General features: G+C 60.1%; 5 protein-coding genes across 5 annotated transcripts; all 5 read right to left on the reverse strand.

Annotated features, from left to right (window-relative positions):
* Positions 1-4,269: 4,269 nt before the first annotated feature.
* NPDC1 (neural proliferation, differentiation and control 1) lies at positions 4,270-25,712 on the reverse strand (the record flags this gene model as incomplete). Its single annotated transcript, XM_080356102.1, has 9 exons — positions 4,270-4,347; positions 5,259-5,355; positions 5,474-5,553; positions 5,705-5,789; positions 6,262-6,328; positions 6,454-6,633; positions 6,776-6,883; positions 12,414-12,557; positions 25,622-25,712. 9 exons carry the CDS (start codon positions 25,710-25,712, stop codon positions 4,270-4,272), a joined length of 930 nt encoding a protein of 309 aa, XP_080212228.1.
* Positions 25,713-34,411: 8,699 nt separating this feature from the next.
* LOC308047313 (olfactory receptor 2A5-like) lies at positions 34,412-35,392 on the reverse strand (the record flags this gene model as incomplete). Its single annotated transcript, XM_080355728.1, has 1 exon — positions 34,412-35,392. The coding sequence occupies one exon, from the start codon at positions 35,390-35,392 to the stop codon at positions 34,412-34,414; it is 981 nt and encodes a 326-aa protein (XP_080211854.1).
* Positions 35,393-48,220: 12,828 nt separating this feature from the next.
* On the reverse strand, positions 48,221-52,248 carry LOC308047576 (extracellular fatty acid-binding protein-like). The gene is made up of 7 exons (XM_080356174.1): positions 52,008-52,248; positions 51,600-51,739; positions 51,010-51,080; positions 50,287-50,397; positions 49,670-49,771; positions 48,950-48,975; positions 48,221-48,365 (listed from the first exon to the last, which is right to left on the reverse strand). The coding sequence occupies exons 1-6, from the start codon at positions 52,101-52,103 to the stop codon at positions 48,950-48,952; spliced, it is 546 nt and encodes a 181-aa protein (XP_080212300.1). The 5' UTR covers positions 52,104-52,248; the 3' UTR covers positions 48,221-48,365.
* A 1,283-nt stretch (positions 52,249-53,531) lies between these two features.
* Positions 53,532-55,698, reverse strand: LOC308047314 (lipocalin-15-like; the record flags this gene model as incomplete). Its single annotated transcript, XM_080355729.1, has 7 exons — positions 53,532-53,535; positions 53,637-53,658; positions 53,756-53,857; positions 54,313-54,426; positions 54,724-54,788; positions 55,006-55,145; positions 55,603-55,698. 7 exons carry the CDS (start codon positions 55,696-55,698, stop codon positions 53,532-53,534), a joined length of 543 nt encoding a protein of 180 aa, XP_080211855.1.
* An 898-nt stretch (positions 55,699-56,596) lies between these two features.
* On the reverse strand, positions 56,597-59,411 carry LOC308047315 (lipocalin-like; the record flags this gene model as incomplete). Its single annotated transcript, XM_080355730.1, has 6 exons — positions 56,597-56,757; positions 57,290-57,391; positions 57,615-57,728; positions 57,863-57,939; positions 58,058-58,197; positions 59,313-59,411. 6 exons carry the CDS (start codon positions 59,409-59,411, stop codon positions 56,597-56,599), a joined length of 693 nt encoding a protein of 230 aa, XP_080211856.1.
* Positions 59,412-62,145: the final 2,734 nt, after the last annotated feature.

A 62,145-nucleotide genomic window follows, 5' to 3' on the forward strand; every position in this document is an offset into this window, starting at 1 on the left:
CCGGCACCCAGGCGCCTTGCAGGCAGGTTTGCCCCATTGCCTGCCCCATTGCCTGCTCCTCTGCCTGCCCCACTGCCTGCCCCATTGCCTGCTCCTCTGCCTGCCCCACTGCCTGCCCCATTGCCTGCTCCGCTGCCTGCTCCACTGCCTGCTCTGCTGCCTGCCCCTCTGACTGCCCCATTCCCTGCCCCTCTGCCCATCCCTCTGCCTGCCCCATTGCCTGCCCCTCTGCCTGCCCCACTGCCTGCCCCATTCCCTGCCCCGTGCCAGCGGGCAGAGGAAGTGTCTCTGCAGGACTCCAATCGCAGCCATCAGCCCTGCTCCTCCCGGGCTCCCGCTGCGGCCCAGGTTTCAGAAGATCCTTGGCCGGGCAGTAACTCCCCTTCCCTTTGATTTATTGTTCCTGGGCCGGACCCCCCCCCTCCTGCCAACCTGCTCTTTCTCTCCATCCCCCCAGGAAGCCCCCCAGCCCCCTCAGCCCGCCGAGGCCTCAAACACATTCCTGCTCCCTTTCATATACAGGCAGAGGGGAAGGGAGACGTTGACTTTGAACCGACCCTTTGTAGGAGTGGGGGCCCATTGTGGCAGTGATGGTTTTAGCTGGGGGATGTGGAGGGAGTCAGTGGGGTTTCTTGGTGTGTGCCTCCCCATACATTTCAATGGGACGATTTTGGGGGGCCTGTGTGAGGTGCCCGGTTATTGTGTGGGGTCATTGTGCACCGATGGCCAGGGCTTGGCCATGCGTATCCTTTAGGGCAGAGCGTCTTGCCTGCTCCAGGAAGATGAAGGATGTGTCCCTCCATCGCCCCATGGCTGGACACTGCTCACGCTCCAGGCTCAGCCCGGCTCTGAGGTCTGTAACCCAGCCAGGGATGTATGGGATCCTGCTAGGAAAAGGGGAGCAGCAAGAAATGTGTCTGTCCTCCCCAGCTCACTGAGAGAGCATCAGGTTGTGGGGGACAGAGATGCACATCTGCTTGTCCTCCCTTTGCTGACTGTGCTGTTTTGGCATTGGTTTTGCTCGGAGACAAGATTTTAAGCGAGTATGTGACCACAGATGAAGTTTTATTCACTGTCAGCCCACCCTCTCTCCTGGGGCAGGTGATGGAGGAGCCACCGGGGCTCTGCTGGATCTCCCTGAGTTTCCCGCCTGGGGCAGCCACACCGCAGCGGGTCGGGGGCCCAACGTCAGAAGTTGGCCAGAGCCTTCACTCCAGGTCTGTCCGAGTGGGGCTGGGAACCGTGTCCAGCTGCAGAAGCCCCATCCCTGGGAGGGACACCAAAGCTCCTCCATGGCACCGCAGCTTGCTCGGCTGCTGGCCGGGGTGGATGGGATGGAGGGTTGTGCTTCCAAACCTGACCAAAATTCCTGGAGGATGGTTTGGTCAAGATCTGCCCCTTCATTAAAAAGACCTCTGCCTTACAGAGCCTGGGGCGTGATTTGGGTATTGCCCACATCACTGCAGTTGCTGAACCTGCCGGCTGACCCTCCCTGCTGTTTTACAGCGTGGGAAACTGAGGCACGGGCAGGCTGCGGCTGAGCACAGACCCTGCACCCTGGGCTGCTCCAGGATGTCTGTGGCACAGACATACTGTCCCAGGACAAATGATTTTTCTGTGCCCAGACGTGCGATGGGGACAGGGCACCCAGGGGCGCCTTGAGCGAGGTCTTCCCGGCAGGAGCAGCAGGGTTCTCCTCAAAGCTCAAGCTTCCCCAAGCCCCTGGGTGTGCTCCGAGAGGCTGCTGGGCTCTGAGCGCAAGGGAAGGGCGAACTTGGGGACCTTGGAGATGAGGATGCATGGCTGGGTTTCCCCAGGGGGGAGCCTTGGGGTGGTCCTGCGTGATTTGGGGTGCGATGCTGCCTGCCCGGGGCTGTAGCTGGAGACCCCAGGGCCACCCACGAGTGGGTCCAAGCAAAGCATCCCTGAGGGTGCCCGGGCGCTTGGGCGGTGAGTCAGCACCCACCCTGCGGGCTGCCGAAACCAGGAGGAGACGAGATTTTATCAGCCTGATGGGGGGGCTGGTGTGATCAAAGGGCCGGAGAGGAGCTCAGGCTCCACACAATGGGGGGACACGATAGCCCTTATCTGCCGGCCCCGCCGAGGTGCGAAGGGCCCGGCCCCGGGGCTGCGGGCGCTGCGGGGCTGGGTGAGGGCAGGCACGGCCCGGGGCTCCCACCCAGCCCTGGGAAAACCTCTCCTGGCAAACACTGAGAACCGAAAAACTAAACTCTGGTTCTTCCCGGGGCTGGGAAACCCCCAGGGAAGCGTTTGGAGGCTACTCCAGCTGCAGGAGCAGGACAGCTGCTCTTGCTATTCCCTGGGGAAGGTTTTGGGATGGGGGACCCCCAGCATACTCCCTCCCTCTCCCCCGTCCCACCCTGCTCCCGAGAGGAGCACCCTGAGCCGAGGACCTGCCGCAGGGAGCTGGCCCCACACCACACACTCGCATGGGTCTCAAACACGGTTGTTTAATAAAATCTCCTTTTAAAAGAACTACAGTCTGTACAACAGCAAGAGGCACGGGGAGGAGGGCGGCAGCCCGTGGGTGAGGGAGCAGGGAAAGGGGCTGTAGAGGGAAAGGCTCTGCCAGCAACCCTGCTGGGTCCAGTCCCACCGCACAGCACCCGCTGGCGCCGGGCCCTGCTGCTGCCTGCCCTGCCCGTGCCTGCCTGCACCTGCAGCAACTCTTGAGCGTGCAACGGCTCCCATGCGTGCAAGAGGCCACCCGCGCACAAAAGGTCATCCCCGTGCAAGACGCCACCTGTGTGCAAAATGTCACTTGTGGCCGTCAAAGTCCACGTCAGGGTCTGGACATGAAGCCACATCTGTAAGAACCCGGCCACAACTCATCGCAGGCCTTGCACTGGAGTGGTCACAGCCAATGCACCGGGAAGGCTTTGGGGAACGGCGCTGGGCTCCGAGCAAGGACTTGTCGGTGGGCACTGGTGAGCCCAGACGCAGCCGTGGGCAGCGGCAGGGTGGAGGGCATCTCTGGAGCCTGGGAGGTGCCTGGGATGGATGTGCAAGGGGACCGTCCCCTGCCACGGAGGGATACTTGGAAAAGTGCTGGGGGTGGGCTCCACCGGGATGCTACAAAGGGCATGGGCTCCATGGGGCAGAACAGCAGCACAGCAAAGCCACCGCAGCTTGGCCGCCCCTCCTGGCCTCCTGAGCCTCCACCAGTCTTGCTCCTTCCTCCCCCAGGGCCACACAGGCTTAAAACCAAAACCCTGAGGCTTTTCTGAGCTTTCACCCCATGAAGGCCTAGCGGGGGAACCCATCTGGTACCCGGGGCTGCCTGAGGAATCCTCTGCCCGCACAGCCCAGCACGGGGTCCCAGGCCACAGTGGCACTGGGACTGTCAGTGCCCTGGGGCCACCGATGCCCAGCACCCCAGAAGGGGATGGAGAAGGTGCAGGGGCCAGGGCGAGCAGGGCAGAGCAGGGCAGGGCAGGCAGGGCAGGGCAGGGCAGGGCAGGGCAGGGCAGGGCAGGGCAGGGCAGGGCTCGGCTCCTGGCCGAGTGTCTGAAGGTGGGTCCCCGGGAGCGACGCCTGAGCCCGCTCCCGCTCCCGCCCTCGGCTCACAGAGCGGGGGGCTGCTGGGGAAGAGGGGCAGGCCAGGCATCCCAGCCTTCATCCACATTGCCCTCAGACACGGTGTGAACTGTGGGGTGTCCTGTGCAGGGACAGGAGCTGGACTCGATGATCCTTGTGGGTCCCTTCCAACTCACAACATTCTATGATGTCACCTGGTCTGGGGAAAGTCCCCATGCCCGGCAGAGGGGCTCTGTCTGGGCAGCCTGGCAGCCCTGATGCCTTCCCCTGCAGCCACGGGCACGCCTGGACCCCCTTGGCCCCTCTCCCACGCTCTGGCCCCCACTCCAGCCCTTTCCCAGCTGCTGCCACATCAGCCCAGCAGCAGCCAGGGTAGCAGCCCCTCCTCAAAGCCAAATACGAGACAGCACTGCAGCCTCCCCCGTTCCTGCGCCAAGGCGGCGGCTGCCCCTCCGCGGGGCTGGCACGAGCGAAGGGCAAGGCAGGGACGCGATCACAGCAGCAAAGAGGACAAGGATGCTGGAAATGGGGGCGATCCCCCCCTCCCATAGCTGTTAGTGGGTGTTTATTGGGCAGGCGTCAAACAGTCTGGCAGAGCGGGGTCTGTGCCCCTCGGCCTGGCCGCGGTGCCCCTCCGGCGCGGCCGTCCCACCGGGCTTCGGCGTTGGGCGTACAGTCCGTAGCGAGCTCGTGCGGAGGACAGGAGGGGTGTTACTGCTGCGACTTGGGGTTGGAGGGGTGTAAGGAGGAGTCATCAAACAGCGGGTTCCTCACTTCCATTTCTCCGGTCTGCGGCAGCAGAGGGAGCGGGGATGGCGGGAAGGAAAAGGCAGGAGGTCAGAAACCAGCTGGGGGTTGAGCCGCCCTGTCCCAGGGGGTTTGAGTCTGAACCCCAGCCCGGCAGGGAGGGGGGGGGGCCTTGTGTGCTGGGGTGACACGTACCAGGACCCTGCCATCACCCCTGGAAAGGCGCTGCCTCCCTGCAGGAGTGGCTGAGGACGCTGGGATGGGATGATGGCGCCTCAGACCCATGGTGCAGGATGGGAATGGGACCCCACAGCCTGTCTGGGGACTCCAGCACAGCAACCCCCAGCCTGGCTGGCAGGAATTGGGGCTCCTTGCCCAGACTGCCTGCCTGCCATCAAGTGCCCTTTAATGGGCCTGTAAAGACCTAATGATGACCCTTAATCTAGGCCCTGATGGCCGGGCTCCGCAGCCATTACCATGTGAAAGGCTCCTTTCGGGTCTCTTTGTGCTCTTTGTACCCAGGGCTGTTAGGAGCTGCCCTTCCCCGGGGTCCTCTGCCAGCCACCAGAGTCCCCCTGGCTCTGAGGGGTCACAGGTGCTGGGGAGCCAGCAGGATAAGCTCCCCAGTCCTGGTGCCCAAGAGCCCGAGGTCACCATGTCCCTGGCACGGCAGGGGTGGCAAGTTGAGTCTGACAAGGGCTGCTCTGCTCTCTGCTCCCAGGGCAGCGCACTCCGGTAAAAAGCCACATGCCGGGGCACCCAGGCCAGGGCATCCGCTCCTGCCCACCGGAGAGCCAGTGGGACCTGGCCAGGGTACACGGGGAAGCACAGGGGTTACATCATGTCAGGACTTGATGAGGGACATGTTGAAAACGCTCCGTGTAAGGAACTGCACATCCCAGCCGTGTGTCAGATCCCGTCCCGCACCCCCAGCCGCCCTGCGCCCGCCGTACCGGAGCCAGCCCGGGGCACTCGTACACAGTGAAGTCACCATCTTCATTCTCCTCATCGGATGATGCTGAGTCTGGCAGCTTGGGCTCCTCTTTATGCCTAGGGAGAGAAGATGCAGAGAGGGCGTGAAGCCCAGAGGGATGATTAACAGCACCCCAGTTAATGGCAGAGCACAGATGAGTAACTGCGTCTGCTCTCTGCTCCCAGGGCTGCCTACTTCTCCATGGAGAGCATCTGCTGCTTTTGGTGCTGGTAGTGGTACATCTGGGCGCTCTGAGCCAGCGTCTTGTCCCCAGGCTGTGGAGAGAGCAAGGACAGCGGTGGGGCTGGGCTGCAGAGCCCCCCAGCCTGGCTGGAGCGTCCCCCGCCGGGCTGGAATCCCCTCAAGCAGAGAACACGCCTGAACCCAGCACCAAACCCCCTGCAGGGAGGGACACGGGCACCCTACCGAGATCTTGTCGTAGGGCAGGGGGCTGGCTGCTCGCTGTGCCAAGTAGTCTGCTTTCTGTGCCAGCTTGACCTCCTTCTGCAGCCTGATCGGGGAGAGGAGAGAGGTCAGAAGGAGCAGATGACTCCATATAGAAGCCAGAGACCTGCTGGGGGGGCTCATCCCTCGCACCCACATCCCCATTCCCTGCGATGACACCCATGATGGGTGGCATGCCCAGACCAGGTGGCCCTGCCTGTGCGCAGGGTCCTCATCATGGCCACTTCCATCCCACAGAGCCTGGGACCAAGGCACCAACATCCCGGGGTGTCAGCACCCAGTGATGTCCAAACCAGGAGTCACGGCTTGTGCCTGGCACAGGGGGTCCCACTGCCATCCTGCAGCCCCGGCCAGCTGACGCCGTACCCCAGTGGCTGTGGCACATCTGCAGCGGGACTGGGAAGGGCGGCTATTGCCTCTCCTCAAAACCCCACCAGACAGCCAGGAAGCACAGGAACAAGCTCCCGTGGGCACAAGGACGCTGAGGGACCGGCTGGCACCAGCAGCGCCCGGCTCACCTGCACCAGCAGACCACAGCCACGATCAGCGCCGAGATCCCGGCCAGCGTGCACACCACGATCAGCCCTGCAGAGGTGGGGGACACACAGAGGGACAGCGGCTGAGCCTGGTAGCACGGTGCCACCAGCCCACGCTTTCCTGATGAGGATCTGAAACCCCCTCCCATGAGCTGCCTGTCCCTGGGGTCTCACCAAGCACCATGTCGTCATTTGAAGGGACGGGGGACACCTCCACCGGGTGCTTCTGGCCCGCAGGGGTGGTGGAGGTGGGGAGGGTGGCAGAGGCCTGGCTGCTGGCAGGACCCCGCTGCAGAAGCCCCTCTCTCAGCCCGCTGGCCATGCGCTGTCTGCTGCCGCTGGGGACCAGGGTGGCTACGGGAGAAGGCAGAGCTGTGAGCAGAGAAACGTCCGTGCAGCTCCAGAGGGCGAACCAGCCGGGGGTGCAGGGTCCGGCTGCCAATGGGTTTCTGGCACCGCTGCAGAGAGCAGTGGGAACCAGGGAGCGGGCACTTACTCCTGGGCTTACCATCCCGCGGCGGGTGGGCGCGAGGAGCCTCCTGCCTGGCCAGCATGTCCGCCAGAAAATCGATTTGTTTCTCCAGGCTGTGAACAGACATCCTCCCTGCACCAGGAGAGAGCGGGCGTCAGACGGGCACCCCGGGACGCGGCTGTGTGCCCAGCCCGGCACCGGACCCAGCGTCCACCCCCGAGGGGGCTCATGTCCCAGCACGAGCAGATGTGGGCAGTTTGGGGTCCCACCGCCCTGGTGGTCCCAAATCCGAGACGGATGCTTTTCACCCCACAAACATTGGAGGCTGCACGAGCAGCAGTGGCCACGGCTGCCTCTGTGCCAGAGCCAGCGGGTCGTGCAGAGCCCGTGCGAGCAGGCAGGCTGCCAGCACCAGCACTGCCAGTGTCCCCACCGCTGGGGCCACACAACTGCCCCGACCGAGGAGGGACACAAGCTGGACCAGGGGAGAAGCCCCCGCTGCCCCGCAGCCTCCAGCAGGGTGAACCGCAGACCCACCACGGGCAGCGGGGCCATTTCGACAGCACGCAAGGGACACATGAATGGGCATGGGCACCTGGGCCCGGGGGTGCTCACCCCCGGGGTGACAGTATGGGACAAGAGTGGAGCTGCTGTCCCCAGGCTTGCCGAGCAGAGCCAAGCTCTGCCGCTCACCGCTCTGCTTTTAACAGGATTAAACTCAACTTCAAAGGCAGGAGACAGGAGACGTCCCTGTATCCATCCCTGCTCCCTCAGCCCCGGCGCTGCCACACTCAGGCAGTTCCCAGCGGGAAGCCCTGCAGGGTAAATCAAGACATACAAAGGCGAGGTGGCGCTGACAGCTTGGTTCCTGGATAATTCAAGGTTATAACAATTACAGCTCCTCTGGAATCTGTCCTCATTCCCAATGTTTGGAAACAAACCCCAATTCCCTCCTGAGCTGGGCACAAAAGCCGTTCAGTCACCTGTGACTCAGAGCCACACAAGCCAAAAACTGTTTAAAAGGAGACATTTGCTTTAAACAAGTGCATGAAGAGCCAAGGTACCCAGCCCTGCGTCCTCATCTCCCCAGAACCCCCAACCTCCTGTCCTTGGCAGGAGCTGGAGTGCCGCACACATCCCGTGCACTCCATGTTTCCCTGTCTCTTTGCACCCTGTTATTTCCATCCCCAAAATGGTTTGCAAAGCAGCGCTATGGCCACGTAGTGCCAGGTTTGGGGCTGTGCACCTCAGGTGTCGTGGTGCCGGCACGGGGCCAGGCTCCCCGGTGGGCAGGGGGTTGTCACGGGACTGAGCGTGACAGCCCTGTGCCCCACGGGTCAGCCCCGCACTGGGATGAGGACATTCTGCACTCAGGGAAAGGCCTGTCCCCATTCCCATGGGACCCAGGGGGCAGCCCTGTCTGTGCCCACGTGTCACCATGAGCCCTGGGGGATCCAGGCGGCCCCTGTGGGTACAGCCCATCTCTGCCCCACACCTGTCAGCCTTGAGTGGATGCAACTGCAACAGCAAACGCTTCAGGAGGATGAATGTGAGCTGGCTGGAAAAGGGAAAAAAAGCCGGAAAACTAGTGAGAGCAGCTGCAAGCCTCCCGAGGAACCGCGAGGCAGCTGTGCCATTTGGCCAGCAGCACCTGGGCCACCTGCTCACCTGCATTAACCAGCTTCATTGCCATGTTTCCTTCCAGTGGCTAAAAACCCCACGCCTCTGTTCTGTTTGGCAGCTGAGATGTTCCGCAGTGCCGTGATATCTGCCACCCCACAACGCTCAGGGGCAGGAGCAGCCTGGCACTGCTGGCCCGTCCCTGCCGGGCCCCACGGCAGCTGAAGCGTCGGCCCGGGGAACAGGGGGCTGGGGCTGAGCCTGCAATGCCTGCCTGGCTGCCTCAGGCCCTGGCTCTTGCTGCAAGAGAAGCAGAGATGGGGGTGCTCCCAGAGACCTCCCAGCCTGCCGCAGGGAGCTGGGAATGCCAGGCAGGCACACGGTGCATGCAAGGTATGCAGAGGGCTCGCAGGGCACAGCCGGGCACGCACAGGGCATGCACAGGGTGCAGCAGGGCATGCACAAGGCATGCAGAAGGCTCACAGGCTGCAGCAGGCCATGCACAAGGCATGCAGGGTATGCACAAATCATGCACAAGGTATGCACAGGGCATGCAGGGTATGCACAGGGCATGCAGAGGGCATGCTCAGGGCTCGCAGAGGGCACGGCTGCCCTCTCATGGCAGGTCCCAGCACCTGCCTGCAGCAGGGAGGGCACGGCCAGGCTGGCACCCAGCAGCCCAGCCCCTCGTCCCCCTGCACCCTCTTGGGGATTTTCCCTCCCCATGGTCTCCAGTGCTCAAGCCTTCCACACACACAGGGGTCTTGCCAGTTAACCACAATGGGTTTGGGGACAGCAGGGAGCAAGAAGGGACGTATGTGGCTGCTGCCTCGGGTGGAGAAAGCCCGATGGTGACAGTCTCCACAGGAGGGCACAAAATTCCTACGAATCCACTTATTTCTATAGTCCTGCCCCGGGATGGCTGATGCCCTCCTGGCTGCTGGCAGCACAGCAAGCGGGGAGGGGGAACCCCCAGGTCCAGAAGCCAGGACCCCCTCTTCTCCTCTTCCCAAAGCGCTTCCCACAGCCCCCTGGCACTCAGCCCTGGCTCCATGCTGGTGAGAACAAGTGGGAGCAGGGGTGGGACCCATCATCCCAAACCACATCCCTCAAATCCATCGCGGCACGTTCCAACGGCACGCAGCACCGTGGTGCTGGCAGCGTTCCGGGGCTCAGAGCCCTGCGCAGGCAGGGCAGTGCGGCTGCGGGATGCACCACATCCTGAGGTCCCGCACATCCCGTCTCACCTCTGTGCTGGTGCTGCGCCGGGTACGTCGAGACACCCACGCACGCCGTCACCAATGGCAGGAGGACTCCACTCACGTGCATTGCCCTCCTAAGGCCCAGAACTGTCACTTTACACCCCAAAAAGCTGCTCTCAGTGCCTGTCTGCACGAGTATGCTGGAGGAGAGGAGCCCCGGCTTCTGCCCACGCTCCTGCCAAGAGCTGCAACCGATTGCGGGGACAGCGCGGCAGCCGGGATCCCAGGCTCAGCGTCACTGGCAGTCGCAAGCGGCTCAAGGATGCCTAACCCTTTAAAGGGGCTGCCCACGCACAGAGCAGCAGAGCCGTGTGGGCAGCCTTTTAAAGGGTTAGGCTTCCTTGAGCTGTGCCAGCCCCCGTTTGCATTGCATCCCTTCCCAAATGCAGCAGTCGCAGCCCCTCTGTGTCCTCGCAGGCTCCCCTGGTTGCAGCAGGCAGCTGGGTGCTGCTGCCAGACCAGTAGTACAGCTACTGTCGAAAAAAGCAGTGCCTCTCTGTTAAAAGGAGCTGGGCATCCTCGGGATGCTACCATTCCTCAGCATGCAAAAATAGAGGATTTGGGAGGGGATCCCCTTTTGTTTTTTCCCCTGGACCCACACTTTTGCTACCAAAAGCTGGTGGCATTGCTTGAGACAACAGGAAGGGGCTGGGAGAGACCCTGGGATGGTCTCCATCCTCCTGGCGTCCTCTCTGAGGATGTTACTGTGGCCCTGTATCTCTCTGCTGAAGCCAGGCGAAGATGCTACCATGGCCACGTCTCCCTGCCGAAGCCGGCACCGAGCGGGGTTGCTATGGAGATGCCAGCGTATGTGCAGCCTTTCTGAAAGGGGAATTTGCTCCCAAGATTTCACATTAAAAAAACCCAAAACTCTTAAAGCTGTTCAGTACCCGTGGATGTAGGAGCCAGCTCAGAAGGCATCTGCCCATTGGACCCCTGCTCGCTGCTGAACACCAAGCCTGGACTTCAACCCTGTTCCATCCCCTGTCTTGACCCCCCAGCCATCGTCCCCATTCCAGCACAGCCTGGCCACTCTAACAGCTGAAGGGCTGTGCAGAACCAGGGCCCCACTTTGGGGGTCTCCCCTCTGATTTACAAGGGGATCCTCCTGCCAGGAAGCTGATGGCACGCAGGGCACGATGGCTCTGCCATCCCCATGTGCCCACCAGCTGCAGAGCACAGGCTGAGTCACAGGCAAAGGGCAGCTCTGGCTGCACCCCACGGGACACCCAGTCATGCTCAAGACATGGGAACCAGAACACAAAGCAACCCTCCCAAAAACCCAGAGAAGCCTCCATGCAGGCAGCAGCTCGGGTCGAGGGGAGCTGCCTCTCTGGGTCCTGCTGTGGCCAGTGCTTGTGCCCCCACCCACACTGCCTGCCATGGGACAAGCCACCCAGGAGCTCCCCAGGCCTTGGGGTGGGGGCGAGGGGCTGTGCTGGGGGCTGCTGCTGTGCTGCGGCCTGGCAATGCTGCGGGGTGCCCACCACGGGCAGGAGCCGGGTGCCAGGAGGGACCACGGGCTCTGCCCACTGGTGAAAAAACAGCGAGAGGGTTCTGGGGGCAGCAGGAGCGACGAGCGGGCAGAGAGGAGCGGGCTGGAGGAAGATGCTGGTCGATGCCCATTGCGGCAGGGGGAGGTTCAGAGGCGCTCGAGAGCCCCCACCCCGCACCCAGGTGCTCCCAGGGGAAACCCCCGGAGTGCGAGGGCACGGCTGGGTCCCGGCTCCTTCCCCACACACAGAGGCCGCTCCACTTTAGTTAAAGCAAAAATAATTGGTGGAGCCATAATTACAGTCTTAATTTGCCTGCTGGTTGAATCTGCCAGAAAAACCACAAGGGGAGTGCAGAGAAACAGCTCTGCCTACAGCTTGCCAAACCTCACAAAGAGTTGAGGGTCACCCTAAAATATGCCCATGCCTGGCTCCCAGCACCAGCTAATCACTCCTCCACCCACCGCAGCATGGGGCGGCACAGCCCTGTGCGGGGTGACACGGGTGACCACAGGCTCTGCCCGTCTGTCCCACTGGAACAGCGCAGCCCCCCTGCTGCCACAGCCCCACAGCTCCCTCGGAAAGGAGCAGGATGACACCGGTTGCAGCCCTCGGTGCCCTTGGGCCAGGCTGTGCTGTTCACTCGAGCCCTCCCAGTGTGGATGCTGGACACCGCCAGAGAAGGAGATGGCACCTCCAAAGCACAGCTCAGCGTCTCAAACCAATGGAACCAGGGATTGAAACACCGGCATGGCTCAGCCATGGGACAGCAAGGCCGTGGGCACCCATTTGCCTCGGCCACAGGGTCTGCACGGGTCATGGCTCCGCGCCCTGCTCTGCAACACCTGGGGCTCTGTGCAGCCACATCCTCTCCTGTGAAAAGCCCCCACCCCAGACAGACCCCAGAGCACCCCAGCAGCCACCCAGGCACCCTCCTGTGCCAGGCTCTGACACTCCTGGGTGCTGGCAGGGCGCAGCGGCACACACGGTCACCGGTGTGGCTGCAGGATGATGCACGAGGAGTGGGGTCAGGTCCATGTGCTTCCCACCAGCCCCAAAACCACCCCACAGCTGGGGAGAGCTGAGGCTTGGGTGAGAGGGAACAGAGCTGCCGTCCCCACAGGGATACAGCTGCCACGGAGAGGAGAAGCCAGGGGATGGGGAGCAAGGGCGCTGCAAGCGCAGGGAGCTGCTCCAAGGCACGGGACCTCCTGGAGCTGCAGAGGTGTGGGGCAGGTTGCTGGGAGGGGGTTGCAGAAGAGGCCGCAGCAGGGTGGGTGCACGTACCACTGGGTGAGAGCTGCTTCTGGACACATCGCCCACGGTCATCCTCCTGGTAGGAGGCCAGGCAGGGGCCGCAGGCGCCCGACCCCGGCGGGCAGAACTCCCGGCGCTGCAGGGCACAGTCCAGGCTCCGCGGACACGAAGCTGCTGCAGGGACAGGAGAACACAGGTCAGGAGGAGGAGAAGGGTCAGACACAGTCCTGGGTCTGCCTGCAGCCTCTTGGCGTGGGGCCCAGCCACCCCAGCCCCGTTTGCAGCGAGCAGGTCCCACCACAGCTAACGGGTGCAGATGTGTTTCACCAGAGCTGCCCCTCAGCCCCTCTTTGCCTTCACAAAGCCCTTACTGACTGCAATTAAGCACAGGTTCTAATCACCTGAGAGCTGGCCTTGATAATCCGTATGAGTCCCTTCCAACTTGAGATATTCTATGATTTTATGACCTGTGGAAGGCTGTTTGCCGCCTGCAGGGCAGAGCAGGCAGTATCCATCCTCCTGCACCGGACCACAAGTCTCAGGATGCCACCGTCCCAAGGACACCTCAAGTTCCAGGGTGCTGCCATCCCGCAGGACACCATGAGCCCTAGCATGTCACCGTCCCCAAACCCCAGGGTGCTGCAGGACACCCAGAGTCCCGCGGATCTGGCAGGAGCCAGGGTCTCCAGCCCTGCATGCACCAGGCAGGCAGTGGCTGAGCAGGGTGGCAGCTGAAATCCAACCGTCAAATGGACAATTGCGTGGTAGCTGTCAAACAAACAAACAAAAAAAACCAAACCCAAAACAACCCCCTGAAAAGCATCATCGCCCTGTGATAAGTCATCACAGGCAGCAGCTGCTTCGGTTTTCATCCCTTTGGCATGGTAGCAGGGGAAAACGGAGGGACGCACCCTCCCTGGTGTCACGCCACAGCCCAAACCTCCCGCATGGATTTACAGGGCATCTTGTTTCCATGTCAGAGCTGGGGACCTCTCCGGTACCTGGGTACAGGCACAAGGCCAACACACTCCGACCTCATCCGGAGCCAACACGCTCGTGAGCCCTGGGCCTCCCCCAGCCTGGCTCTGGCCAGGGTGACCTCCTGGGGGTGCCAAGTCCCTGGGGCCCACTCAAAGCTGAATCCTGAGACCGGTGATGGTGACAAACCACATTTGGAAATGGAGAGAGGAACCACGACCAGCCAGGACCGGGTCGGTGCCAGCAGGGCTGGCGCACAGGTCTCACCTGCAGCGTGGGGCTGCAGGGACCCTCTGGGCTCCCAGCTTCCAGTGACAGTAGCAGGAGCCGCTGCCAGGGACGGTGACACTGCTTGCCACCGGACGAGCACAGACACCCCTCCCTCACCAGCTGGTGGCAGTGCGGACCCAGTAACGCTCAATGTGCCAGGGTCCTGGGCTGGCACAGCTGGATGGGGGCGCACAGCTGGGTGGTGGTCACAGCTGGATGGGGTGCACAGCTGGACGGGGTGCAGCACACAGCTGCCCCGGCCCTGCTCTTCACCTCGCACGCATGGCCGTGCCCATACGATTCCCGCAGGCAGGCGCAGGCAGGAGAGCACGGCCGGGGCCCACAGCGGGCGCAGGGCCAGGCCTGGCCGCCCCCGGCCCGGCGATGACTCACGGCAGGAGCTGCTCCCAGCACCGTCCCACGCTCCCCGAGCTGTCCCCGTCCCTGCCTGCCCTCGCCCACCCACGCCAACACCGCGAGCAAAGTGCCCGCCATCTGCCCGTCCCTGTGCCCTGGGGGACGCAGCACCAGGGACATCCCTGGCACAGCACAGAGCACCCCTCCAAAAAGGGGTACCCCAACTTTGGGAGTTTTCCTGAGCATCCCCATCCCTGCAGCAGACCGGGGTGAGCATGGCAGCTGGTGCTGTGCCCAGGCACAGCACGGTGGAGAGTCCTGGCGCAGGATGGAGCTATCAGGACACGAAGCTCCAAGGCCACCACGGCAACTCTGCTCCCCCAGCAAGGGCACCAAATGGGACGCCACCCCAAAACAACACATGGGGGACACTGAGCAGGATGTCACCCACCACAAATCCCCCTTCGCATAGCCCTTTTTCACCTTTAAGCTGCTCACTGAAGGATGCAACCACTACCGACAGCCCCTGACTGCGCCGGAGCCCCCACTGCACCCCATGGACACGGCATTCGTCACCCTCCGGCTGCTGGTGCCAAAGAAGGGCAGAGCTGCCTTTGCTGCAGTAGTTTCTCTTGTGGGCACGATCTTCTCAGCAGCTGCAATTAAGGGCGTAATTGGGATTGGCTGAACCCCACGACAGGCAGAGCAGCCTGGGGGATCTGCTGAGGTTGGGGGACAGAGACCGCCATGCCACAAGAGCCGTGTTTGCTCCCTGGGGACAGCACAGGGTTTGACCAGGCAGCTGGGGGAGAATTAATGCTTAATGGGAAAATAATCGGGTGTTAAAACACAGAAATTGGACTCCCCAGGCTCACCTTCAAGGCTGCTTTGTTTAAAACCCACAAAACAGCCAAAACACGTGGCCACCCAGGGCCAGGAGGAGGTTTTGGCACTGGGCAGCCCCAGAGTGGGGACACACCACACACCTGAGAGGCGCTGAGGGGACACCAGACCTGGGGTACCAGTGGACCCACACAAACATGTGTCCCCAAAACAGGTGCTGGAAAGCTGTTCACTGGTGGGGGGGAAGACACCCGGCATTGTGAGACCCCAACACAACCCTCCGAGCCACATCGGGGCACTGGGGAGGCTGCCCTGAGCTGGTGCCCAGCAACCAGTTAAATAAACCCCAGCCTGGAATCTATAAAAGGTCGTTATCTCTGTTTGAGGAACGAGCTGTGCTTGCCCAGCTGTCACGGGCTGGGATTAAGAGTGAAACAGGCGGGCAGGGATCTAATTAAGCTCCCCATGTGTAATCAATCGACGTTAGTAAGCAGATATCACTGTGTGGGCACCCCACAGAGGGGGTGGTTTTTTAGGGGCTGTTCTTTGAGCCCACCCCACAACCCAGTGTCTGTTCCTTGGTGGGGCTGGCAAGGGTGGGCACCTCTGTGCCATGCTGGGCACTGCGCCTGCCGGCACCCAGGAGGCACGGGGACGTGTCTGGTCCCAACTGCTGCCACCCTGGGGACTGGGCTTTGGGCTGGGACAAGCTGCCAGTGCTGGGAAGGGCTGAGCCCGAGGCCAGCGGGTGAGCGGGACACCGTGCAGCCAGCACGGAAAGACAAACAGCACGTGAGCGTGAGCCGGGGACACGCGGGAGCAGCCCGTGCACAGCAGGAACTCACAGTGTGTGAGCTCTGAGGGGCACACGCACAGCCCCAAGTGGGTTATCAGAGGGTGAAGCTCTGCACAACAGCCCCAGCCCCATGGACCCACCCACGGAGAGCCATGGGCAGCCCCCAAGGTGAGCACAGCCCCAGCAATAGGGGTGCCCGCTGCACCCCTCCAAATGACAGAGGGTATCTCGCCATGGCTGGGCAGGGCACGGAGCTGCTGGCAGTCGCAGCCCTGGGCAAAGCAGTTTTTCAACACTCGTGCCAAAACATACAGGTGAAAAAGAAACAAAAATAAAGCTGAGGAGGACATCCGGGTGGCTGGGAAAGCAGAAACTGCCCCTGCTGTGTCACTGCTGCAGATAGAGAGATAAAAGTTAACGTAAGAGCGTAATTAATTAATGCTGAGCACTGGTCTGAGTGCTTACGCTCCCTACACCGGCAATGCCAACACCCACACCCAGCCTGCGCTGACGGGCCCCAGTGCCAGCGGCATGAGCTGGCAGAGCCCCCTGGGCATCAGCCACAACAGAGCCATGGGCACGGAAGTGCTGCCTGCTCGGGGCCGCGCGGTCCAGCCCTGCATGGGGATCCAGCCCTGCGTGGCGGGGAGACGGCCCCTGGGGGGACAGTCATGGGACGATGCCAGGCATGGGGAATACCGGGGTCCCTGCTCTCATGTTGAACCTCCGCACGCCGGCACTCGGCTGCAGCCCAGGGCCAGGTACACGGCCCATCGCCCGCAGCGGCAGCGCGGCCTCCGCCAGCTGCACTCCAAGGTCATTGCTCCTCCTCCGGCCGGGGGCTGTGGGACCTGCCTGGCGCCTGCCTGCCCTCCCGGCGCTTCTGCTGCGGGCTGGCACTGCCCGTGGCTCTCCGGGCTCCGCACATTGCTCCTGGGTCAGAAGGGCTGGACCCAGCCCCGGGCAGGCACACACGCTGCCCCACGGCCCAGCTGCCAAGGTCTCACTTCCCTCTGCCCGCAGCATCCCTGGCAGTGCTCCTGCCCAGCAGCGAGTGCGAGCAGCGGGGCTGAGGCACCCGGCAGTCCCCGTCCCACTCCTGCCATGCTCAGGGACACGTCCTCGGGGTGAGCTGGGCAGTGACCACCTTGACTGCCAGCGGCCACAATAACACGGGAAAAGCCGGGCTGGATGGTTGGGGTTGCTCGGGCGGGTGTCCCAGCCCTGGCACCATTGCCGCTGCAAAGACTGCCTGTGAGTGACACTCGATGACAGACCCCACAGTGAGCCCTGCCGGGCTCCCCGACCCAGCTGCATCCCCGCCTGCTGCTGCTTGCACCGAGCGCAGGCAGAGGGGAGCTGGGCTGCAGGCAGGGCCGGGCCCCGGCAGCAATCCCCGTCCTGGGCCCAGCTGCTGGCACCGTGGCCCTGGCCAGCGGCTCTGCCACCGCTCCGCAGCCCCCGCGGGAGCCTCGGCACTGCCGGCAGCTGCTCACGTCACCGCCATGCTCCTGCCCCCGAAAATGCAGCAGACAGAGACCCCTCCTGTGCACAGAGGTGGCAGAGCGGGGATCAGCCCAGCGGGGCAGGGGGACGCTGGCCACGTCACATTGCTCTCGGGGACAGAGGACCCGGCACAGTCACAGCCATGCAGCCTGGCCCCCCCGTCATCCCTACCGCAGCAGCACGGGCACATGTTGGCCCACCAGAGAGCACTTTGCAGCTGAAAGTGTTTGTTTGCTTTTTGCTTCAGCAGGTTTGCTCAGGCAAAGGCCACGTGCCACCAGGCTTCCCGTCCCCAAGGCCACCGGGACGCGTGTCGCAGCTGCCAGCTTTTCAGGTTCAGCCAGCACGCTGGGCGCTGAGGTCTGGCCCAGCTGAGGTCTGGTCAGAGATGGTCCAAGGGACAGTGCCAGCTGGCCTGTGCCAGAAGCTGGGGACAGGGGTGTCCCTGCAGGGAGCCCCCGGCAGCATCCCCCTGCCTGCCCTTCAAACACATCGGCTGCACCGTGCTCCCGCAGAGGGGGCGTTCTCATCAGCAGCATCCCTGCCCAGGAAGGATGGCAAACGATGATAGAAAATGCCACCATGGGCAGTCACCCCGTTGAAACGCCACCGCGGGCTGCTGCCGAGCGCCCAGTGCAGGCAGGCGCTGCCCGCTGGAGCCCCGCTGTGCCGGCAGGACCAGCAGCGCGGTGTGCGGGGCTGAAGGCACAGGAGATGCTGCCACGCCAAGGGCAGTGACTGCTGCAGCCCTGAGGCCATCACGACGGGCTCCCAGAGCCTTGCCCCCCAGCTTCAATGCCAAGAGGGAAAGGGAGGGCCAGGAGGGGCTGAGCCAGGCTTCCCCAGAGATGCAGGGATGCCAAACCCTCGGCAACCCCAAACACTTCACCTCCCCAAACGCCAGTGTCACCCCAGAGCCCATCCCCACCTTAGAGCAGACCCCATCTACAAGCACCCCAAAGTCTCAAGTTGCTCCAGTGATCCCAGGCTGGAAGAAGGGAGGCCCTGCCAGGCCGAGGGAGCAGGATTTTGTGCCATTGCTACTCAAACCCCTTAACTGACCCAAAAACCTCCTGATCCCTGCCCTGGCAACCCATCTGGCACACCATGGGAAGAGGAGCTGACTGATGGGGGCTGTGGGAAGGGATGACAGCACCCGGACAGAGGGATGGAAACAGCTCTGGGAAACTGCAGCTCAAGATCCCGGCAAGGACTGGGCAGAGCTGAGAGGCAGAAGAGGACAGGGCCACCTTCCCTGCGGGGGGTGAGGGGGGCACGGAGCTGAGGGAGCCCCCTGCTCCCCCAGCCTGGGCGCTGCCAGCTCCCGCCCCGCTCGCTGTCCCCTCCAGCTGCTCAGGGCAGCTCCAGCCCCGCAGAGGCCGTGCGGTGGCCGAGAGGGTGACATGCTGCACCCCCCGCCGTGCCAGTGTGACCCCACGGTGCCAGGGCTGTCTCCAGCCACAAGTGCTTTGCTTCAGATATTCAGGAATAGAAGAAATGATTAAAAAAAGGAAACCCAGATGCCGTACACCATTTTGCTGGTGCTGCCTGCCCAAAGCTGCCACTGGCTCTGCACCACCAGCCCCAGCCTGGCTGGGTGTGCAGCCACCCGTACCAGGGACCCCAGGCTGTCCCCAATGCCACCCCATGCCGAAAAGCACCTTGCTGCTCTTCGCAGCTTGAACCACCCACTTTCAGTCTTGTTTATCAGGTTCTGCTCAAGCAAATACCAACGGGCTTCATACCTGCCCAGAACCCACTGGGGCAGAGGCAGGGGCTGGGCTTTTATAAATTCCTTTTTTACTGGCTTGGCTCTGGGCACAATGCGACAGCACAGCTGTGGTCAGGGCCACGGTGCAGAGCGCTGCCACAGCTGGGTTAGTGGGGCTGGCCTGCATGGGCACAGAGCGCCAACACCGGCACAAAGTACCAACATGGGCACATGGTACCAACACCAGCACACAGTGCCAATGCCGGGTTTGCAGCACGGCAGCTCCACTGGAGAGAGGGACCCCTCCTCACACCCCTGCGGTGCTCTGACCCCCGATGGGCAGCGCGGCACAGTGCCAGACCCTCGCTGTGCTGCACCGCGGGGGACGGGCAGTGCCCTGCGGTGCGGGGAGTTTTACAGCTCTGCTCCAAGCACAGACCCACCTGTAGCCCTGAGCAGCCTGGAGGGAAGGGCTGGCGTCCACGCTCTCTCCTGGCACCAACCGACCAGCGGGACAGCACCCACAGAGCCTGGTCTGCCCGGTGAGACCAGCAGAGCCACAGCCACGGGTGAGCTCGCCCTGCAGACCCGTTGCTGCTGGTGGGGAGGCGAGAGTTGTGAGCCCATCTCACCCAGCCGAGCACTCAAGGAGCTGCCAGGCCAAGGGCTGGCACAGCCACGCTGGCACAGCTTGGCCATCTGTGAGCAGCTCCTGCTCGCTCCCAGTGCTGGGCTGGGAGTGAAACCCCGGAGCTGCAGCTCCTCGGCAAAGCACCGCTGCGCCCACCAGGGCCAGATGCTCTTTGGCAAAGCCGAAGCCCTCCCACACCTCGCTGCCATCCCACGCTGCCAGGAGACATTTTACAGCCTTTGGTAACCACGCACCAGCACGATTTCGCTGATGGAACACCCTTGGGCAGCGTGGAGGTGGCGGCACCAGCACAGGCAGTCTGGGGAGTCTGTCCATCTGTCCTGCTCTCAGCTGGTACCGCTCTTGGTGCTCCCACCAGCCCCACTAGCCAGGTGATGGGGTTTGGGGGCACAGGCACTTATCGCCAGGGCCAGGGGGCTTCAAGGGGCAACACTTATGGCTTTCCAACAGCTCATGAGCAGGGACCCCAGGCAGGCAGCCCATGTCCCCACGGACACACAAGGTGAGAAGCAGGTGGAAAAGCAGGGGCCACATCACCCCACCCTGCTCAGGGTGCGCCCACGCTGACTCAGCTGCCACCAGCGATAAAGACCTGCGGGACACCACATCCTGCTGGGGCAGAGCCCATGGGGGCACCCCCTGTAAGCCCAGAAAATGGGGGGCCCACGGGATGCACAGCTGCATCCCAGGGGTGCTCACGAATGCAGCATCCTAGGGCTCCTGGAAAAGGGCTGCAGATGGTGCTGAAACAGCTGGATCCAGAGATTTATTTTGGCTTTTATCCCTCACAGGAGGCGGCCGGCTCAGGGAAACCTTCTCCCTTCCAGTCAGGAATTACGGCTGCAGGATGGGCCACATTACGGGCAGTTTACCAGGGCTGCCCCCCCTCCTGGCTTAGTGGGTGACTGGGAAATAATCCCTGACAGATGCGAGACGATGAGCTCCCCGAGGCAGAGCTGCTCCTCCCGCACGCGAGAGCCACGGCGTCCCCAGGAGCGCTCCTCTGCAGAGCCCAGGCAGCACCCATGGCTGCTACAGGTGCACAGCAAGAGCGGCGCCTTCCCCACCTTTTGCCCTCCACCTCTGTCACCATGGCCTTTCTACAGGAAGGGGACAGTGGCCAAGAGCCTGGGTGACCCCTGTGCCGTGACAAGGCAACGGTCCCCTCCAGCACGCCAGCTGACATGTCATTTCTCATGTCACCTGCCTCAAGCGATGGGTCCCCCTGCCAAAGTGCAACCTCCCTCTTGCCAAGGCCTTGCCCGCCTCCCTTGGTGCAGGACAGACCCCAGCACGTGTCACCGGGTGCGCTGGTCGGGTGGACGGCTGCCAGCCCAGCGCTGCGGAGCGGGAAGAGGCCGGGACGGGGACCTGCTCCGGCTGCGCTTCCTTCCTCCAATTCAAAATGCATTCCAGGCACTTAACGGCCAGTTTCTTCCCACTGCAATTATCGTTAGCTCATGAAGCAGCTAATTAGAGGCCTGCTGCCGCCATTCGATGCTCTGGTCACCCCTGTGGCAGTGGTGGTCAGTAAAGCCCAGACATGAGACATGGGAGGGAGATGCTCCAGCACTGGCAGCAGCACTGGGGCCATGCCCTGGGCTTTTTGGGGGTCAGCCGGCCTGTGGGAGCCACTGCACCCATTTGGGAGCAGACCCACAGCCCCCCATGAGGATGAAGCACTAAGGCACTGTGTTCAAGGAATTAATGCAAAGATGGGACCAACGGCAGCTCCTGTCTCCACTGCCTTGAACCTGGGGAGAGGCCACCCCATCACCCCTCCTGTCCCTGGCACCTCCATAACCATCTACAACATCCCCACCACCTGTCAACCCTCTTGTCCCCAGCACCACCATCCTCCCTGTGCCCAGTGCCCCACCACGCTGTCACCCCTCCTGTTCCCAGCACCCCCCATAAGCGTGCGGCAGCACTAAGCCGATTTCCTCCCTTAATACCCCCATGGCCCAGAACAGCCGTCTCAGGCAAACGTCCCGGACTCGTCTTCCCTTTGCACTGTGGGAAGGGCCCAGGACCCTGGGGAGGGTTTGGCTTCTCAGGGCCACGGTGGCCCCAAGGAGTCCCCAGCAGAAAGTGCAGCCCTGCGGTCAGGCCAGGGTCCCACTCCAGACCCTCCAGAGCACCGGCAGACCCCAAACCAGGAGCAGCCAGGGGAACTGCAGATCCAAAAGACCTGACCTGCACAGCGTAACCGCAGCATCTTCCAAGCTTCGGGACCATATTTCCTCCACCTCAGGATCCAGCTCTATCCCCACCAGAGGCCAGAGGGCACAGCTGGGGCACACACGTCCGTGGGTCCCCAGCAAACTGCAGCACCTCTCTTCCATAGACCGTAAACTCTTCCTTGATGCTGACCACGTCAGGAACTGGGATGATGGAGATCAGGGGACTCTTTCCACCCGTTCCCCTCCCCACGCCTGCGGACAGAGCGCTGCCCAGAGCCCCACGGGATGCTCATGCACCGCATCCCCGGTTTCCCCACACCTCACTTACCCACCAGGGCTCTTTTCTCATGGTAGGAACCAGCCCAACAAACACAACCCCAGAGAACACAAGGGGGAACTTTAACTCCAAGAATAAAAATCGCACAGAAAATTAAACTCAGCACCCCGGCTGCTGTGTGGGAAATGCCTGGTTGGCACTGGTGTGGCAAAGGACACCCCAACATGCAGCAGCTGGGGACGGGGGGGCTGCACGCCATCAGGCAGGACCATCGCCCAGCACCACCAAGGGGACTCACACAACCTTCTCTGCACCTCAAGAAAATGCCAAGGCTGGAAATATCTAGTTCCCCCAGATTGACCAGCGTGATGTCAGGGGGCTCGGAGATCCCCCGCTCACCTGTGGGCAGAGCCCTGGGCAGCTCTGCAGGGCAGCCTGTTCATGGCTAGTGCCGGGGCGCAGCACCAGCACCGCCGAGATGCTCCCAAGAGGGACTGGGAGGAGTCCCAGCTTCGGTGCTTCGGTGCCCAAGGTTGGCCCGCTGCCCCCCAACCCCATCGCAGCTCCCTCCAGCGTGGCGGTTGCAAAGCAGGCAAATTAAAAAGCCAAGAGAGGACAATCCCACCACAGACCGAGCCATGAGGACTCCATGGGGACAGCTCCAGCCTTGCCATGCCCAGCTCTGGACCTTGAGAAGTCTCTGCACCAGCACAGAGCTGGGGCAGCCACCATCAGCACCAGCATCTGCACTCCCACCTGCATCCCTGAGCAGCAGTGTGGGGAGGAAAGGCAGCGAGGAGCCGGCAGGTCACACGTGGCCAAATGGGTCACTTGGACTGGAAAGGACCACTCCGTTTTTGCTGAACAGCTTCTCGGGGTGTGTCTGACACAAAGTGCTGGCTGTGGCAGCAGGGCCGCGGTTTTCAGGCTTATTAAAAAAAGAGGTTCTTGCCTGTTATCCCATTTGGAAATTTTTTTGTTTGTTTGTTTATAATAATAATAATATATGAAAGCTGGCAACCAAATTACTCAAGAGGAGTGAGAAGTCCAGCTCCCACTAATGGTCCAGGAAATGCAGCCAGAAAACAAGGTGAGGAAGCATTTCTGCCTGAAGCTGGATGCGCTGGATAGAGACACGTGGGGAAAAGAAACCCACTACAACTGAGGAGCACCAGCCAAAACTAAACCACTGACTGCACCACCTCCAGAGCCAGCTGCTGCCCTTCAACAGCTCGACCAGGCCTTGGCAAGACAAGGATGTCACTGTGCCATGTGCTGGCTGCGTCCAGGAGATGCCACCTATCGCAAGGGCCTCTGGGTTGCAGCACCGGCAGATGAAGATGGGGAGGAAGAGATGCCAGCCCCTGTTTGAAGAAGCTTTGCTGAAGCTCCTGCAGAGGCAGGAGGATGCAGGTATGGTGGGCCGGGACCTTGTCCCCTGGCTCTCGCCTGGCCAGGAGCAGCTTCACCAGCTTGCCCAGAGCTGGAGCTGCCCCAGCCCTGCCATCTGCACCTTGCCACTGTCCCCGGAGAAAGCCAAGCTCTGCCCCATCCGCTCAGGAAGGGAAATTATACAATGAGAAGAAACAGCCAGGGTTTCCCCTGCTCCACTGTGCTGGGGGAGGGCGGCTGCAGGGACAGGACAGAGACTCCTTTCCCTGCCCAGCACCCCAGGGATGCTCCTCCAGGTACCTCCAGGAGAAGCCAGCCCAGAGCCCCCACTGCTGTGTGCCAAACAAACCCGACCTCCCAGCACTGGTGCTGCTGTTGGCATTTCCAGGCGGTACAACGACATGGTTGGAAACAGTGCAAAGGAACCATCCCCAGCCTTCGCTTGGGGGAAGGAGGTTGAGCCGTCCATCCCAACCTCACTTGTGCCAAGCGTGTGTGATAACCCAGCTGCTGGAGCAGGCTGCTGCCAGCGGAGCGAGGCCCCCAGCGCTTGCCGGGTCTTCAGCACCCCCTGGGGCTGGGAAGGGAGAGGGATGGGGAGACTGCTGCCCCCCTCCCACAACAGCAGCCCCTCGAGCGGTCCCACCCCAGCAGCACTGCCAGGCCAGTTTATCCCCCTCAATCCCCCTCAATCTCTTAAATTCTGCAGAGATTATGCCGGATCACCAGTGGCTGCATCAGAGCCACCAGGATTTCCTTCTTCCCATCCCAGCCTGTGTCACTGGTACCCCTGGCCGGGCCACGCTGGCCTGGACACATGGGAAGAGGGGGAGTACAGGAGCACCTCCACCTCCCCCTCCAGCCCCTGGCACAGAAACACACGGATGTTTTGAACCTTTGGGAAATTTAAAAACATACTGCACCTTCTTGCCCTGCCACAGAGCCGGCAGCACCGTCCCCGGCTCCCAGCCGCTGCCTGCCCGGCGTCCCCCTCCGGCGAGCCGGAGCAGGCAGAACAATATGAGATCTCCAAACAATGCTGAGAGCGAGGAGGCCTCCCTGGCTGAAGCAGGCAGCGAGGCGGAAAGCACCTGCCCGAGACAGGCTGTGCCGCCGGCAGGGACACCCCAGACCCTGCACGGGCAGAGGGGGGAGCCCCCAGTTTTGCTGTGGGCAGGAACGCCTGGGGCTGGCTGGGGTTTTTGGAAGGGTGGTGTTTATGCCCATGGTAGCCCCGCGCACCCCAGCAGCGGGCACAGAGCGAGGGTCCGCAGTGCCCGTCCAGTGCCAGACCCACGAGGAGGGGAAAGGCAGTAATTTAGACCCCAAAAGTAAAAAAAACAACCAAAAAGAAATACCCCAAAATAATAACAAACCCTAAACCCCCCAAACAACCCTTAAGAAAACAGAAAGAAGGCCAAAGGTGGTGCTGCTGGGAGGGAAATGAAAGCCATGCAGTTTTTCTGCCCCAGGAGAGAGGAGAAATGCCTCCGTCACCAATTCAGCCCCATGGCGCAATGATGCTGCTGCTGCTCCCCTCGAGGGAGCGGCTCCAGGCGGGTGAGCAAACGGGGCACCCCAGCCTGGCCCAGCCTCCCGGCGGCCCCCTGACACGGCTTGGTCACCTCACAGCTGTGTTTGCTTTGGGGTTCTTTGTTGGCTTTTTCCCCATAATAAAGATGCTTCACTAGGGCCACAGTGTAGGGCTGGTCCCGCAAGTCCCTGCTCTCTCCCCGCTCCAAGATCAGGCCCCACATCTGTGGGTACCTCCTGCCACCCCACAGCGCTGCTGGGGAGCAGCCCTGCGCCGCTGCCCCCCGCTGCCAGGGCCGTGTCTGCAGCTGCGGGCAGGAGGGCGATGGCGCCGCGCCGCCCGGCCCTGGGAGCGATGCGGGGCCTGGCTGGGCTGCGAGAAACCCTGTGGGGCTGCGTGGGGGGCGGCCCACGGGCCATTTCGCACCTGTGGGGGCCGTGGGGATGCGCGGACCGCGCTGCCCGGGAGAAGGATGCGGGGCGGCCCCTCCCCCGCGGTAGCGCCCCGGCCGCCGGCTGGAGGGGACACGGGGGCCGCGGTGCGGGGAGGGACCCGCTCACCCGCCCAGGGGCTGCGAGCTTCAGCACCCACGGACGCTGAGCCCGCGTGGGGGTGGGGATGGGGGGAGCAACCGCACCGGGGTCGCCGTGGGAGGGGCCACGCGGGTCCCTCGGGATCCTGGAACACCCGCGGGGGAGGAAGGACACACAGACACGGGGGGACACGGAGACGCACTGACCGGCACGGGCGAGGCGCAGGCGGCAGGTGCCGAGGGCGGCGAGCAGCAGCAGCAGCGCTCCGCGGCGGGCAGCGCCCCGGGCCGCCACCATCCTCCCGGGCACGGCGGGCGCGGGGCCGCGGCGGCTGCGGGAGCGGCGGGGCGGGGCTGGGGGGCGGGGCAGCTGCTCCCCGCGGGGGGGCCACCCCCCAGACCCGCCCCTCCTGCAGCATCGCGGCCGGAGCGCAGGAGCCTCCGCTCCATCCCTCGCAGCGGCCCCGCATCATCCCCGCCCACGCACCCCCGCGGGCCTGCGGGGGGAACCCCTCCGAGGGCTCTGTGCGCGATGGCCGCGCCCCCGCTGATGGCCGAACTGCGGGGCGGGTTGTGCTCCTGGGACACCTAAGCCGGGCTTATCCCGCCCCCCAAACCACTCTCCTTTAAACACGAGCGTTTTCCAAAGCGCTGGCGTGGGACTGCTGCTCTGAGCTTTCATTAGCTGGGCGGTGGCACTTTTTTGTGTGCCACTTTTTGGTGTGGGGGTGTCTCTGCGGGCTGAGTTAAATCTCGTAACCAGAAAACCCACCTGAGTGGGCAGAGGGAGGAGCACGGGGCCGTGGAGATGCTGGTTCTGCCCGGCTCCAGGAACAGAGGTCAGGGGAGCTGGTGGATGTTGGGACCGGGTTCCTGCTCCAGTCCCGCAGGAGCGGCATGAACCGGGGATGAGGGGCTGGGAAATTCCGCACAGGGGTCGTGTTGCTGCTGGGGCAATGGCCAGGGTGATGGCAGGAGGTGACATGTGGGGCAGCTGCAGCACCCGACTGCAAGCACTGAGTTTGTCAGAGCTCAGCGGCAGCCACTGGCCATGGGCAGAGCTGTGCGTGGCCAAAACACGCCCTCCCTTCCCCGTCAACAGCCACCTGCCCAGGTCCCTGCGGGGTGAGCTCCCTTCCAAACCCTCTTCACAGACATTGACTCAGGCTCATGACCCTACGGTTTCCTTCCCAACACTTGGGTCCCCCTCAGAGCACGAACATCCCAGCTGGCTGCAGGACAGCAGGTGTTTGGGGAGACATGACCCCACAGCCTGGGAATGCCCCATGGACACCCCAGTCACACCAACTGCTGTGTCCAGCAGGGTCCCCTGTTATTGTCTCCAGAGAATCCATGTACTGTAGAGCTGCTAGGGGCTGCACAAGGGATTCCCCCACAGAGACAGAGGATGCTGAGACAGGCAGCTTTGCAAAACCTGGGCATCTGATCTCCAGCCGCATGCTCCCGGCACAGACCCGAGACCTTGGCACAAGCAAGATGACGTGAGGCTCGCCGGGACCCGCTGTCCGGGATCCCGCTGGCCGACATGTGCTGTCGTTTCAGGCTCTAATTCTCGGTGTGGGGATTCCCAAACCGGTGTCCTGCCACGCGGCTGGGCTCAGCCCCAGCCCATGGTGCTCACGGCGGGAGCCCCGTTAGAGCGTCAGCGGTGCCCTGGCAGGCTGTCAGCCGGCTCTGTGGCTTTCCAAGGTTTGCCGAGAGTGAGCGGCTGGGGGTGCGGCGTGGCCGGGACTCCAGGCTGGGCTTTGGCAGGAGCTGCCACCAGCCCATGTCTCTTGCTGTCACCAGGTGCAGGCAGAGATGGGTGACAGCACAGCGTGGGGCTGGCCATAGGGACAATGCTCTTGGCCACCTTGTCATCTGCCTTCAGCAGAATAGATACCTCTTAAAATTTTATTTCTTCCTGAATTTCCTTGGCCTTTTCGCTCCTGCCAGCCCTCTGGACAAGCCCAGGATTTTACTTTCAAAGGAAAGACCCTACATTTCCTTTGCTCTCTAATTGACTGGAGCTCTGTGCTCATTAATTGCCTCTCTGTTTTAACACACCTCTCTGGGACCAGCGAGTGCACCAGGTGATGGTGCCAGGGCCATGCAGGCAAGTGCCCACGCCTGGGCCAGTAACCACATCTTTAACCTGCTGCTTTTTGCCTTGCATGAGGGTGTGGTTGAAGGATTATTGGGATGGATATTGGGCCAGACCAAAGGGTTACGGGGACAAACTGGTCTCATTTATGCTGATGCAAATCCTTAATAAACTCAGTGATTTCAATATGGTCTGAAAGAGACAAGCTTCTCTTCTGCCCTGTGTTGTCCCTGTTTCCAAGCGACAGGGAGGCCAATCTCAGTCAGTGGGCAAAGTCCCTGCCAGGTCCTGTCCCCATGTGTCACCAGACCCATCACCTCCATCCTCACCTGGGTGACTGGTGCTCCTGGCCCTTGTGCAGTGTGATGGTGCCATCGCATGGCCAGAGTTTGGCACTTCCAGGACATGGTCTGACCAGGACCTGTCACCCACAGGGCTGGGGAAGGTCCCTGGGCACCATAGATGATCTGTGCTGTGCACCCTTGATGGGGTAGCTGGTGCTCCTGCCCCACCGTGGGCTCTTCAGGGCCCCAGAGCTGCTGGGGGGTCCCCCTCTCCGTGTCAGGGCCATGGTTTCACTTCTGGGGGAGCTGAGGACATGGGGACCAGATCTGCACACTGAGGAGATGTGAAGCTGACCTGGACCATGGGTCTGCAGCATGGCTGTGTCCAGGAGCTGCCAAAAGCCACCCATGGCAAATGGCTGGGAACCAGCTGTGAGTCTGTACAGGGGCAAACCCGGTGAGCGCAGGGGCTGCGCCGACAGCTGGGGCCAGGGCAGCCCTGAGCGGGGGCATTTGGCCCAGGGGATCTGTGGGGAGGCAGGAGGGAATGGTGGTGCAACCGCTTCCCTGTGTGCACATCGAGCCTGCGGCCACCCAGCTGGGCAAGAGCAGTGGGAGCAGATGGCAGGTAACTGGGGGGGTGTAGAAGTGCCTGTCCGAGGGAGACTGTGAGTCATAGCAAAGAGAGGACGAGACCCCTACCCCATGCTGCCTGCCCAGATAGGGCATGTCTGAGAACCCAAAGCACCTCTGTGAGGATCCCAGCACTCCACAGCATCACAGCCAGCTGCGAGGCGGGTCACCATCTCTATTTCGGAGCAGGAGGCAGGTGAGGAGGTGGAGGGGCCACGGGAGCCAGCTCTGAGCAGAGCAGGGCTGGGGGTGCAGAGCAGGGAGCTGAGCTGGATCCTCCAGCACTGACCCATCGGAGGTGGGACCTGGTGTCCTAGGGATGGCAGAGACGAACTGGCCAAAGCCACAGCGTCCCCATCCTTGGGGTTTGCGAAACCCCACTTGAAGAAAGCCTGAGTAGCCTGGGCCTTGCTGAGGAAAGGGGTAGGTGCACAGACCTCCCAAGGTCCCCCCAGCCTGAGTTTTCCTGGCGTGTCCTGCTCCCCTTCCCCTCCCTGGAGCAATGTTTGCTGCTCCCCACAAGCCCAGCCCCAGCGCCAAGGGTCTGGCCCATCGCAGACAGCTGCTGGTTTCCAGCTTCCCAAGACACAGGCTGAGGCCACGTCTCTTGCTAATGCAAAGTTTCAGATCTTGCAATTTACTTTGTAGAAATGAAAAAAAGACAAAGTGTCTTTTCTTTTGTCTGGTTCTCAGCATCTTCCCAGAACAGTGGTTCAGGCTGGGGGTCACTTTTGGGCAGTTGTACCAGGAGACCTTGTGCCCAAAGCTCTGGCTGGGAGGGTGGGAAGATGCTGTGGGCTTGTCCCAACTCCAGATGGGAGAGCTGGAGCTCTGGCTCACCTGCTCCAACGGCGGGTGCATTCCTCTGCAAAGACAACGAGGGATGAGGCTCATCTCCTGACCCGCAGAGGAGCCTGAGGAGTAATGCAGCACTGCGGAGAGCTGCTCAGCACCTACCCAGAGAGATGTGCCAGTTGAAATCCACCATGGACTCCAGCCGGTAGCAACATTTGTGCCTCACACCCCATGCAGCACCTGCAAGGGCTGAGCCCACTCCAGCTCAGTGCACCCCATGGCACCAGCACCCTGGTTGTTGGGCCGTGCTCCATGTGGTCCTCAGTGCAGCAGCCACAGGAAGGTGCCAAGGTCACCCTCTACATCTCACCACCTCTGCCAGCACAATGGTTTCCTCCTTGGAGAGCCCCATCTGTCTCTGTATTTCTCCAACACATGGGGTTTCACTTCAGTGTCTCTGCCTGCAGGGACAGAGACATGGCTGCAGCCCGGCTGAATGTCCCCAGACCTCCTCCTGCTCCCATGGCGGTGTCACCAGGAGCACTTTGGGGGTTTCATGCAGCCCTGACAGAGCAGCCAGACCCCATGACACCCCTAGAGCAGTGAGACAAACAGTCCAGCAGCTCCCATCCCACTGGTGGGGCCTGTTGGAGGGTCTGCCCCTCACAGCCCTCAGTTCCCTGGACATCACTGTGCCTTTTTGTGCTTCCTCTGGCACTGCAGAGCCTGGTATGGGGAGCTCAGAGAGCACAGCCTGGAATCCCCTAGCTCCCCATGGTACACTTTGTGGTAGCACATGAAGCTGCCACTGACACGATGGGCAGTAGCTCAAATCAATGTCCGTGCTATGGAGGGGTCCTATTCTGGGGGTGGCTTAAGCCCCATTGCTGGGTCAGGTCCCGTCTCCTCACTGGTGCTCCCCTGGTACTCTCGTCTGTGTATTGATTGGGTTGACCAGGGTTTTTTTAGGACCATCATCGTCTACTCGCATCCTACGGGACTGGAGAGCAAACAAAGGCCATTGTACTCCAGCTGCCGGCACACAAAGCCCGCAGCTCCCAGTGGGCTCCTCAAAAAGCACCTTGAGAGGCTGTTTGGTTGCCCAAGCAGATCCTGGGAGAGGCGTGAAGCTGCACCTGGGGCTTGAGCTCAGGCAGTTCCCATCAGAGACAAGGCATAATTAGCAATGTCAGGGATGGCTGGGAGGAAGCTGTCAAGGGAATGATAAGATTTCCATCTCTCATCTTCTAACTAAGACTGGAAGCCTTTCCAGGAGGAACAGGGTCATCACCCAACTGACTGGGCTGAATGCAGAGGTAATGGCAGGGATCCTCTAGCCAGTGCTAGGTGAAAGAAACTAATTTTTTGTTGGGTTTTTAAAGCATCTGAAGCCATCAGTCATCTCCACTGAGAAGAAGCTTGGTTGATTTTGGCCTCTCTTCTCAGATACACTCCCAGAATGGGGCTTGAAGACAGACCTGCACTGGTAAAGGTAGATTAATATGAAGGTATTTCTGTCTAATTTCTGTGATTTAGTGATGATTATCCAGTCCCCGATGCTGCCCGCTCAAAGGAGCTTTTCAAACACCCGGGAGTGAACTAATTGTCGGACTCCACCTGCAACCCGGCCGAGCAAACCCCCCTGCGCTGGAGGGGTTCCAGACACAGCCCCCTGCTCTGTTTTTGCCAAACGAGGCTGTACCTCAGTGCGAACCAGCAGCAGAGCAGCTCCTGGAGATCCCCCGCCTGGGCACCGAGCCCTGGCACAGCAGCCACTCTGCTGTCACCTCCCGAAGTCTCGGCTGCGTGGCAGGTGTTCCTGTGTCCTCTGTGTTGTTCTGCAGTTGGTTAATTGCCATTCCAGGTTGGATGCAAAAGGCCGGCTCTTGACAGCTCTGCTCCATAGACACCATCAGCACACGTGTTACCAGCACAGGAACCAACCACCTCCCGGGGACACGTGTAGCTCTTTCTTTGTGTGTTTTATGAAGAACTCAAGGACTAGCCGAGGTGAAGGGCAAGGAGATGAGCCCTGGGTGACAGCCACAGTGAATGAGAAGATTTGCGCCGACAATCATAAATTAATTTTTATGAGATCAGAAAAAGGTTTTGATGATTATTTCACCATCGCAGTGAAATATGGCCCTCACAGACATCTTGCATTCTTTCTTGAGGTCTTCAGTCCAGCTGCAGTGGGGAGCTATGGCAATGGTACCCCACTTCCCAGCGAGCTAGAGACAATGGCTCTGCACTGGTAAATACGGAGAACAACAGGGACAGAGCAGGAAGCCCCCACTCACTCCCTCCTCTGCCCAGGCTGCCGATGGGTGGACAAGCGTCTCTTCATCCAGGCAGAGCAGTCGTCAGCCATGAAGAACTAACCCAGAGCTAACCCAACATGAGATCCACTTGGCCAAGCCCAGGTGCTCCGTGACTCCCCCACTGAGGCACCCAAGCACCCAAACTTTGTGCTGTTGGATGCCAGGGGGCCTGAGGGACTCTGCTTTCCAGCAGGAGCAGTGGACCTTGGAAAAACAGGCAGGTGGGTTTTGTCCAACCTCTGTCCCCTTGGGGAGACAGTGTCCAAGCCAAGCATCTTCTCCATTCTCCACCATGGGCAATCCCCCTCCAGCGGCATTACCTTCTCTCCAGCAAAATATTCTTTCAGAGGGGTTGTTTGCCCAGACTTGAACCACCAACAGAAGTGTCAGCTGCAGGAGCAAGAAAATGACCTTCATCTTCAGCACGTCAGCGAGAAAGATGAGCTCTGTGCCGTTGTCACCGGCATGGATCCACGAACCCTCCTCGTCCCCCGCTGTGTGACGGCCGGTGCCGCTGCTGAGGGGACATCGTTGGCTGGGTTTCCCCCTCCCGAAGCCAAGCAGCGTGTTCCGAGACAGAGCGATGGCCCCAGGTCCTCGCAAGAGGAGGGAGAAAGGGCAAGGAACTCCTGCCAGCCCCAGCCCCACCGGTGCTTTCTGTGGGGCCCAAGCAAGAGGCTCGGGGTGATGAGAGCCCCAGATGAGCTCCCGGCACCCCGGGGTGCGTCCCGCCCGGTCCCGGGGGCTGGGTAGGTCCTGTTTGCACAAGAGATTCTCATTCCATCCCCAAGTCTTCCTTCGCTGTGGGTAAAGCTTCACTCCCTCAGATTCCTTTTTGCTCAGATGAGGTGTTGTAGAGCAGCTTCCTTCAAACTTTTCTGGTCACACACCCTTATCAGTGAAAAATCTTTGAGTGTGGATCCCCAATATTTATACTTTTAAATAAATTATATACATATTCAGTATAAAACACAAATAACAATAGAAAGTTAAAAATTAAAATATAAAGATTAAATAAATGCTAGTTTAAAAATATTATTTTATTTTAAATTCATTTATTAATGGTACCAAAAGTACTTGCTTCCTGCACCGCAGTGGATCACCTCGCACACCCCCGGGGTGCATGCAGCCCACTTCAGAGACGGCTGCTCCAGGGAAAGCAGTGACCTCCCCTGACGGACAAGCCTGATAAAAGGGATATATGTTTCTTTTACCCCTGGTGACGCTTCCAGTCTTTACGCCAAGCTCTGTCATTCCATGTCATGGTGTGGTCTTGCCCATCGGTGGGATGAGTTGATGAAGGGTGAGCACAGAGAACACTCAGGACTCTTGGTGCCAGATCCTTCCTTGTAACAGGGGTTCCCCATCCTCCCCGCTGCCTGTCACCTCCAGAGGTGCACATCTGGCCAGGTACCAAAGCAACTACAACTGGCAGGAGGAGTAGTGAAGCCGCAGGTTTCCCCGTGAGCAGGGACAGCAGAGGGGTGGCACACGGCTCTGGATCACCCCGTCCTGGGGACCACGGGGGGAAGGGATGTGAAATTCCTCTTTATTTCCAAAGGAGCTGCTGGTTTTGTAGGTATCCTGAAAGCTGGGCTCCTCAACTAGCCCTGCCTCATCTGCATGCTCTGGGAGGATGTGTTGCTGAGTGCGATAAAGCATGTTGAATTCCTACTGGGAAATCCTTGGTCCAGCAGGGACAGGAGTGTTTCCAGCCACAGGAAACCAGTTCCCATAATTTCTGCTAAGCAGGAGTCTTACAGAGCCTTATTGTAAAGAAATCCCAACCTAACAACCAGTTGAGGTCCGAGGGGGATGTGTTTGGCTGTGCCTGTAGAGATATCTTCTTGCACACGCTGAGCACCCGCCACAGTGTCCTTTAACACCCCTTTATTTATGACCACCAGGTAACACCCTCCCAGCTCCTCGTGCTGCTGGTTGCTCCCGAACCCTTCCCAAAGGCACATCGCAAAACAGATTGATCTGCTCTCCCACCCACACTCCCGCCTTATCGCCACCATTGTGCATGTGGAAGCTGCTCTCTGTTTCCAGGGTTAACTTTGACTCCTGAAAATACAAATATCAATTCCCTGACAATGGTTTTCCTACTTATACATATTTTATTGCATTAAGGGAAAGACATCCGGCTCTGCAGTGTCTGCAAGTCCAGCCCAGACAAGATTATCCACCGTTTAAGAGGAGATGCAAACAGCTGAGCGTTACTGCTGTGCTTTGCCCAGTGTTTCACCTCAGAAAGGGCTCTGTTTTGGGATTAAAGCTCTTTGCAGAAAGCCCGGCAAAGCCCTGATCTAGAGAAAAGATTTAAAAAATTAAGGCTTACCAAGGGCACTGTCCCATCAGGGGCAGCATGGGGATGGCCACTCCAGCTCCTCTACCTGGATAATACTTATTTGTTAGGGGCCAAGCAGTTAGCAATTTTACAAAATCCACTCCTAGTCTATTCGGGTCTCCATGGGATGTTGTGTGCCATCCTTCAGCCACCGGTTCCAGAGGCAGAAGACCTCAGCAGTGCTCTGCATTGTCTCATCCTCTCCTGGGATGACACACAGCGCATGTCCCCGGGGTCACACCTGTGTGAGCTGGGCTTTCTGCAGCTGGTGTGTGAACAGACGCCAGCTGTGCCAGAGGCTTCCAGACACAAAGGGACACCTGCTGTGAGGTAGATACCCAGCCTCCGGGTCCCCCTGGCCATAACAGGTCTGAGCACTGATGTGTTGGTGAGGAAGAGCGAGGAGCCACCAAACTGTGCACCAGCACCACACGGCACCACCCGACCCGGAGCCCCAGAGCCCTTGTGTGTTGTGTCTCCAAGAGCTGCATCCCTGGCGTGGGAGGGGGGTCACTCCACAGTGGTGCCCAAACCCTTGGTGCACACTGGTGACACCCCTGTGCACAGGGCTTTCCTGATGGCCCCTTTGACCTCGCTGTTTCTCAAGCTGTAGATGATGGGGTTGAGCATGGGGGTCACAACAGCGTACAGCAGGGCAAGGACCTCGTCCGTCTCCGTGGAGTCGCTGGAGTGAGGTGCCAGGTATGCGACAGCCCCGGTGCTGAAGAACAGGGACACCACGATGAGGTGGGAGGTGCAGGTGGTAAATGCCCTGTGTGTCCCTGCACCGCTCCGGAGGACAGTGCCGATGATGTGAGCGTACGACACCACGGTCAGGAGAAAAGAGCCCATTGCAATGGTCCCAGCAAAAACATATGAGGCAGCCTTGTTGAGAGGAGCGTTAGGGCTGCAGGACACCTTCAGCAAGAAGGGTATCTCACAAAACAAGTGGTCAATCCTGTTGGACCTGCAGAAGGGCAAGCGGGATGTGAGGAAGGCCTGGATCAGAGATGAGATGGAGCCGCTCAACCACGAAACAGCCACTAAGCAGCGGCACATCTTCCAGTTCATGAGTGCTGGGTAGTGGAGGGGGTGGCAGATGGCCAGGTACCGATCATAGGCCATGGCAGCCAGGAGCATGCACTCAGAGCCACCAAAGCAAAGGAAGAAGTAGATCTGCGTGATGCAGCCCACAAAGGAGATGGTCTTCTGTGGTGAGAAGGCATCTCTGACGATCTTGGGGAGGGTGACAGAGGAGTAGCAGATGTCCAGGAAGGAGAGGTGGCCCAGGAAGAAATACATGGGGGAGTGCAGGTGGGTGTCCAGCCAGACAAGGGTCAGGATGAGCAGGTTTCCCAGCACCGTCACCAGGTAGATGAGCGAGAAGCAGAGGCAGAGGGTCACCCATGCTCTGTAAGCACTGGAGAACCCCAGGAGAAGGAACATGGTGGGGCTGCTGAGATTTCCCTGCTGCAGGGGTTCAGGGCTCATCTACAAGGAGAGCAGGAGGAGACAAGGACAGGTAGAAGAAGAGCGAAGTGCTCAACCCTGCTGTGGAGATCACCAGCCCTTGGCTCTGCTGTGCAGGGCTGGCGCTGTGTCCCCAGCTCTCCTCACACCCAGGGGACACATCTGTGGGGCAGGTGGTGAGCCTCGGCCCATAGGGTTTTGAGCCTCAGGGCAACCCCCAACTCTGTGTCACCTGAAGGACATCGGAGAGAGCTGGGACCTCACCGCTGTGGTCAGTAAAGACCCCAAGGACTGTCAAATGAGAGTGGAGGAGAGCAGCTCCTCGCCCTGCTCCAGGTTTCCTGGGCTTCAACTGGAGTGTGGTCTGAAGATCCCATGAACGTGGCAGGTTGGACCCTGCCTTGCTGAACAGCTGCTGCCCTTCATGGAAGAAAAATATGTTTACACCATCACCGAGGATACAGAAAGATCTCTTGCTTCCCCTCTCCAACACTGGTTGTAGGAACAGACCTTATCCCCCTCCAAAGAAAAACGTTTGGTAAGAGTTAGAGACAAAGGTGTCTGCTTGCAAATATTGCACTGTAGATGTTAGCTTCATGCTTACACGTAGAAAGCAAAGTAAGGGAGGGACCTCTGAGAGATCACAGGAGGACCAGAAAGGCACATGAAGGTGACAGTGTAATTCAGAGGCTTGAGGGTGACAAGGAAATCAGAGCCACTACCTTTAAGGAAAAAGGAAAGACTCTGAAACTAACAAGAAACTGGAGCTCAGGAATAAATGAAGATGAGCTACAGAAGATTCTGAGTGTGAACCTACAAGTACTGAATCCGCAGGAAGACCAATAAGGAAATGATCGGAGGTTCATACAAGCAGCTGCCAGAGCTGTCACCAGGTCCTTCCAGGGACAGGCGTGAGAGCATCTACCAGGTGCGAAGAGGAGGTGGGTGCCAGGCTGAGGGGAACAGAGCACCCTCAAATGATGAGGTTCTTAGAGTCGCAGTTTAGTGCCAGAGTTAGGTTATGGTTGGACTCGATGATCTTAAGGGTCTCTTCCAACCAATATGATTGTCTGACTCTCTGATTCCATGACGTTGCAGGCTCCTCCCAAGAGGGAACAAGGACAACCCCGCCATGCTGGGCATGTGCTCCATAGCCCACAGGTGCAGGGATGGGCTGTGGGTTTGTCCTGGTGCCCAGCAGTGAGGGGGGCATGTGAGGGGTGAGGGGGACCAGCCAGCCCAAGGCTCGGTGCCACGAGAAGGGCTGGGGTGCTGGAGCCACCGGGGGCCCCCACGGACACCTCCTCCCATGCAGGGACCCACACCAGTGGGAGCAGAGAGACCTCCGGGGATCTGATTCCAGGAAGAGAGTGGAGGCTGGAGCAGAGGCATGTACCCTCCATGTTGGTTTGGGCTATGCTGGAAGGGTAGGAGCTGGGACACAAGGGCAAAACCATAGAGGGATGGGAAGCACCTGTGGTGCTTAGAGCAGCTGGGAAAGCGGTGTGGGCAGCAAAAGGCTGGTGTCTTCTCTGGCTCAGGAAGAGCAGGTGGTCCATAGGAAATCACAGAACCAGAGAATCATTTTGGTTGCAAGAGACCCTCAAGATCATGGAGTGCAACCATTAACCTGAGTCATTTCAGAGCAATGAGAAGAGTCCACGTTTCCCTCTGCAGCAGGACAGGATCCCATCCGGGGAGCGTGTGCTGGAGAGCAGGACACGGGCCCGTGCTCTGGATGCTTGGGCAGATGTTTTTCAAATATGTCCTTCCCAGGGCTTTCCTGTAGCACCTGGAGGGCAGTGGCCGTGCTGACACTGCTGTCACACAGCTTTGCACAAGCCCGAAGAGCAGCAAAACCTCTTTGGTGGGGATGAGGTTCTCATGACCAGCCCACCTCTCCACCAGCACCCCTGATCAACCTTCTGGGGGGAGATGGAGGAAAGCTGGGTCCCCACTGCCCAAGCGCCAGCAAGATGCAGTTTTGGCTCTGTCAGCTTTGCTTGACTTCATAGAATCATAGAACAGCCTGGGCTGGAAGGGACCCCCAAAGCTCACCCAGTCCAAATAACACGAACAAGTGTGGCCTCATTCAAAGCTGGTACGGAGGAACAACTCAAACTACTACACGGAGCCATCCGTGGCAGCAGATGTTCCCCGAGGTCAGACAAACAGCTCGTGTGACCAGAGCAGTGGCCATGGAGATCACAGGAGGAGAAGGCAAGCAAGGGAGTCAAGGAGGAAAGGTAGCACAGCACCAGACAGTGAAAGACACCATCAAAAGATCTTCCTGGATCCAAATCGCCCTGGGAAGGAGGGAAAGGAAGGTCTGCCCGGACCATGCTGGGATCCCCCAGCTAGAATGGGGTGAGGACGAAGCCCCAGGAGAAAAACTGTTCCAGGAAGAGTATAATTTTGTGGGGGAGGAGGGTTATGAATCACAGCTTTGTCTGCAATGGTCAGTCCAGATATCCTTGGATATGACATTTCACATGTCTTCACTAGGTTACAGCATGATGTGAGCTGGTGGGTTTTTTTGTACCCGTTCCTGAAAAGTCGGCTGTTTTGAGAAGAGTTATCTGAGAAAATAGCTTCAGCTAGGGTAGACGTGAGTCAGAGCCATTTTGCATAAGTGGGAAGGTTGGCGGCTCTGACTGTGAACAAGCACAAATCAGGACAAGTGAGGAGAGCTGGTGGCTGCAGCTGGGCACATTTGGAAAGTCAAGCATGCAAAAGTAGAAAAGAGCTGGAATTTTGTGAAAGTAAAGGTGCAAAACCTAACTAAGAACTCCCTCTCAAGAGTAAGGAAGAGGCTGGTGGAGCAGGGATTCTCCCCTAGCAAACGAGCAATGTATGTACACCAAGAAGGATATTGGGAAAGAGTGGAAAGTCTTCGAGGAAAGAAAGCAGGCTGAAAAGTAGTAAGCAAAGTCTGCACTGAAAGGTGAAGGGAGACTTCAAAAATCGCTTATAGTATTATATATGCCATGTTGAAGGACAGGCAGCCCCGCAGTGCTTCTCAGTTTGGTGACCTGGAGCTCAGACATCGCCCACTCCCAGTTTTCCAGGAGGACAATGACAATTTCTGGTAAAGGTAGTATGTCTGGTGACAACATAAGGACATGGGGACAGCAGCATCAAGGAGGGAGGAGGGTCTTGAGAGCTCTGCTCCATGTCAGCAGGGCTGCGGGAGGGGAGCGTGGCTGCACCTGAATTCAGCAGGAATGAATGGTGCTGCGCCGGCAGAGAGTGTGCAAAGTGTCTTTGTGATGGGCTAGGTTGGATGGGAGAAGAGGAATCAGCATCGCGTGTTTGCAAGGCTTGAGAGCAAAGAAAGGGAAAGGAAACTGGGTGGGCACAGGAGCCCTGGGACTGCAGAGCAGTCTGCCTGCCTGCAGGGTCCTCATGGAGACACGGTGGCCGGGTCAGCCCAGAGCAGGCACAAGTCGTGAATGTGGCACAGGATGCCAAACTGGTCTTGGGGACAGCAGGAAAGGTTTCCAGTCCACATGGGAAAATACTGATTCTGTGACATGTACTTTAGTGAGTCCTCGCTGGGTGGTGCGCAGGGGCAGGGAGTCCACTGGGGGAGAAGAGAGCTGAGCCAGGCTGGCCGGAGCAGGGAGAGGCCATTGGGGAGGACACGGCACGACGTGCTCAGCCTGGAGAAGCAAAGTCAAGCAGGGAGACGACTGCAGCACCAGGAGCAGAGCGCTTTGCTCGGGCATGCGGCTGTGGGTAACCCCGGCATGGACACACCTGTGGAGCTGGCAGCTCAAACCCCAGCTCGAAAATGACTTGGACCCAGGGATCATCCCCTTAGATCTAGTGCACCAGGGTTTGCACAAGGAGTCAAGGTCTCACATGGTGAGTTCTCAGAGGTTTGGGGCTCAAAGTGCTCTTTTCATGGGGCAAAAGCAGGAGGGATTTTGGTTTCTAAATTTTTTTGTCACTGTTTAAAACCTCCCTTTACCTAAAATGAATCTCTTCTAAGTATACATAGATGTCCACAGAGCCTTGATGTAATGAAGCAGAGGTGGAAAACTACCTGCTGGTTCACCTGGAAGATGGCACACAGACAAATGCGGCACGAGACCCCTGGGGAGGGCGCCCACCCCAGCCCCCTCCCTGCACCCCGTGGCCTCCCCAGAGCTGCGGGCACAGCCAGGATCTGCTCTCCCCAGGGCAGCACCGCAGTCTGGGCTACCAGAAAACCAGCTTGGCTTCTGTGGCACCAGTGTCCTCACTGGTGGCTGGAGGGGCGGGAGGGATGAGGCTCAGCAGACTCCATGTGTCTCCGCAGTGCCCTGCAGCCCAGGAGCCAGCGCAGAGGACATCTTGAAGATGGTGTGTAACTGGGATGCAAATGGGCTCTTCACTTCATTTGCTGATAACTGTAGGGGTTTGCAATTAAATCCGTTGATCTGATAGTCACTAGCTGGGTGATCAGCCAGTCATTGGAAGTGTCCGTTTGCCTTTCTGCTAATTAAATTGCATTTGATTCGCAATCAAATCTAATATGAGAAAAGTGAGCTCAAGGTGTACTCGGGAGCAGCCGATGGGCGCTGCTGTGTGCGGAGCGCGGGCCAGAGCCGCGGCCCCGCTGCGTTGGCAGAGCCGCACTGGGCAGAGCGGGAACGCTGCCGGGAAGGATGCCGCGGCACCGGCGGAGAGGGGCAGTCTGCAGCCGGGCAGAGCGTGTCTGCGGGAGCGCAGGGCTCCTGCCGCGCTGCGAGCAGCAGAGTGGCGGTGCTGTGCACTTTGAGACCCGTACCAGGCACCCAGGTCCTCATCCGGCTGCTGGGCCATGAGAGGAACTGCAGGGACACCCATGTCTGCTGGTTGTGGAGGGGACACAGGGCAGAGCTGGGCAGAGAAAGGCAGAGCTGACCTCGCAGGACCCTGGCATGGGGCTGACTCATTAATGTTTACAGATATATAAGGGGTGAGTGTCAGGAGGATGGAGCCAGGCTCTTCTGGTGACAACCAGTGACAGGACAAGGGGCAATGGTGCAAACTGGAACACAGGAGGTCCCACTTAAATTTGAGAAGAAACTTGTTGGGGGTGAGGGTGGCAGAGCCTGGCCCAGGCTGCCCAGGGGGGTTGTGGAGTCTCCTTCTGTGCAGACATTCCAACCCGCCTGGACACCTTCCTGTGTAACCTCATCTGGGTGTTCCTGCTCCATGGGGGGATTGCACTGGGTGAGCTTCCCAGGTCCCTTCAACCCCTGACACTCTGATTCTGTGGTTCTGTGATCCTCCAGCTGTCCTGCCCTCAAACACTCACCTGCACAGCCGTTGGCGACACCCGTGACCCAGTGCCTGCACAGCTTACCTTGAAGATGCTTTCTCTCTTCACACCAGGTGTGTCTGGCAGCACCAGCTGTTTGGGACACGGGGGTGATTTCAATATACTGCTGGCAGGCACCTGGGGACAGATCCCCTGTTACAGCAGACTCCGTAATTGCTCCACACAGGCACAGTGCTGTGGGATGCTGCAGGAGCAGAGAAGCACACTGCAAGGAAATACAATGTGACAGTGACCATGGACATACCCCTGAGGGCCCCAAACCTCCAGCGGCCAGGGCTGGGGGACAGGTCTGGAGTTGTCTTTGAACTTCTTAGCAGTTAAAGACACCTAGAGGAGTGGTCCTGTGGTGGGCTCTACAGATAAAGTGGTTCAGAAACATCTTTAAGCAATAGCCTTAGTCCGGGAATATGTCAGAGTTTGGCTCTTCAGCCTGTGCTTTGCTCTTCTGGCTTGTTTTCTCCACTTCTGCAACATCCTGACTTTGCTGGATAACCTTGGTTTCTTCTAGATGAGCTGATCTAGACTTGAGTGACTCAAGGAGTTCTAGCAACATAAGGTGTATTGCTTCTCTGAATAGCTGCTCTGAGACCTTCCACCTCTGAGAAATCTGGGAACCTGCAAGCGAGTTTTCCTTCAGATGTACCAATCTGTAAGGGTCAGCGTAGGGCGGGAGGACATCCACGTCTTTGTGGAGGTGACAGCAATGGGAATGCTGGCCAGAACCAGGAGCACGGCCCCCTGATGTGGCACTTCTCCCTGCCCCTCCAGCCCAACCCCTCCTCCCATTTCCACTGCACACAAGTGTGTTTTGGAGCCCAAAGTCTCCCTCCTATTTCACCACAGCAGCCTCAGCCTCTCCCTGCTCTGCCTGCGGGTGTCTGGCACGGGGGGTGGCCACAGGGGCAGGGGAGGGCGAGCTGAGAGCACATTGAGAGCACACGTATGTGGAGGAGGCATCTTCCCTGGTAATGGTCAAAATTATAGTTAATTTACGGGTGGTCAATAATGAATAACTAATTTCTATGAGCACCGGGTGCTCAGCTGTCTGTGTTCAGCTGGGTTCCTCGTTATCCATCTTGTTTGCACATCTCCATGGCCTGGGGAACCACAGGAGGATTTTGGCTGGAGGGCACCTCAGGGTTCTCTGGTCCGGCTCCTGCTCAGAGCAGGACCAGCTTTAAAGTTAGAGCAGGCTGCTCAGGGACTTGTCCACCTCAGTCTGGATACCCCCAAGGATGGAGATTCCACCACATTTCTGGACACCTGCTGTAGTGCAGGATCACCTTCATGATGAACTTTCTCCTTTTGTCTTACTGGAGTTTGCTGTGTTAGAGCTCGTGCCTGTTGCCCTTCGTCCTACCACTCTGGGAAGAGCATGGCTGCGTCTTCTCCAGATCCTCCGAGGCAGCTGAAGAGAGCAAACAGATGTCTTCTTTGCCTTCTCTTCTGCAGACCAGCCCCCTTGCTCAGCCTCTCTGGTACCTGTTGTGCTCCAGGTCCTGATCAGCTCTGTGTTGTCCACGGGGCTCTCTGTGGTTTGCCAGGGCTGTTCCTGTGCTGGGGAGCCCTAAACTGGATCCAGCTCTCCCAGCGCCGTCTCACAAGTGCTCTGTCGGGTGATGTCTGCCCTTCGCTAACCCAGACCTGGGTGTTTCTGCTGCCTTTCCTGCAAAGGCACTCTGTTGACTCACGTTCAGCTTGTTACCTGCCAGATACACAGGGCTTTTCCTGCAATGCTGCCATCTCCCTGCAGGCCCAGTTTGCCCAGCTGCACGGGATCAGCCCAGCCCAGCAGCAGGACTTTGCATTTGCCTTGGCTGAATGTCAGGAGGTCTGTGCTGCTCCATTCTGGAGGCTGCTCAGGCCTCTCTCAATGTCAGCTCTGGTATAACAGCCCCAAAGCTTGCACATTGTCACTGACATTGGGCATCGTGGGGACTGATGCACCTTCACACATTTCTGGAGATGCTGACCCTGGCAGCTTGGGAAGTCCCAGCCACGTTGCTTCCCACCTTCAGGGCACCTGACAGTTCCCATCAGCCACATTGGATCAGCCATGGAGCCAAACCATGTCCTGCGGTGATCCAGGGTGAAAATAGGCACATGTTTTCAACAGCTTCCAACACCTGGAAGAAGTGAGAATATTTGGAGCCAGTTGTGTTTCGGGTGCCAGTGCCTCATTAAGCTGTGGCCACAAGGGCACCTTGCTGCCCCACAGCACCAAGTTCTTTCCTTCACTTCTAATGGGTCTCAGCTGGTGTCATTAAAAGTTTCTAAACTTTTGCAGTCTTAACATCTGAAAAGGCCCCAGAGAGCTTGTGCCACTGGAGACAGGAGCTGTATTTGCCCCTTCCAGGGGCTTCTAGTCCCAGGGAGAAAAAGCAGTGTTTATTCCTCTGTGGTACTCAGAGCAGAACAGAGGTGTCTATGAGTAGTTATTGGCAATTTAGAGGTGACTCGCTCCTGACCGGTGGGAATTTGAATCATTTATGCCTGTGCTGTCGAGAGCCAATGCCCATCACCCAGATCCCAAAGGGTCAGGGAGGCTCAGCTGGGATGGCGTCCACCAGGTGACACTCAGGAACCCCGTGGTCTCACTCTGCACCATCTGAGATGGATGACAAGACCTGATGTTATTGGAGCAACTCCCGCTGTGGTGACCAGACCACCAGCTGGTGCCGGCAGTGCTGGCAGCCGCCACACACACAGGGACATTCACGAGGCTCTTACATCTGGTTGCTCTGGGCAGGTTGGATGTGCACTGGTGGGCTCATGTTTCTGGGCTGGCCAAGACCCCCCTCAGGTCCTGAGCAGCGAGCGGGACCTGCCCGTGGCTGAAATCAAAACACGGTTCTCGTGACAGGCAGAACCAGAGACGATCCGATACAGTCTCATTTAAAAGGGGAAAAAATGGAAAGTCAAGAGGATTAAATATCACATATGGCACAGAGATTGTCTGCAAAGACCAGCTTAGCTTCTCTCTGAGCACTTAAGCTAACGTTAGCAAATACAAACCTTAAACAACTTTGCAAAGGGAATGCCTAAATGGAAGCCAGCACGATTAAATCAATTTAAAGGAGCTGATCAGAAATACGATAGATGTTCTTAAACTTGCTGAAGCTGCATCCACGTGAAGACAGTAAAACGACCCTGGTAATGTAACTAACAACAACATAAGACAAACAACAAAGATGCCACAATTTGTCCCGTTGCTCCTCTACTCTGAGGAATGACATCTGCATTTATATATATTCCTTTCTTCAAAAGCACCAGGGTGAAGAATTTTAACTTTAGGAATGTTTGTCCTGTAGCGAGTCAAATTCCAAGTGAGTGTTCGAAGAAAAAAAGCTGATAGAAAAAGTGAAGAAACTCTGCACCTGCCTTGGCTGCGGAGGAGCTTCGGTGGGTCCCAGGCAGAGCATCTCTCTTGCAAACACTTGGAAAGGTCTGTGCTGCCAGCGCAGCAGTGTGAGTGAGCAGTAAGGCAGAGGAGAGGACATTCAGTCATTTAGTAAATCAGGTGTGAAACTCAAGCTTTTCACTGCTGCTTAGACTCACCTTTGCCAACTCTAGTTTTCACCAGAGCACCGGAAGAAGCAAATATGCTGCCTTTTAAAGTGGTCGTCAGAGGTAAAGAGACAACAGACAACTAGATCTTCTATGCAGTGTGGGCAGATACTCACAAATGCTGTAATAAATGGCAGACATGGGTGATGTATGGAGAAATTAAAAGTGGATGAGTTCAGAGAAGGGACCGGAGCTGGTGAGGGGCTGGAGCACAAGTGTGATGGAGCGGCTGAGGGACCTGGGAGGTTCAGCTGGAGAACAGGAGCTGAGGGGAGACCTTCTGATCTCTGACCTGCCTGAAAGGGGCTTGGAGCCAGGGGGGTCGGGCTCTGCTCCCCAGGAACAAGCGCCAGGAGCAGAGGAAGCGGCCTCAAGTTGCGCCAGGGGAGGTTGAGGTTGGATGTGGGAACTATTTCTTCCCCAAAGGGCTGTGGGGCATTGGAACAGGCTGCCCAGAGCAGTGCTGGAGTCACCAGCCCTGGAGGGCTGGACAGATGGACATGAGGTTCTCGGGACACGGGGTAGTGGTGGACTTGGCAGCGTTGGGTTAACGGCTGGACTCAATGATCTTAAAGGTATTTTCCAACAAAAACAATTATATGATTCTATGAGAGGAGACTGAATTGAACTTTTGCATGGGAAAATCACACCTCATATATGCTGTTTCTGGAAGAGTCAACAAGATATGGGTGTTGATCAGCTGGTCCTTGATGAAAACCCTTGTAGGGGACAAACTACCATAGGCTAGGGAGGAAGATCCTCACTTGGATGAATGAATGGCTGAGGGACAGAAAGAGAGAGGAAGATCACTCAGGGAGCTGACATCTCTTAAACCATCTCATCCACATGCAGCAGGTGGCAGCATGAGGAGAAGACTGAGGAGCAGGACAAGGCACCATGTAAATGTGAGCTGTACCCAATGCCTCTCAGCTGGGCGGAGGTCCAGGTCTGGTCACCCAACCCCAGCAGGGACATTGGCCTGAGTAGAGCGGGAGAGAGGATGAAAGGCACAACTGGGAGAGCAAAGAGACTTGTTAAAGATTTCAGATCTAGAATAGAGACAATAGTCTCACATGACCAGCAAGCACCACAACCATCAGCTGCATGTCCCCAAATTGCTCCTCACACACAAAGGCTGGTCCAGCACCTCCCTTGCCCCAACACCCCTCTGCTCTCTCCAGCAGCCCGTTGGAACACAGGGTGTCCTGCTGCACCAGCCTGGTCCCGGCTAGCCCGTCTCACCCGCGCTCGCACGGCAGCAGCAAAGGAGCTGCAGGTGGGAAAGGGATTGTAGAGACGGTGATGAAGCTCCTTGCTGCAGGATGCCAGCGGTGCTGGTTTCTGCCTGAACCTGGGAAACCCTTAGAAACACTCCAGGAAAAAAAAGTCCCACGTCTTTAAATATACAATGCCGTCTGGCCTGGTTTGCTGGGGGACAGGTTTGCTGGGGGAATGCCCTGTTCCTGGGTGCTTCTCCCTGCCCCTGTACCCGCCAGCTGCTGAAGGCAGGTGCTGGCAGAGGAGCACAGCGTCCGGGGAGCGTTGGCTGAGCAGCAGGGACAGGGACAGGCTTGATGGGACTGCTGAGGGGCCATGGGGGCTGAGGTGGGGACCCCCCGCCTGCTCTGCATGGAGGAGACTCACACCCAGAAAAGATCCGAAGCTGCAGCCTGTGAGCATCCTGCATGGGGAGAAAATGGGTGGACAAAAGGAGGAGCAGAAAATGCTGGTGGCAAAGAGAAATGATCTCACACTGTCTGGCAGGGTGGTGCCTGCACATGGCAGGAAGGAAATATTTGGCTGGAACATGATGTGGAGGCACCAGGACTCCCTGTCACACAAAGACCTGGGCGAAGGGTGTTGCTGGCAGCAGGGTGTTTTCATCTACATCGATACATGTACCAAAAACAAGCCTCGAGGCAAACCTGTGTGTGGGACCAGTGCTCTTGGGAGCACAGCAAATATTGAACTGTTCAGTCCAAATGGCTGGGGAGAATCACAGAGTCACAGCCTGGTTTGGGCTGAAGGGACCTCTGGAGATCATCTCCTCCAACCCCTGCTCACACAGGGCACAGAGCAGATCACACAGGTGGGTCCAGGGGGTTTGAATGTCTCAGAGCAGGAGACTCCACACCCGCTCTGGGCAGCCTGGGCCAGGCTCTGGCACCTCCCAGCAAACAAGTTTCTGCTCATGTTCACATGGAGCCTCCTGTGTTTCAGTCTGTGCCCGATGCCCCTCACCCTGGCGCTGGGCACCACTGAGCAGAGTCTGGTCCATCCTCTGACACCCACCCTGAGATATTGATCCATTGATCAGATCCCTCTCAGCTTCTCCAGCTGAACAGCCCCAGCTCTCTCAGTGTCTCCTCATCAGGAAGATGCTCCAGACCCCTCAGCATCTTTGTGTCCCTCTGCTGGACTCTCTCCAGTAATTCCTGGTCCTTCTTCAACTGGGGAGCCCAGAACTGGACACAACTCCAGATGTGGCCTCACCAGGGCAGAGCAGAGGGGGAGGATCAACCTCCCTGACCTGCTGCTCACACTCTTCCTCATGCGCCCCAGGTACCATTGGCCTCCTTGGCCACAAGGCCACATTGCTGACCCATGGTCACCCTGCTGTCCACCAGGACTCCCAGGTCCTTCTCTGCAGAGCTGCTTTCAGCAGGTCCAGCCCTCACCTCTGCTGCTGCCAGGGGTTGTTCCTCCCCAGGTGCAGGACCCTACACTTGCCTTTGTTAAACATCGTCATGTTAAACTTCTGCCCACACCTCCAGCCTGTCCAGGTCTCGTGGAACAGTAGTACAGCAACACAGAATTCCTGCTGGAAGTCCTGGGCTCCTTCCAAAGAGGCCGGAGATGACACTGGGTTGGGAAGTCCCAGTGAGGTCCCTTGCTGCGCTGCTGCTGGGACACATTGATCTCCCATCCCCACTCAGTACCAAGATTAGGAGAGACAGTTTCCCAAATGTATTTCCCAGTCCCTGGGAGGAGGCAGGAGCACCTGGGAACATCACGAGGCACTCAGCTGCTGGGACAGCTTCCCTTGGTCCCTGCCACTGCCACACGGCAGCGGGGCAGGTCCCAGGCTGAAACAAACACCCGGGTGACTGACCAGGGATGGACAAGGTGGGAAGGCCAGCAGAGAGGAATTTGGAGTAACTTCCTTTCCCAGGAGAGGAACAAGGGGCTTCATACCCTGACAGACCTTGGTGCCTGCGAGCACTGCCCTGGCCCTGGAGATGGGCATGCAGGAGGGGCTGGAGCTTGGCTGTGGCCACTGTTTACCCTGGGCAGGTTGTGGCTTTTCTCCTGGGTGGATTTGAGGAGCTTAAGAGAGAAGGAAGGGAAGGATGGAGTGCAACTTCAGAAATATAAATTCACAGCAGACAACCTGACTCCAGGGTGGGCTTTCTCTGTGTGGTGCTCGGGGGTAGAGATCATGTGCAGCCCCACACCAGCTCTCCAGGTTTGGGTCCAGAGGATTCAGACATCCGCATCCCACCTCCCACCAGCCCTGCAGCACCATGGGCTGAGAGGTCCCACGGCAGAGCCTTGCCCCTGCCCAGGCCCAGCCTGAGCTGCTGGGTGATGGGTCTCCAGGGGGCTGCGATCACAGCAGGGTGAGCAGACAGGAGCCGGGTTGGACGGTGGTGGTCACAGCCCTCCAAACTCCAGCCTCAGTCTCTGTGACCAAGTCCCACAGCCTTTCTCCACCCAGCCCCTCATACAGGCAGGATTTCCAGCCTCAATGCGCCCCTTGCCTCACCTCTGCCGGGCCATGGGCCTCCCCGCTGGAGACACCCACGAGGAAAAGTCTCAGTGGGCTCCAGAAATGCCCTCATTTGGGTGAGCTCAGCCCTGGCTGTTCACCATCCACAGACCCCAGGAGGACAACAGAGGAGCCACATGCCCAGGCACCCCAGGTTCTCTTCAGAGAGTTACATGAAGCTCCAAGATGAGTTTCTGTTTATTTGGCAATAAGCAGGGACTCTGTGCTGCAGGAGCAGGAGATGTGTCAGAGCCTTGGCCATTGAGCTCAGGAGATGATAGCAAAGCAGCAGGCTGGAGCTTCAGGCCATGGGTCTTGCATTGCTCAACAAAAGCATCCACCACCTCCTACAAAAGAGCCGATAGAGGTGGGCTGAGTACTGGAGGTGACGAGGCCAACTGAGAGGACTCAGGAGGTCTCTCCACCATAACCAGTGCTTTCTCTTCCAGTTCTCCCAGATCTGTAGGTTGAGCCACTTCCAGTGATGGCTTTCTAGCTAACACCTACAACTGAATATGTACCGGTGTGGTGGGAGATCATGTGCCAGGGTGGGCCAACAACAAGCGTGTTTTGCATGGTGAGACACCAACCCAACCTCTGGCCAGTTTTGTGGGTCTACAACCCCAAGGTCACTTTGGCAAGAGCTGGTGTCCCAGTCTGTGCTTCTGGATGAGCTCTGCAGCCATTTCTCCACTGAACCAATGGTTTTGGTGCAAATGCCGTTGCTCACCACAAAGCTACTGCACCCTGGGGGTCCCCACTGAGGGGCAGCTCCAAAGCGTCCTACCTGGGTGCAAGCTCCAGCACAGGTTCAAACCACTCGGCCCCCAGAGTAGTTCAAGGAGTTCATGGTGACCCTTGCTGGTGCACCAAGGAGGGCAATTTCCAGGTGAGGACATTGCAAACACCATGTTGCGCTGCAGCAACTCACCTATGCTCCATCGACGCTGCATTCCTCTGTGAAAACAAAGGCCAAGGCTGAGTGCGGGGCTGTGGTCTGGCTGGTCCCATTTAGCACCCAGAATAGACAACCCAGGAATGAACTTGAGCAAGGTGAAAGCCACATTGTGCCAAGCCAGAGCACTTTCTCCTGCCAGCTCAGACCACAAAGTAGTGGCAGTGATGGGCTGAGCTGGTCCCAGCTGGCAGCCCCAACTGGGGCTGTTCAGCTGGAGAACAGGAGCTGAGGGGAGACCTTCTGATCTCTGAACTGCCTGAAAGGAGCTTGGAGCATGGAGGGTGTTGGTCTCTTCTCCCAAGTAGCAAGTGATAGCATGAGAGGAAATGGCCTCAAGTTGCACCAGGGGCGGTTTAGACTGGATATGAGGAAAAAATTTTTCCCCAAAGGGCTGTGGAGCATTGGAACAGGCTGCCCAGGGCAATGCTGGAGTCACCAGCCCTGGAGGGGTTTGAAAGGCATTTAGATGAGGGTCTTAGGGACATGGTCAGGTTAGATTATGGTTGGACTCGATGATCCTGAGGGTCTCTTCCAACTGAAATGATTCTACTCCTATTCTATTCTATTCTATTCTATTCTATTCTATTCTATTCTATTCTATTCTATTCTATTCTATTCTATTCTATTCTACTCTATGTCCTGACCCCCCGACGTCAACCAAGCCAGCCCAACACGGTGCTGGGCAATGCTCACCCTGTCTGGGCAGCATCTTGATCATCTCATCGGTGAAGCCCTTCTCCCTCGCAATCGTCTTGAACAGCGTTGTGATTTCGGGGCTCACCTCCTGGGTTCTGCCTAAGGGCAAAGACAAGAGTTAGCTCCAGGTTGTGGCCTGTCCCTGTATTTGCTGGGTGAGGATGGGATGGACAATGGTCCCTGGGAGAAGGCTGGAGGCAGTGGTGCAGGTCCTGGAGGGCAGTGGTGACCAGGCACAGGAGACACCGCTCCCAGGGGACAACATGAAGCAGAGGACCTGGCATCAGCACAGTGTCTCCTCCCTTTGTTCCCACCCCTACCATTTCTGCCCTCCTTGCAGCAGGACCCCATACTCCTCATCGTATTTCAGCAGGAGACTTACCCAAGGCCAGGGACTCCCCGCACAGTGCAGAAGCCCGAGCCCTGCCAGCCCTGCCCTGCCAGCCCCAAATCACTGCCCCTTCCCCTGCCCCACTCCTGCCCCACACAAGAGGTCCCGGCAGGAGGGTGCTGGTGAGGAGGGTCTGTCGCATGGGGCTCTGACTCCTCGGGACACGGTGAAGAACCCGGCACCTCTGAGCTGTTCCCCAGTCAAAACGTCACTGGTTACGCACTGTAGAGCCTCAGCATGTGCAAGGTCTTCCCGTCCTTCACTCTGGAGGCAAAGATCACTGCGTACGTCTTGCCGTCGGTATCCACCACCTGCACCGTTTTATTGCCTCTGTCTGAAAAGAACGTGGAGGAAAGCAAAAACTTAATTACGTCCTCCTGAGAACTCTCACACTGCAAAAGGGCTGTAAGAGTGTGAATCAGGATGCCAGGGCCAGTCCACCCAGTCCTGTTTGTCCTCATCCTGTTTTAACTCTTGCTAAGGCTCCTCGCAAGGCTTGGGGGAGCCCACAGACCACAGTGGGGCAGAGAAACGGGAACAGGAACACAGGAGGGTCAGGAATGGTCACTGCAGACAGTGGAGTAGCCTGGCCAGTATCAGATCAACACTTGAGCTGGGGCTGGTGGGAAATGTCTTGCTTCATCTCTTGGGAACATTCATCCACAGCCCCATTTCGGAATGACCCTGCTTCTCCCCAGGGTTTAAGATCAGTCTGAAAGTGTTCGTCTTAGAGCAGCTTCCCAGAGGTAAGGAGCGAGGGGTCCACCATGCTGGAGGGTCACCCTCCCTGGGCTGCAGCTGGTGACCAGCCACAAAGGGATGTCCCACCCCAGGACCTCCAACAGGCACCCCTGAGGGCCATATCCCCAGGGACAACTGTTGCTTCAGACAGGGATGATGAGCTGTGTCCCAGTCCCGTCGCAGGGCCTGGGCACCCCCCACTCACCAGAGCTGTGGAATTCACCCGGGACGCCTGTTGGCTTGTAGATTGACTCTCTTTTCTTACATCCCCCTGGGCTGCAAAACAGTGAAGAGAACTCCAGCTAGGGCAATGTGACCCCCCTTCCCCTCCCTGGGTCACTGCCCCAAAGGTGGGACTTGCTGTTCAGGAATGAGATGGTGTGGCCATGGCGGGGGGGTACAGATGAGACCCTTGGAGCAATTGGTGCCTGTGTTGGCAGTGCTGGCACCCAGGCATCCCTATGGGGTGACATGCTCTGAGCTGGTGGGATGAGGCTGGAAAAGGTTTGACCGTAGGGTCCCTCATCATCCTGCTGCATCCCTGCTGGGAGCAGCGCGATGCCTCGGCCTCCATGGTGGGGCCACTCCTGGCTGGTGCTGCCCTGAAGAAGTGATCTCCATGCTGCAGCTCTCCCAAGCCCCTGTTTCAAACCATAGGGCTGGTGGCCTCGCCTCACCCCCTGCCCAGGGCTTTGGTGGGTGCTAGGTGGGGGCACCCAGGTGGAGACCCACCGGTGAAGGTCCGCGGAGGAGGTCAGTTGGTGAAGCCCATGAAGAACAGAACTTGGCACTTACCTGGGAATAGCAAAGGAGACCTTCAGGTCACCCTCCCCCAGGACTGCAATAGTGGCCATTGCCATCTTCAGCTCGTCCTTCTTCTGGAGGTAGCTCTCGGAGTCGGAGGCCAGAGCGACGATGTGCCATTTCCCTGCAATCTGGCAGTGAGGGGGGGCTGTGAGTCCGGAGGAGCAGGCAGGGCTGTCCCCCCTTGGGTACCGAGCCAGGACACCCTCAGGCCATGGGACAGTTTAGTCCCCTCTGGGCACTAAAATCCCCGCTGAGGCAGCTGCGCTGGGGCTGGGTCACTGCCCCACCTGGGTGTGACAGCGGTGGCTGCGGCTTCCCCAGTTACCCAAACACCTCTCCAGTTCCCACGCTGTTGACCAGAGACCCCGCTCCAGCCTCCCCTTCCCCAGGGATCACCTCGCTCTTGTCCAGCCCCGCAGCCCCGAGCTCCTCAGCCTCTGCATGCAGGTAGCAGAGCAGGGCCAGCCCCAGGCTCAGCACCGCGGTCCTCATCTCCCCACAGCCTCCTCCGGCTCCACCGGCGGGATGGGGAGCAGCGCAGCGCTGCCGGCTTTATAGCGGTGCCCTCCTCCTCCCCACCCGCCCGGCGCTGCCTGCCGAGCCGCACGGGCACAGCACCGGCGCGGCTCGGGCAAGGTGGTGGCTTCAAAGGGCTGAAGTCACCCCAGGGTAAACAGTGTCCAGTCTTACAGAAGAAGGGAAGTTCCTGCAAGATCCGGGAAAGGGCTGAGAAGTGAAGTTGCAAAAGCTGTTGCACCAGCACTGAAATTTGGGACTTTCCCAGTCTCTTGAGTTGCTTGTGAAAGAACAAAGAGAGCTTTTGTTTCCTGGCTTGCTGACAGGGCGCTGCCGGGAGGAGTGGGGACGTCCTTCCCGGTAAGGGCCACATCAGCACCGTCACCAGTGGCCGGTCCCTCTGGCCAGGCTGCCATCTGCCCCCAGGCTGCCACTGGGACGGTGCCTGTACCCAGGTGTCCACGCGCTGCCGCATGACCCTGTGGTCCCCGCACAGGGTCACCCACCTGCTCTGGGGCACCCAGGCTCTGCAGAGCGGGATGCACCAGGAGTGGGGCAGGCAGGAAAAGGCATTTGTGTCACTTTGGGAGTGTCCCCTCCTTCCCAGGGGGTGACATCCCCTGTGCCTTGGCTCTGGCAGGCTCCTGGGGTCACAGTCCTGAAAGCTCCACGCTGCTTCTTCCCAGCCCCATGCCTGGCTGGGCACCCAGGGGACCAGAGGCTGCATCTGCTGTCTGCTCCACAGGAGCTGGAGGGGGATGGAGAAAGGGCTCTGGCTGTCTTGGGGGCTCATTGCAGCATGGTCCTACCTTGGGCAGGGGGCATGGAGGGGGCCGGGAGACAGGCGTGGGGGTCCCAGCCCTGCCGTGCATCTACCCCGGGCAGCCGCAGCGCAGCCCCGCTCCCCCCTGGGCAGCCCCGGGGCGGACGGGGCAGGGAATGGGGTGTCCTGGGTGTGAACCAGAGCCACTGCGGGCAGGGCCGGGCAGCCTGACACCTTCCCCCTGCCCGCCCAGCCCTGCTGCCGCCCAGCCCAGCTCAATTCTCCCCTGCCCGCATCTCCAGCAGCTGCACCTTCCCCATCCTCCGCTCCCTGTCTTCCCCATGCAGCAAACAACACAGCAAAGGAGCCCCCAACACCCCTGGGGTGCTGAGACGAGGGGTCAGAGCCAGGACCACTGGGCCTGGAGACCATGGCAGCAACCCTGCTCCCATCAGCAAAATCACCGAGCGCTGGGGCAGCTTCTGCACCTATTTATTTAGGAAGATGAGGTGTGATCCTGGCATGAGGCAGCAGGTCTGGCAGGGCCTGGCAGGGGAGGACGGGAAGGGGCACCATGGAGGGGGGAGCAGAGCCCCATTTCCACCAGGTCTGGAGGGCACACGGCCCTGGCGTTGGCCCTTTCAGCTGCAGGGAGGGAGGACAGACGGATGAGCCGTTAGAGCAGGACAAAGCTGATGTGGTGCAGAGTCCCAAGGCAGGCGGGGGCTCCCCGGGGGGCTGCTCACCTGATGACCTCGGAGCACTGATCTGTGGACAAGCACAAAGGGTGAGCGCCCTGAGCCCCCGCGCAGCGTCCCCGCGCAGAGGGGCCATGTGTGCCGCCCTGCGCCTCCCTGGCACTCACCCGACTTGGGCAGGACGACCAGCATGTCCTTGTTCAGACCCGCAATGGGGATGAGCTCTTTAAACTTCTGCAGGAGCTGAGGGCTCAAGTCCTGCTCCCGCACTGCAGCCAGACACCCAAAGAGGGGGATGGTCAGCATGGGAGGCCCACTGTGGGTCTGGCTCCCACAAGCAGTGATGGGACCCCAGGGAAGGGCAAAAGCCAGGGCACAGAGGTATAGGGTGGACGCCGCACACCCCACAGCTGCCCTGAGCTGGCAGCGAAGAGGCACAAGCCCCGTGGGATGGGTGATCCACCTGCCTGGGGTGGTTTGGGGCAGCTGGTGGGGCTGGGGGTGCACAGCCAGACTGGCACCCTGCTGGGGGGGTTCAAACTGCAGTCCACCTGGGGTATTTTTGGTACAAGGTTTCATTCACCCCAAATTCAATTCCTTGGGTGCCGCCATGTAGGGTGCCAATGTGGTGACCCAAGTGGTGGTGGAGACCCCAGCCCCTGTCCCCCCGAGTGGTTCCCTCCCCCCGTAGCCCTGGGTGCCTGTCCCCACTCGTGACACCCACTGAAGAGCTGCAGCGCGGCGTTGAGCTCCTGCCCGCTATGGTGGAGCTCGCGCACGATGGCGTAGCTGCTGTAGTCCGTCTCCACCACACGCAGATCCTTCTTCCCTTGTGCCTCTAAAGGACTCCAAACAGTGCCCAGTCAGACCATGTGGCACAGCCAGGCCACCTCCGCAGCCCCTGCCAGAGTTCGGGGCCCAAGGCCTGAGCCCCAGATTTGCCCACGGGGGATATGAGAAGGGAACCCCCCTGTGTGATCTGGCAGAGCCGGGTACCCCCTGCAGCACAACCTCTCACCAAGAGATGGAGGCAGAGCCCAAACCCCCCTCCCACAGCTCCCTGGGCACAGGGACCGGTGTTGCCCACCCTCCATTTCAGGGTGTCCCTGTCTCTGATCCCCCTGCCCACACGTACCCACATAGTGCCCTGCCTGCCCCGTTTGCTGGAAGAGCAGCTCAAACTTCTGGCATTTGTCCAGCCTGGAAAGGGAAAATGGAAACGGCAAACGTGGCTGGACACTGCGTGGGAGGGCAGTGGGGGGGTGGGCATGGGGAGCTCAGCCTGCCCGGGGACGCGCAGGGCACGGGCAGGACCGGGCGACGCAGGGCAGCGGGACGATGCCCCTCACCCAGCGGCCTTGGGGGGAGGATTGTCCCCTGCCCTGCGTGGGACACAGTGAGCAGGATGGGCACTCACATGGGCACGGTGAGCTTCACGAGCAGGTCTCCCTCCGGCGTGAAGCTGAAGGTGGCAATGGACGACTTCATCTGATCCTTCATCTTCATGAATATGGAGCAGTTGGTAGCGACAGCTGCAACATGCCACGTCCCTGCAAACTGCAGCAGAATGTCACCAGTGGAGTCTGGGAAAGCCGCGGGGACCTGTCACCTGCCAGGGGGACCTGCCACCAAACACGCGGGACCCAACAGCCCATTGTAGGAACCTGCCAGCCCGTGGTGGGGTAACTGCCACCATCGGTGGGGACCTGCCAGCCTAATATGGGGACCCGCCCACACCTTGCCCTGCCCTGTGCCGGGCAGGTGGGCGCAGCATCTGGCCCACGTTCCCTGGGGAAGTGCTGCACGCTCAGGCTCATCACAGCCCCGGGTATTTGTGTCCCTGCAGCAAGGCCACCGCTGGGTCTGGCCACGGTGGGCAGGAGCTGGCCGGGACTAACCATGTTTTGCACAGGCATCTGCATCCTGGCAGTTCCTCGGGTGGGGACCCAGTGCCGGGAGCTGGGACCCTGCCCCAGGCAGCCCCTCCACCTGGGTGGGCTCTTTGTACCGTTACCTTGTCAGCGTTGAAGCCCGGCTGCACGGGGACCTCCGCCCCTGCCCGCAGCAGGCAGAGCAGGGCCAGCGCCAGGCTGGGCAGCATCACCGCCATCCTTCTCTGGGGGCTGGACGTGGGCAGGAGAGGCTGCGTGGATCTGCTACGTCCCAACACACCTTTATAGCCCCTGCCGCTGGCAGCACCCCCTGCCTGCCCCCTCTTTATGCAACAGGTTACACAAGAATAGGGATAACTTGTATCCGTGTTGGGTGTCAGTGTTGGCCCCTTCCCTCTCTAATTGCCCAGCCCTGAATGAATGCAGCCTTGTGTGAGAGCCAGCCCAGAGCACGGCAGGGACCGGGTGATGCCCCGTGCCCTGTGCCGTGTCTGAGGAGGGCGTGAGGGTGACCCCAGTGCCCCACTCTTCATTGTTGCCCACTGGCTGCAGGGTCTGGCAGTGCCAGGACGGATCCTGCCCCAAGGAGCAGGATGGCTGGACTGGTGTTTCAGCCTGGGGTTCAGGCACAGCCCGGTGACCTCAGCGGGGTTTGTGGCTTCCCAGGCACAGATCCTGCTCCGGAGAGGGTCTGGGCTCATGGCACGGCGAGCAGGCGGGTGTCTGGGGCTGAGCCACATCCAGTGCCCATAACCATTGTTCTGGCTCCTGCCCATCCTGCCCTCACATTTTTGGATAAACTCCCCGTGCAACTGGCCTATGCTGACACTGCCAGCCTGCTCTGCAGCAGGGAAACTGAGGCAGTGAGGCTGGGGTAGTGGATGTCCCCCATGGGTCCCAGTGCCGGGGGCTCCCTCTCCCTGGACCAGGCAGGTTTGTTGACTGGGCAGCACCATGGCACCAGGGTCCCACCCCGACAGCCCCCTGCCAGGAGCCTGGACCATCCCGACACCCGGCACCAGCCCAGCCCACGGCCACTGGCTCTGCTTCCCCCTCCCATCGCCCCACCAGGGCTCCCCCCGCGACAACCCAGCAGACAAGGGCAGGGGGTTGGTTTTAAAAGGGTTTTAATGGGGATGGAGGTACAGATGTGAGGTGTGAAGTCAGAGAGCGGAGGCTGCTGCGGTGCTGGGGGTGCGCTGGGCTGGGACAGGACAGGGCGGCCGCCAGCTCACGGTGCTCCCGGGGCTCGGGCCGGCAGCAGCGGGTGGATCTGCCTGGAACAGACCGGGGGACAAGTGTGGCTCAGCGGGGGGAGACAGGGAGACACATGGAGGGACATCGGCCCTGCCAGCCCCACACCGAGTGGTTGGGCACCCACCACCCCTGGCCTGGGGCAGCAAAAGAGCCATCCCATGGAGACAGGGTGGGGGATCCCCAGCAGGGTTAGGGAGCAGCCAGGGGGGCTGGAAAGGGGATGGCGGCTCTGCAGGGCAGAGCGGCTCTGAGCATCCCCTGTACCCCCGCACAGGGCTGGTCTGAGCCCAGAGAAGGCAGCACTCACCTAGGCAGCATCTGCCATGCATTGGTCTGCAGGAGGAAGAAAAGCAAAGATCAGCTTCTCCAGGGGCAGGGGGATGGCTGAGCCCCCCGAGGGTCCCCGCACAGGGCTCTGCCCAGCACCAGCCCCTGGTTGCCCCGTGCCGGCCCCGCAGGGCAATGGGGAGAAGGCAGGAGGGTTTCCTCCTTCTCAACCCCCCGTACCTCAGCCCCTGCTCCCCAGCACCCCCACACCCTCCAGCCTCTCACCTGTGGGGGGCAGGATGAGGATCTCTTCATCCGTCAGGCCCTGCTCCCTGGAGAACTGTGTGAACCGCTCCAGGCGCTCAGGACTGAGCTCCTTGGTCCGGCCTGCAGCCGAGAGCAGCGTGAGGGGCAGCCCCTGCCCCCGAGAGGAGTCCCGCTGCCCCGGGGTGCGGGCAGCCCAGCCAGGGACAGATTCCCCAGGAGGGGCACCCAACCCAGCCACCCCATGGCCACCCCAGCTTGGGAGATGACGCTGCCCTCCTCCTCCCACTGAAGACATCCCAGGGCTGGGGGCAGGGGGGCAGCAGAGGGTCCGGGGCAGACGTACTGTAGAGCAGCACCATGCTGGAGGAGCCGGTGCTCTTGGAGATCTGGGTGAACACCATGGCGTACTCCTTGTAGTTGGTCTCCACAACACGGATGTTATGCTCGCTGCCCCAGCCTGCGAGGACATGGAGGGCACTGCTCAGAGCCGGCGCTCTGGCCAGGGCAGGAGCACCGACAGGTGACGGTGGGGCTGGGAGCTGGGGGCACATCAGGGCCCTGCGGAGCCCGGGCTGGGAGCCAGGCACTCACGCGGGCTGGTGTAGCTGAACCGTCCCGGCTGCTCCGTCTTAATGTAAAGGCTGTTCCTCTTCTCACACTGGTCACCCCTGGGGAGCACAGCACCAGGATGTCAGAGGCGCCCTGGGGGCTGCTCCAGCCTGCACAGAGCCCCAGGTACCACAGGGGAGCACCCCCTGCTTGCCCACCCACTCCCCATGCCTGTACTTGGGGTAGGTGGAGGTGACTTCCAGGTTCCCATCTGCAGTGGTGGAGATGTCTGTGGTGCACATCTTCATCAGGTGCTTCTTGTTCTTGAACCAGTTGGAGTTGGAGGCCAGGCCGATGGTGTACCACCTCCCCGTGATCTGCACACAACCTCCACTCAGCCGCCGGCCGGATGGGACGGGGGTCTCTGCCCACCAGCCCCAGCCCAGATCACGTCCCCTCTATCAGCCCCAGCCCTGCAGCGGGACGGAGTCCTGGGGCCTCATCCCCCAGGGAGCTGCTACAGCTCTCGGCATCCACAAAACCCAGCGGCCAGGAGAGCCCTTGTTTACAACGTGCCCTTCGCTGCCCAGTCCTCGTGGCATCACTTCCCTCAGAGAGGGCTGACAGGACTGCCTGGCTCTGAGATGCCATTTGCATCCGTCCAGGGGCACGAGGAGGAGTCCCAGGGCCCCAGGCCAGCACAGCTCATCCCAGCCTGGTCCTCAGGGCCAGCAGCTCAGTGCACCCGGAGGAGCTGTTAGCCTTGAGACGGGCTGTGCCAGAACCAACCGCGCAGGACATGCCAGACCCCCGTCCTTGTAGGAAGTGCCTCCATCCCCATCGCCCCCCGGAGCGGCTGTGTCCCCCAGGACCCCTTGGGCTCCCTTCAGGAGTGGGCAGTGCAGCCCCTCCCCAGCTCAGTGGGATGCCCAGGCTGTGGGGCCAGGACCCCACGGTGCAGCTGGGCTGGGACTGTCCTGCTCTGGATCCTGTCCTGGGGGAGCAAGGGGAGCAAAGCACCCTGAGCACAGCAGCACCCAGGGGCTGGGAGGGCAGAGGGGTGTGTGGGACCCCCCCCAGTACAGCAGCCCTGGGGTTTGAGGATTCTGGGTTGCGGCTGTATGGGGTCCGAGCTGGGGAGAGGGGTCCATGGCCCATCTTGGTGCTGCCTGTCAAACTGAGCTTGTGTTCTCAGTCCCCTCTGTAAAATCCCTGTGGATCTACAGCCACCCCACAGCACAGCAGGTGGCCTGGCCCCACACCTGCTTGGTCCTGCCCCACAGGCTGCAGCCTGGATCCTGCATCCCCTCCGGAGCAAATGAACCCAGGCCCTGGGGGTTCCCGAGCGATGCAGCTGCGGGTGCCCCAGGCACCCTGCCCCTCCCTCCTGGCCCTGAATCCACCTGCAGCACCATCTCTGCACATTTCAGGGTGAGGATCCCCCAAAACACCCCATTCCCCCGCGCAGGCGATGCCGGCCGGGCTGGGTCACCTTGTCCCGCTGGAAGTCGCTCTGCACAGGAACGCTGTCCTGCGCGTGCAGTGTCCCCAGCAGGGCCAGCCCCAGGACGCCGAGCAGCGTGGGGTGCATGTCTCCCACCGAGCCGAGCCGAGCCGAGCCGAGCCGAGCCGAGCGAGAGGAGCCGACAGAGCCGCAGTGCCCCAGCGTCCGGCAAGCCCCTATTTATGGGCTGGCTGTGTGGCGGCCCCGGGGGGCCCAGCCCTGCCTCCCCCCCCGCCGTTATGCAAGCAAGAGCAGGGGGGAGCGCCAAAGCCAAAGGGCAGGCAGGGAACTTGCAAATGTTTCCCTCCTGTTGATACGACATGTTTGCTTCGGGGTGCCAAACTGCTCCACAGCAAAGCTGCAGGCTGCAGCCAGCACGGCGGCCATCCCAGCGCTGCCGGTCCGCGGGCAGGGGCCAGGACGGGGGCCAGGGCTCGCCAGCTGCCCTGTCCCTGCAGGACGGCCTCATTTGGGGTCAGAGTTGGGCCCGGGCGAGGTGGAGGGAACATCAAGTGCCTGCCATGTCCTGGCCCAGCCATGGGACTCGTGGGCACTTTTGGGTGCTCCAGCAGGACCCCCAGCTTTGCCCGGGGCCAAATCCCTGCGTCACCCGAAGAAGCATCTTGGCTGCCCCACCACCCGCCGGGGAGCGCCCCACCACCCAGTGCCATGCTGGTTGCAAGCTGGGGGTCTGAGGCTGTTGCGGGGGAGCCAGACCCCTGCCTCAATCAGCCCCGGTGCCCAACTCCCTAGGGACCAGCGCACAGCCAGACAGAGCCCCAGTGCTTCATCCCCCCATGCCACCCTGCACCCTTTGCCAAGACGGGCTGGGAGACCTCCCCCTTGGTTTGGGGTCACCAGCTGCCCCCCTTAGCTTGGGGACACGCAGGGCACTTGCAGGGTGAGCGCTGGGGATGAACACAGGGTGTCAGCAGCAGCACCCATGGGTCTGGCGCAGTTTGGGCAGGGCTGTGCCGGGCAGAGCACCAGCCTGGCGGCTCCCCCCGCGGCGCGGCCCTGCCAAGGTGCTTTACGTAAGGACTGTGTTTCCACAACAGCTGGCTTTGCCTCTGGCAGCCCCCCCGGCACATTCCCTTCCCCGCGCCCAGCTGCGAGCCCGGCCTGCCCCGCACACCACGCGCCGGGGGCCAGCCCCAGAGCCGCAGATTTAGCAAAACAAAACAAAAGCTGAGCTGGGCAGGACTGAGCATCACGAGAGCCCGGCTGGGCCCCCCCGTGCTGGGCTGGGGTTCAGACAGGGGCTGAGCCCACCCTTGGGTGTAGGATGGAGCTCTCTCCATTGAGCACCAGGGGCGTGGAACACCCGTGGGTGTCCCTGTGGGTCTGCATTGGGGCAGGGCCCCCTGAGTGCCCAGGCATCCCCGGACCCTCCGGCCCCACAAAAGGACGGGGTGCCCAGAAGGTCCCCATTCTCCTGGCATTCCTGGGGGGAAGCAGGGGACCAGTCCGAGGAGCTGGGTGGTAAAACTGGGTGCAAGCTCAGGAGCAGAGGGCACATGGGGCCCCTGGCGGTGTGGGGCAGGCTGAGCCAGGGTGGGGGCAGAGGCAGGATGGAGGGGCTTGGGCTGTGGGTCACAGCAGTGCCTGCACACAGACCCTCAGGCACTACCCGGGCGTTTGCACCCCAGAAATGGGCTCATGCCCGATGAATGCGGGCTGGGTTGAGCTGGGGTGCAGGGGGTTCTTGGGGAGCAGCGCAGCTCCCCAGGGCAGGAGGACAAAACTCTCCCCCCGGTTCCATCACCTGCCGCGGCTCCACCACAGCACAGCCACTTGTGGGGTACGGGGCGGACGGTGAGCTGGATCCGGACACCCCGACTCTGCCGGGCCCAACCGGCCGGCCTGGGGGGCCCATGAGCGTGGCCGGACATGCCTGCCCCCCCGGCTGCAGGCAAGTCACGTGTGGCCCTTACATAAATCCTGATAAACAACATGTGGTACCAGTTTGTGCTACGATTGCAAAACTCCGGCGCTGGGGGCAGAGGGCTGTTCCCCCCCAGAGGCTGCGGGGTGACCAGAGACTGCGCCAGCCCACTGCGGGGGCTGCTCCCGTCCCTCCCAGCACCCAGCACCCAGCCCCCAGCACCCAGCCTGTGCCTGGGCAATGGCACCCCTTGCCCAAAACGCCCCGGCCCACAGGCAGGGCAGAGCAGCCCTGGCCAGGCTGGACATGCAGCAGGCGGAGTCCTGCAAGGGTTGACGCTGCAGCCCCTCTGCTGTGCCTGCATCTAGCCCGAGCCCCCGCAGCCCCCAGTGTGCTCAGGACATGCAAGGGACACCGTGCGCTGGCTGTGCAGCTGTAGGGACGCTGGCAGGGTCCGGCCCAGCAGACCCTTGGGGAAGGTGGTCACTGGGAATGGGGCATTTCCCTGCCCCCAAGGCCCTAGGGATGGGAAGCAGGATGACCGCAGGGCTGAGGTTTCTTCCTCTGGGATCACCTGGCTTGTCCCAGGTGAAGGGCTGATCCTGTGCTGGTCTGCAGTGCCCCCCAAGCTTACACAGCCCCACAACTCCAAGCACAGGGTTTTCCCCACACTGTGCTGGGCGCTCAGGGCTCCCACTTGCTCCCCAGGCAGACTGACCAGCACTGCAACACCTGAGAGTAAACTGGGAACTACCACAACCCCATGGCTGGGGTGAGGCTCAGGGAGAGGACGATGGAGCTGCGGGGAGGAGGCTGCATGTCCCCCAGCACCTCCGGTGCCGGGGCACCAGCAGCACTGGCCTGGCTGGGACAGAGCGAGGGTGACACCTGGACACAGCCCCCTCTCCCAAGCGTGTATTGCAGCACATCAGGGCA

This window comes from Nesoenas mayeri (assembly GCF_963082525.1).
Source record: "Nesoenas mayeri genome assembly, chromosome: 18".
Taxonomy (NCBI): Eukaryota; Metazoa; Chordata; class Aves; order Columbiformes; family Columbidae; genus Nesoenas; species Nesoenas mayeri.

Coding starts and splice junctions, on each gene's coding strand:
- LOC308047576 (XM_080356174.1), bottom strand. CDS start 52,103: ATGAGGACCGCGGTGCTGAGCCTGGGGCTGGCCCTGCTCTGCTACCTG. Junction 49,772..50,286: donor GCACATGCTGAGGCTCTACA/GTGCGTAACCAG, acceptor CTTTGCCCTTAG/GCAGAACCCAGGAGGTGAGC. Junction 48,976..49,669: donor CAAGATGCTGCCCAGACAGG/GTGAGCATTGCC, acceptor TTGTTTTCACAG/AGGAATGCAGCGTCGATGGA.